We start from the raw sequence: 72,089 nt of genomic DNA on the forward strand, positions 1-72,089 counted from the left end.
ACAGAGACATGGAGACTGCTCCTTGATTGGTCAAGCTCTCTCAAGGGAGTGATAATCAATGGCCTACTAACTGGCAGTTCAGAGTCTGTGAGTTCAGTGGTTAAGTGTGTGTCAGTGTGGGAGTTGTGAGTCGTGTCAGAGAGAGCTAGCATAAGATCCATGTTCTGTTCCTGTAAATAGTCCACTGTATATAATAAACACCTAACTACAAGTTCCTGGTTCCTGCTTTGTCTATCCTGTCTGCAGCCAAGTCGTCAAGTTGCCAATTGCTTCCGTGGATTCTGCGTGTACTCTGCTAGGTCTGGCTAAGGTCCTGCAACTAGTCAGAAAGTTGCGAAACACCAAATAGGTTTTGCCAATAGCATAACAGGAAGATGCTATAATGATGACGTAAACATGCCAACAATGCACAATATTATTTAGAAAACAAGACTGTGCAAAACTAGGGTGAGCCAGGTGAACCTGAGCAGCATAAAGACCAAAGTGGTTGGAAGGTCTCTATTGGGAATTAGGCTGTGATAAAGAAATAATATAAAACATTAAGTCCAAACATTCCTTTCCATCATTCAAGATTTATGCAGAATGAAGAGAGAGAGTCATAGTTTATGAAGCCTTAATCCAGAAACAGTTATGTGTGTTTAATTTCTACAGGGCTGACCATTGTCAGCATTGATTAATTTAAGAATCAGATACCATTCTTAGTTTTTGTTGTCAGGTGCTCCTTTGTATTCAGAACAGGCCTCAGCACAATAATGTAGCACTTAGGCATGAAGATGCAGCCCAGAAGCCCAGAACTAGAGGCCAAGATAGAGAAGATCTGCACGGCTACCATGTATTTTCCCTTTGTGCTTTGGTAGGTGGGCACAAAGGAGACCCAAACACTGCAGAAGACCAGCATGCTGAAGGTGATCAGCTTGGCTTCATTGAAGGCTCCAGGCAGCTTCCTCGCCAGGAAAGCTACCATGAAGCAGATGGTAGATAAGAAGCCCATGTAGCTAAGGGAACCATAAAACATGAACACAGACCCTTCATTGCACTGCAGGATGATCTCTCCAACCTGGGAGTGCTTGTCAGAGTCTGGGAATGGGGGAGAGATCCCTAGCCAGACGATGCAAATGACCATTTGGACACTGGAACAAGAAATGACAATGGAGTTGGCCAGACTCTTCCCAACCCATCTCCTCATAGTGTTTCCTGGCTTTGTGGCCAGAAAGGCCAGCACCACCATAATGGTTTTAGCCAAGACAGAAGAGACGGCAACAGAGAAGATGGTGCTGAAGGCCGTTTGTTGAAGGAGGCAGGTGACTTTCGTGGGACAGCCAATAAAGAGGAAGGAGGACAAAAAGGACAGCAGGAGGGAGACAAGGAGGATATAGGAGAGGTCCCTATTGTTGGCTTTGACTATGGGAGTTTCCTTGTATTTAATGAAGATCCCTGCAACAAAGCCTGTGATTAAGGACAGAAAGAGGGCCAAGGAAGTCAGGAGGATCCCCAAATGTTCTTTATATGATAGGAAGGTGATAATCTTGGGAATGCAGTGTTCTCGGTCCTTGTTTGGATATTGGTCTTCTGGACATTTGGTGCAATGTTCTGCATCTGAGGAGGAGAAAAAGAGTGGCTTCAGCACTACGTAATTCCATCAGCCACCTTTGTTCTATTGTGTTTTGGAGAAAGATACCAATATGAGAGAGGGCAGGAAATAAGAATGTGGAGTAAGGAAGGAGAGGCAAACAATTTTTCATTTGCTTATTTGATGTTTACACTTGCATCCTGCCTTTCCTGCAAGGAGATGGAGGTGGCACACATGGGTTTCCCCCCACTTTTTATTGCCAAACAATCTTGTAGGTTAAAGCTGAGGGGCAACAACCTCCCCACAGAAGCATTTCTGGAATCTTCGTCCTGCGTTGTACAGTTTTGGCTGATGCTGAAGATGCCTCTCTTCAACTTCACCTTTGACAGTTTGTTTTTTATTTGATTATTTATTTCCTCCATTTCACTCCCGCCTTTCTGCCAAGGAGCTGGAGATGGCATGCATGGTTCTCCCCTTTTCATCCTCACAGCAAACCTGTGAGGTGTATACTGTATTTCTCCTTCATCTTTTATGTAAGCTGGACTGGTGGAAGAGTGTTAAAAAGATAATTGCCTTCTCATGTTTCACTTTTTATGTATGATTTCTTGTTATACCTTTAATACAGTAGCTAATCCAAATACTTTCAAATTTCTTCCATGAAATGCTCATATTATTCCCCTCAAAATTATTCATATTATAATCATTTTCCTATTATGCATTCTTTATTTCATATTGTGCTTTCATTGTGTTTAAAATTTGTTATTCTTCACTATTTTTTCAGGGTTTTCTAAACATTTTTTTAAATAAAAAAATTGTTTCTTTTGGGCGTTGTCAGGCTTCATGGAATTCAATCCCTGCCATGGTGGCAGCCAAGAAGCAGATAAACCAAAAAACAGTTCTTACCAAGTAATTTATTCACTATGCACAGAGAGAGAGAGACAAAGGAATGCAGTCTATCTAGGATAGAAGACATCTGAAGGCAGCCCTGTTTAGGGAAGCTTTTAATGTTTAATAGGTTATTGTATTTTAGTGTTTTGTTGGAAGCCGCCCAGAGTGGCTGGGGAAACCCAGCCAGATGGGTGGGGTATAAATAATATTTTTAAAAAATAAAATAAAATAATAACGGTGTTTTCCAAGTAAAGTCCCACCCCTTCCATCTCTCCTATTCTATGTCACCCTTGTGTTGGCTAATCTGAGCTTTCTGCCTCGGGGCTTTCTGTTCTACTACCCTTAATGCATGTCTGGTCCGGGGGGGGGGGAGTCATGAATGCTTTCCAAAGACACTGAGTCTGTTAGCTGTCTCTCCCCTGGTGCTGCTTCTTCCTGCTGTCCCCCTTCCAATATTTCCAAGCCTCTCCTCTCTGCAGCTTCTGAACTATGCCCTTCCGCAAGCCACTGTTCTAAATCTATACTCTCTCCTCTTCTCTGGAAGGTTCTGGGGAAGGGGGGTGGGCGGTCCCCACCATTCCTCCTAAGTCCAGCCCCTGACAGGCATTGTTCTTGTTCTTTGATAACTGAGAGCACATGGTAAAATAACTAAATGAACTCATTGTCCTTATTCTCCCAAGGAATCTCCTCTCCCTTTGAGTCACCTACCTCTCTGAGTGGAGATCGTCCCTTCTGCACAGGGAGTGCAAGCATAGCAGCAAACCACCTTTCCTTCTTGAACCACCTTGGCATACCCAGGGTGGCAGCTTTTGGTACACTTGGAGCGAGGCACAGTCTAACCATTAAGAAAAGAAGGTACATTAAGGAGAGAGTGTTAGTAGCATTTTTGACAATGGAATTCACTCAGAGAATCTGGTAAGGACACATAATATTCTATTGGCTGTCTGGGAGAAAGTGTGGAATGAAAATATGAAATTTACTGCATGTACGGCGTTAAAAGAGAATATTATGAAAATGGTATATAGATGGTACATCACACCGGTTAAGTTAGCAAAAATGTTTAAAACATGTAATAAGTGTTGGAAATGTAAAGAAAAAGAAGGATCGTTTTTCCATATGTGGTGGGAATGCAAGAAGGTAAAGGGTTTCTGGGAAATGATATATAATGAGTTGAAGAAGATGTTTAAATATACTTTTATAAAGAAACCAGAAGCCTTTTTGTTAGGAATAACAGGAAGAGAGATAAATAGAAGGGACTATAAACTTTTTCAATACGTCGTAACAGCAGCGAGAACATTAATGGCCCAAAAATGGAAACAAGAAGAACTACCGACTCTTGAAGAGTGGAGAATGAAACTTTTGGATTACGCAGAACTGGATAAAATGACTGGGAAAATCAGATACCAACGGGATCACAAGTTTATCGAGGACTGGGGGAAGTTTACGGATTATCTGAAAAGCATATGTGATGAACAGATAACGCTAGTGGGATTTAAAGAGGCTTTGTGATAGTTAAAGATGTATTGTCAAAAGAAATAGAAAGCAAAGGATAATACCAATTGGCAATATTTAATATAGAAAATGTGTATAAACAGTGCATATGGATGATTGTCGGAGGAGCTGGTGGAAGTACGAAAATTGAAAATATGTAAACATTGTTGTGACGAATTGGCAAAAGGAAAACTTAATAAAAATTTATTTTTTTTAAAAAAAGAGATTCTGGTAAGGACACAACAGCATCCCTAGTCCATCTGATTCCACCCACTATTTTATGGGAAGCACTTTGAAACAGCAAAGAAAGGATGTACACACACACACACACCCAAAACATAATAACAGCAATAAGAAAACTGTAGCAGTAGCTGGGGAAAAGTGTCTGGGAAACACATTGATTCTAGTTTCAGGATCTTGCTGTTTTGCAGCATTCTCGCTTCGCAGGTAAGATGCACCTTCCGTTGTGTGGGCAGGGCGGTCCCTCCCCCTACCTGGCCGATCCCCTGGCAACTCCTCCCCAGGCAGGATTGGGCAATTGGCTGAGGTAGGCGGAGACCTCCAGGTATGCAGCCTGGGGAGGGTGAAGCCAGCCCGTACTACTGGGAGCCGTACTGGGGTCCAGGGGGCTGCGCATGGCCACGCAAAAGGCGCCCCCCATTTGATGTGGGGAGCGGTCATTCTCACAAGGACAAGTGTTAAGCGCGCTCTCCTAGGCCCCCCCCCCTTGTTATATCCCCTACCTTCTTAAATGGCTTGGGCCACTCAATGGTTTCTGGGTTAATGCTAAACTTTATGCCAGTCGACACCTCTCTCTCTAGACTCCCAATCTTCACTCTAACACGAGACTGATTAGGAAACATCACCCAGTTCTCAATATGAATGTCAGTTGGCAGCTCCCCGTTCTTATCCAAACACAGTGTGCCCAGAGAAGTATTTAAGCACTGGACTTCTTTCAAGAAAAGGTGAAGCTGGAATGACAGGAGAAACCAGCAGCATTAAGGAAGCATGGAACCATGTTGGCTATCTCAGTCTTATTCCCATTGAGCTCTTATGAATTGTGGGCAGTGAACATCTTGTGTAGACTATAAGCCCTCTTGAAGAATTCTATGTTATCGATTAAAACATTTATAGACCACCTTTTATATCAAACAGCTAGGAGCTGAGCAGAGTAAGATCAATACAAAGACAATAAAATATTTTTTTTAACCCATGAGGACTACAGTGGTACCTCAGGTTACATACACTTCAGGTTACATACGCTTCAGGTTACAGACTCCGCTAACCCAGAAATATTACCTCGGGTTAAGAACTTTGCTTCAGGATGAGAACAGAAATCGTGCTCCGGTGGCACGGCAGCAGCAGGAGGCCCCATTAGCTAAAGTGGTGCTTCAGGTTAAGAACAGTTTCAGGTTAAGTACGGACCTCCGGAATGAATTAAGTACTTAACCTGAGGTACGACTGTACAGCTATCCAAAGTTTAACCAAGGTAGTCCTAAAAATCAGTGCTCAGGAATGCCCTTAGAATAATAGAATCTTGGAGTTGGAAGGAATCCACACTATCTCTAATGAAGATTATTCTACAATTCTGGGGGCCAATCCAGTTAAACCCTTGACATGGCTATCCATAGTGAACACTAGCGTGTGTTTGGGACATGCCACTTTGCCAAGCTTCTTGAGTGCAGTCTGTGGTGCCCAGCACACTTCCTTAGTGCCAGTAAAACAGCAGAGCAACACTCAACATCAAAGTGATTCAGGAGCTCTGACCCAGACAATGAAGGCAATAACTCACAGAGGCAATTAAGTACAGACAGTGTTACTGTCAGGTTGTAAAAGCTTAACTGTTTCCATTGGTACCTTGGTTCTTAAACTTAATCCATTCTGGGAGTCCATTCGACTCCCAAAACCGTTCAAAAACCAAGGCGCGGTTTCCAATTGGCTGCAGGAGCTTCCTGCACTCAAGTGGAAGCTGTGTTGGACGTTCGGCTTCCGAAAAACATTCGCAAACCGGAACACTCACTTCCGGGTTTGCGGAGTTTGGGAGCCGATTTGTTCAGGAGCCAAACCGTTCAAGTACCAAGGTACCACTGTACATTGTTCATCTGCCAAAGTTCCAGTAAACAGTTCTGGAAGGAATGAACACTTACATTCACCGCAACATGTCTTGCTGCTAAATTGGATTCTACAGCTGTGTCAATGGATTGCAAGGAAAGATAATACCTGCCATGATTGCAGCCTCAGAAATTCCTCTTCCTTTTTTCCACCTGCCATCATCATCCACCTTGATCTGGATGAATATGCAGCATTTAAGGCATGCGCCACAGCTTGGACATTGAAGTAAGTGCCATAGCTGTCTTGAGACAGGACTCTTTCCAGCTCTTCTCTGGGCAAAGGCTCCAGTTTCTCCTCTTCTCTGCATCTTGTCCGGCCTTTCATAGACAACACATGCTTTGAATAGGAACAATGGAAAGCTTCCTCCCAAAACTGGTTAAGGAAATGGGACCTTGGTTCATAGTAGATATGTTTGGTACTCTTTATTTTGGTCTTCATTACAAAGGACAAAGAGCCATGGATGTACTTGAAGAAAAAAGGATGTAAAGAAAAGATAAAGTTGATGTCTTGAAAAGCTGTTGTGATCCAGACTTTTGGCCCAATTTGTTTCTCAAGTGCTTCTTGTACTGAAAAGATTATACCAAGTCCCATTTGAGTTGTTATGTAGCAAACAAATACTCTGGCTTGTCTCCAGATGGCAAAAGGCTCATTTGGGCTGAACATTTTAAATACATCCTTTTCTGGAAATCTTTTTGACAAGGCAATGCAAATTCCACTGCTGATCAGCAGAGGTGTCAAGGCACTCACAAATCTTTCTGCGCCGTCATTGTCTGGAGCAAGGAGGCCAATCCACGTCCACCCAAAATGCAGGAGCAACTTGAGAATGCCCTGGTGCTGAGCTACTTCTTTAGGGACCATCCGGTAGACAAAAGGGAACTGGATTTTATCTTCAAGAACCTGGGCAATGAAGGCATAACTGACCTATTGAGAAAAGAAAGAGATAAGTGGTGTGCTTTGCTCTCACGAACATATTTTTATTAACCTGAAATGATAAATATCTAACAAGATTTGTGCTGGGTGTGGCTGATTGTAGTCTGAAATGTCCGAGGGGAGGGTGACAGGTTGGTTAAAGCTAAATTTTGAAAAAGGAGCCGTTATAGCTCAGGATTTTCTCATGTTTTATTGCCCCTTCCCAACTGCACTGGGATTGAAATTCTCCTCTGTCCCTCCATGAAGTCACCGTTCCTACCTGTGGGATTTTGTAGATTCTTGACATAGCTGAAATCTCCTTTGAGATGACAGAATTGGCTTGTTCAAGAACAGCCAGAAGGTTATTCCATTTCCTGCAGTTATAGTTTGGGACATTGCTTCCCCCACCTGCAAGAAGGTCTAGCATGGCGTCAGAAGTCAACCTTGCATCAAAGTGGTTCTCAAAAATATTGTAGCCCAGGGTGATGTTAGGTAAGAGCCTGAGATCTTGGTTTATCTCCTGGATGGTGAACAAGTAGGACAATATGTGCCAGTAGAACATAGGTGAGACACTGCAAAAAATATACCAATTAAAAAAAATTAAACTGCTATTCACAATTTATTAACAAATGAACAAAAACATTATCTGATCCACAAATTATTACAGGTATATAAATATTGGGAGGTTTATGCTCCATTTCAGGAGTATAGAAGCACTTCATCTTCAAATAAAAAGAAAGGGACCCCTGACCATTAGGTCCAGTCATGACCGACTCCGGGGTTGCGGCGCTCATCTCGCTTTATTGGCTGAGGGAGCTGGCGTACAGCTTCCAGGTCATGTGGCCAGGTCATCTTCAAATAAGTATTAGTAAAAACAATTTCCTCTGAAAAGTTTGTGAAATGTTGGGAAATTGCAGGAAAGGCTGCATTTCCTTCAGTGGTCATGGCAGCTTCCGAAGGGTTGCTTCAAAGGAAGGTCTGTGTAAATTGTTCAACTATTTTTCAAAAGGCAATACAGGGTTCAAGGTGGGAGAGTCTTTCTCCCAGACTGATCACTGGCGTCATGATCACTTATGAAAAAATCCTGGTGGGTTGAAGGTGTGTGAGAGAGAAAGAGAGAGAGCTGAATATTTTGGAGACCTTAATCCACTAATCAGGAAGTCCTCTGACCTGTTTTATTTTATCTAAATCACCCAGAGCAATTTAGCATTTCTTTTTAAAGACAGTCTCTAGCCTCAGGCTTATAATTCAAGAAGACATGGCCCAAAAGGGAAGTGGATTGTGTTGGAGGAGGAAAACTTTAATATACCTAAGAGAAATTTCAACATAAACTGCTGTTGGTTTACTGCTGCATTCCTTAGAGATGATTTTCATTAAGCTGTACATAAATTGTGCAAATAAAAATATAATAAAATCACAGCATCTTGGAAACCACCTGGATCTCACGACATCCTCACCTCCTTCCTACACGTGAAATAATTTAATGCAGCATTAGGATATCTGGTTAGGTTCATTTCCATTCTAGTGTGTTGCTACAGGCTCCAAACCCCTGTAACTTGCCCTGAGAAATAGGAGCTATTTGGGTGGAGGTGGACAAACATGACAACCACCTGCATTTAATTACTTACCTCTCAATCCTGGTGGAGGGGGTCTGGGAAAAAACATATGGAAGTTGCTCAAGAATATATTTCGAAGGTATGATCCCACTAATAAGGAAGTTTCCAGGCCGGTAGTAACTGCGTGCTTTATTCTGATCCCTGATCAGATTTAAGGGGCATTTGGCCTTCAGGTTCCCATAGACTCCATGGGGCATCATTAACAGCAGAAGCAGCAACAGAAGCAGCAGGGATCTCATTCTGCCTCTGCCTTCTACATCTCTTGTCAGTAGATCCTCTCACCTCCAGAGCCAGCACAGCAGAAGTCAAAAGCTCTTGCAAGACCCAAGCTGTCCCGGTCTGGGTGGGGTTCAGCTAAGGAAGAATTAAATGTCATGCAGGCACCTCCTGCTCCCGTCCCATCCTTTACCTGCTCTGAATCTCAGCTCCGTCTGACTCCAACACAGGAAATATTATCTGCACCAAACTGTTTTTCAGGCAGAGTACAATGAATAACATCTTGCTCTTGTTGATTCTGATGCTTAGGTCATCTCCAGAAATATCTCTTGAGCTTTCTGGAGAATAAATCACTATGATTTTGATAATTATACGTGGTAGAAGATTAGTCTCTGCAACTTCCTGGAATCTTTGCATGGCTCATACATGTTTGCTGTGTGCATTTTCAAAGTTTGACAGGAGTCAAGGGGTGGGGAGTTGGGCCTGAACTTTGCCCACAAGAACCTAAGGAGTCCTGCAAGTGGATTAGACCATCTATTTAAGCATCCAGTATCTCCCACTGGTGTATCAGACACTTCTGGGAAGGTCACAAGCAGGGCAGAACTGTATTTTCTTGTAAACAAGTTCTTTATTTCATGGAAACAACTTAGAGGGGTTTTTTTAATGGTCTATACAATTTATTTTCTTTAATGGAAGAACTTAAAACCACTGAGGAATTATTATTTTTAAAGAATTTAGTTCAAAAGGGGAATATGATCCTTTGACTGTGTCTGTGTCTACATACATACATACATGCATACATACATCCTAGCAAAAAAGGGTGTCATTTGTATTGGCACATAATTAAACTGAGATGTCTGACTATAGATAGTTTCTTCCACTGATCATAAACATTCTAAACTGGTTGTAGACTGGTGAGGGGTTTGCCAGCTATTAGGACCATACAGGAAGACATCAGAAATAGGTGATAAAAGGAGATTTTATTTTGGGAATCTGAATCCCTAATATAGACAAGAAATCTGAAGGTAAGAGCAACAGAGAGCAATATAAACTGACACATGCAAAACAGCAAATACATTTCCAGAGAGGCCGATTCTGTCCAGATGTAGCCATTTCTGAGGAGGAGACAACCTCTTGGCATAAAAACACCAGCTTCTATACTTTCCATTTGCTTTTGCCAAGCATAGTTTCTGATGTCAAATTGTTCACATTCCCTTTGGTTAGCATAAATACCAGGACATGTCTAAGAGCCAGTGTGGTGTAGTGGTTAAGAGCGATAGACTCATAATCGGGGGAACTGGGTTCACGTCTCCGCTCCTCCACATGCAGCTGCTGGGTGACCTTGGGCCAGTCACACTTCTCTGAAGTCTCTCAGCCCCACTCACCTCGCAGAGTGTCTGTTGTGGGGGAGGAAGGGAAAGGAGAATGTTGGCCGCTTTGAGACTCCTTCGGGTAGTGATAAAGCGGGATATCAAATCCAAACTCTTCTTCTTCTTCTTCTATGTTTAGTGCTATTTTTCTAGAAAGATTAGTGCTGGAACTCAGCCTTCTTTCTCTTATAATGGCAATGGTGCCCACCTGAGAGGTGCTGCAACTGAGCTCCTGTGAGTTCCAGCTGACAAAAAGCCCTGTCTATACGAGGTCATCACATGCATCCAACTGTTCCCATTTCTTCCAGTCTGATTCTGACAACTTTACTTCTCCAAAGACCACCCATCTCCTTCCTGACTACCAAAACTCAATGACCCAAACCAAAACTTCAAGTAATGTCCTTCCATGTACTAACTTTTCTTTTAGTGCTTTTGCCCCTCATTAAGACTCATTAGTGGAAAATATTTCTCTTCTACAAACTATTCATAAATGTATAGATTCCCATGAGACTTTTAAACTATTTTCTTGATTCTATTACATCGTTAACAACAACAATCCTTAATCCCAACAACAAGCTGTAGTTCCAGTCGAGATTCGGGTGCGAACTTCAAATGCTACAATTCTATGATACCCTTAGAGCTAAGAATCAAATATCATGCTCAGTTTTTTCTTGTCAGATGCTCTCTCATGTTCAGATCTGGCCTCAGTATAATAATGTAGCACTTGGGAATGAAGATGCAGCCCAGGAGTCCAGCACTGGATGCCAAAATAGAGAAGTTCTGCACAGCTACCATGAATTTCCCCTTTGTGCTCAGGTAGGTGGGCACAAAGGAGACCCAAACGCTGCAGAAGACCAGCATGCTGAAGGTGATCAGCTTGGCTTCATTGAAATTTCCAGGCAGCTTCCTGGCCAGGAAAGCCACCGTGAAGCAGATGGCAGCCAGGAAGCCCATGTAACCCAGGGCAGCATAAAACATGGCAACAGACCCTTCATTGCATTGCAGGATGATTTCTCCAAGCTGGGAATGCATGTCAGAATCAGGGAATGGAGGAGAGGCCCCCAGCCAGATGGTGCAGATGAGAACTTGGACACTGGAACAGGAAACGACAATGGAGTTGGCCAGACTCTTCCCCAGCCATCTCCTTACCCTGTTCCCTGGCTTTGTGGCCAGGAAGGCCAGAACCACAGTGATGGTTTTTGCCAACACAGAAGAGACAGCAACTGAGAAGATATTACTGAAAGCTGTTTGACGAAGAAGGCAAGTGGATTTTCTTGGCCTTCCAATGAAGAGGAAGGAGGACAAAAAGGAAAGCAGGAGAGAGATGAGGAGGATGTAGGAGAGGTTCCGGTTGTTGGCTTTGACTATGGGAGTTTCTTTGTATTTAATGAAGATTCCTAACACAAAGCCTGTGGTTAAGGATAAGAAGAGAGAAAGGGAAGCTAGGAGGCTCCCCAAATATTCCTCATAGGACAGGAAGACGATCGCTTTGGGGACACATTGATCTCGGTCCTCACTTGGATGCTGATCTTCTGGACAACTGGTGCATTCATCAGCATCTGCAAAGAGGAAAACACAGTTCAGTATCCTAACATCAGTCACACACCTACAATGGTCTTATGCTATTCAGTTCTGAGGAAAGGTGGGCATATGGGAGAAATCAGGAAAGACGATTGTTTTGTACAGAAGGAGAGAGGCAAACATTCACAACTAGAAAAGTCTCAATCCATCAACTCATTCCCACTGGCTTCTCTTAGAACAGGAGGCTTTGAATTTATTGAGCAGTACTTATATCCTTGAGGTTTCATATGAGTTAATCTTTAGTGATGAATGGGTGGATTTCAAAGATGTCTAAAATTATATGGGCTATGTAGTAGAAGCCAAAATGAGAAATGAGAAAATAACACTATAAAAACCACAAATCAAAATTTTGTAGAAAAGCTACCATCATTAAATACAGGTTAATTCTACATGCTTGACGACATGGGCAAATAAAATTTCCAGGTGCTGGGGGTGGGAACAGGGGAGCCCTCCCTGAAGAGGGTATTTCATTCATATCAGGAAAGATTGTTTTGTAGGGAAGGAGAGAGGCAAACATTCACAACTAGAAAAGTCTCAGGCCATCAACTCATTCCACTGGCTTCTCTTAGAACATGATGCTTTGATCTTATTAAGCAGTGCTCATCTTGAATCCTTATGAGTTAATTTCTTATGAGTTAATCTGTACTGATGAATGGGTGGATTTGAAAAATGTTTCACCAGTCCAACTGTAATACTGTATGGATTATGTAGTAGAAGCCAAAGTGAGAAATGAGAAAACAACTATATAAATACCACAAATTAAAATTCTGTAGAGGAGCGAACATCATTAAATACAGATTAATAATACATGCTTGAGCACATGTGCATGCTGGGGGGGTGTCATTGAAGGCTGGCAATAGGGGAGCCCTCCCTGAAGAGGGTATTTCTTTCATGAGGTGCCATTACTAACATCATGTTTGGAGTGACTCAGGAATTAGCCCCATCCTCCTATCAAAAGTCTTTCCCCCTGAGATCCTCCCCTACCTTCCTTAGTGGAGAAGGTCCCTTCTGAGCAGGGAGCACAATCATAGCAGCACGGCGGCTTCCCTTCCTGAACCTTTTTGGCAAATCCTGGGAGACAGCTTTCAGTGCATCTTGAACGAGGCACCATCTAGACATAAAGAGATTGAGCACCAGGGAGAAAGTGTCAGTAGGAATTGTACCTTTGGATGAAATTTTATACCTGTTTACTCAAGAGTTTAATTCCATTAATCTCAGTGGGACATAACTCCAGGGAAGTGACCACAAGATTGCAGTCCAAGCATCATATGTACTATTCAAAATGTTGTTAGAGAGTAGCAGATGCCATAGTTAATAAAATGACAAATATAATTTCTCCTACCTTCTGAAATAGATTGGGCCACACAATTGCTTCCGGATTAATAGTGAACTTCATATTAGAGGACCCCTGTCTCTCTATTCTCCCAATCTTCACTCTAGCAAGAGAACTGTTGGGAAACAGCACCAGATTCACGATATCGAAGTCAGCGGCCACTGCCCCATCCTCATCCAAGTACTGTCCATCAGCTGAGGTATTAGTACAGAAGTGGACTTCTTTCAAGAAAGGATGAAGCTGGAATGACAGAGGAAACTCCAGCATTGAGAGAACATAAAACCACAACTGGGACTCTGGATGGATTTCTGCCAGCAGGTGAAAACAATGTGATTGGATTAATTTTAATTTCATTCCTATTTTTTCTTCATTGCATTCTTATGGAAACCACCCAGGGATACATTGATGTGATGAAAGGTGGCTTATAAATTTGCTATATGAAGAGCATCTGCTTTGCTCTCAGAAGGTCCCAAATTCAATCTCCTATTTCATCTCCAGGCAGAGCTGGAAAAGTTTCCCTTCCAAAAACTGTGCAGAACAACTGCTGGTGTGTCAAGGTAGACAATACTCAGCTAGGTAGAACAATGGTATGGCTCAGTTAAAGGCCGCTTCCTGTGGTCCTAGCGTAGTGATTCCAGAGCTGGGACAATGAACTGCATTTTGTAATATTGAATGAACATACCTGCCATGACCATAGCCTTTGAAGTTCCAACCTGCCTCTTCCTCCCGTAATTGAAATCCACTTGGATCTGGATGAATATGCTGCATTTAAGGCCTGAGCCACAGTTTGGATACTCAAGTAACTGACATAGCTGTCTTGCGACTGGATTCTCTCAATGTCTTCCTGGGGCAGCAACTTCAGACTCTCCTGCTCCCTGCATTTTGTCAAACCCCTCACAGACAAGTCCTGCATTGAATATGAACAGTCAAAGATTTTTTCTGAGCAGCTTAGACTAAGTGAGGTCACTGGCCCATAGAAATCCTTGTTCGTCTTTTTTTTGGTCTTCATTACAAAGGACAAAGAGCCATGGGCATATCGGAAGCAGTCGGTACTGCATGATCCAAGTTTGTTCTGAAGACCTGTGGTTATCCAGACTTTCCCTCCTCCACATTGTGCCCTTTGAAGTAAGGATTCCACCTCTATGATTATATAAAGTCCATACTGAGAATCTGCAGTGTAAACAAATACATTGACTTCTCTCCATATGGCAGGTAGTTCATGGGGTATCCAGAGCCAAGTTTTATGCTCTACTCTTTCGGTGAAGGCAATACAAATTTCCTTTTTGATCATCAGAGGCGTCAAGGTACTCAGGGACCTTTCTCCGTTGTCATTGTCTGGAGCAAAGAGGCCGACCCACGTCCACCGGAAATGCAGGAGGAGTTGGACCACCCCATGGTACTGAGTGTCTTGCTTTGGGGTCATCCAGTAGACAAAAGGGAACTGAGCTTTATCATTAAGAACAAAGCCATAACTGAGCTGGTGAGGAAAGAAAAAGAGACTGGTGGTTTGATTTTCAGGACTAAGAGTGGATACTTCTATGTGAAAGAGGAGGGCAAATTTAATCTGAGCAAACCTCACATGGTGTGTGTGTTTTTAATATAGTAATTTTTAAAAAATAATAATCAATTTTTATAACTCTTAATTGCAATAATCTCTAAATATGGTTCCTCACTTCATGAAAGACAATGATTTAAAGCATCGTACAATGTAAAGTGGGACGCGGGTGGCAATGTGGGTTAAACCACAGAGCCTAGGACTTGCCGATCAGAAGGTCGGCAGTTTGTATCCCCATGACGGGGTGAGCTCCCATTGCTCAGTCCCTGCTCCTGCCCACCTAGCAGTTCGAAAGCACATCAAAGTGCAAGTAGATAAATAGGTACCGCTCCGGCAGGAAGGTAAACGGCGTTTCCCTGTGCTGCTCTGGTTTGCCAGAAGCGGCTTAGTCATGCTGGCCACATGACTCGGAAGCTGTACGCCGGCTCCCTCGGCCAATAAAGCGAGATGAGCGCCGCAAGCCCAGAGTCGGCCACGACTGGGCCTAATGGTCAGGGGTCCCTTTACCTTTACAATGTAAAATCCGTTACATCATCCTAAGTTTTCCCTACTGTCTAGGTGGCATATGTTGCCAGGTGTGTTGGACCTAAACCCAATCCAGTCTTTATTACAGTCATAGACCAGCATAAGTAGGGTGGGGAACAATCATTTAAAACCTGTAAAATATTTTGGAAAGCTAAAATTATTAAAACAGAAGGTATATATAAAAGACTATAAGAATCTAAAAAAGGCTAAAAGAATCTAAAAGAAGGGTTGGGAGTATTAAAAAAAATGGAAGAGCATAAAAGGTTAGTATATAAACAGAAATGGCCAGTGCTTTTTTAAAAAAAAATGTCTAGGGGTACTCTCATTTTCCTACTCATATTGAAATACTGCCCCTCAATGAGGCCAATATGGGTGTTCATTAAATCTAGTTTATGGCACAGGTCACCATCCATCGAATTTTAAACACTGTTATGCAGAACCTGGCAACAATGTATGTTATAGCAGGGTTGGCATCTGAGGAGGACCTGAACCCAATTCTTACCTGTGGGATCTTGTAGATGCCCAACATGCTTGCAATGTGTGTGGAGATGTCGGATTCACCCGCTTCAAGAACAGCCAACAGCTTTTTCTGTCTTCCACACCTGTAGTTTGGAATATTGATGTCCCCACCAGCAAACAGGTCTATCAGGGCATCGGAAGTCATTCCTCCCTGAAAACTGGTATCATAAATGCTATAGCCGAGGGTGATGTTTGGTAAGAGCCTGGGGTTATTATTTATTTCCTGAACAGCAAGGGAGAATGAAAGAACATGTGCGCTCCTCCCATCCACCCAGCTGCAAAAATAGTGTGTCACACAGTTACCATCAATTCCGTGAAAATGAAAGTCATATTCTTTTTTGTAATAATCAAAGGAAGGGGGAGAGAGGAGGGGAAACCGGAACACAAATCAGCCCCTTTTCTGTTGATCTCAGATGCCCGCTAGGTCCAGTGGTTTGCAGCCATCACTGTATCAAACGACCTCCCAGGCAATATCTAACAAAACGGCTTCCCAAATAATGGTTTACATATTTCTAATGGGGACATGAAGCTCAACATCAAAAAAACCAAGATCATGGCCACTGGTCCCATCACCTCCTGGCAAATAGAAGGGGAAGAAATGGAGGCAGTGAGAGATTTTACTTTCTTGGGCTCCATGATCACTGCAGATGGTGACAGCAGTCACGAAATTAAAAGACGCCTGCTCCTTGGGAGAAAGGTGATGACAAACCTAGACAGCATCTTAAAAAGCAGAGACATCACCTTGCCGACAAAGGCCCGTATAGTTAAAGCCATGGTTTTCCCAGTAGTGATGTATGGAAGTGAGAGCTGGACCATCAAGAAGGCTGATCGCCGAAGAATTGATGCTTTTGAATTATGGTGCTGGAGGAGACTCTTGTGAGTCCCATGGACTGCAAGAAGATCAAACCTATCCATTCAGAAGAAAATCAGCCCTGAGTGCTCACTGGAAGGACAGATCCTGAAGCTGAGGCTCCAATACTTTGGCCACCTCATGAGAAGAGAAGACCCCCTGGAAAAGACCCTGATGTTGGGAAAGATGGAGGGCACAAGGAGAAGGGAACGACAGAGGACAAGATGGTTGGACAGTGTTCTCAAAGCTACAAACATGAGTCTGACCAAACTGCGGGAGGCAGTGGAGGACAGAAGTGCCTGGCGTGCTCTGGTCCATGGGGTCACGAAGAGTCGGACACGACTAAACGACTAAAGAACAGCAAGAACAACAAATGGGGACATGGGAAGAGCAGCCCCACAGAGCAGCCAAGAAGTCTTAGCTATGTTGGGCTGTGCTGTGAGCCAGGGAAAATGGTCCTGGAGCCAAACTGAGCCCACAGGCTGCTTTGCACATGACGAAGCACAGTAGTCATTTACAATTTGCAGCTGCATAGATTTTGTTGTGCGTGGGTGAAATAATTGTGCAGTTCCAACGTCACTTACTACAGAAGATCTGCAGCTCAAACACATTGCACAGCATTTCCTACATTTCAGAGAACAAGTTATTCTTTGGAGAGCAGCACACATCAAAACTACTACCAATTACTTAAATTGCATTATAAAATACTTTGAAGCACTGCTTTTCACCAGGTGAACAGACATACAAAAATATTTAAATAAATACAGTAAAGTATATTAACAACCATGCTTGTTTCAGCCCCCAGGAAGGACGCATGACAGCTTCAGCTATTTACATATTATAGGTTTATAAGCAAAAGGTGCTTTTGTGTAACATTATCTTCCTACCCAGATCTCCCAGTTGTATTGCATCCCACTGAATGAGATTCTTCCTCAACAAAAAAAGAGGAGCCAATGATTTATCAGGGCTACCAGAAAACAGGGGTGACCCAGGTACTTCAAGAGAATTGGAGAGTTGGAAGGAAGCAGAAATAATTTACATCATCATTGTTGTTGTTTGGTTGTTTAGTCGTGTCCGACTCTTTGTGACCCCCTGTACCAGAGCACGCCAGGCACTCCTGTCTTCCACTGCCTCCCACAGTTTGGTCAAACTCATGCTGGTAGCTTCAAGAACACCCTTCATGGATCACTGCCTTGCCGTGGCGAAGGGGCTTGAATAACTCAGAGAAGCTATGAGCTATGCCATGCAGGGCCACCCAAGATGGACAGGTCATAGTGGAGAGCTTTGACCAAACGTGATCCACCTGGAGCAGGAACCAGCAAGCTACTCCAGTATCCCTGCCAAGAAAACTCCACGGACACAAACAACAGGCATATAATACATCATTACTTACCTATGAATTCTGATGAAGGGGTTTCTGGAAAAGGTGAAGTAATGTGGCTTTTCAAAGAATCTTGGAGATATGATTCCACTAATGAGGTGGTCTGCTGGCTGGTAAAAATTCACAGCAGAAAGTATATCGGTGATCTCAGTCGGTGGGCACTTTATCCTCTGCTGCAGCCCATAGTTTGCGAGAGACATCACCAGAAATAATGTTATCATTCTGGGTCTCTTGGCTACACTTTGCTTGTGCCTCTTCCTCCTCCCACTAACTGCTGTTCAGAAGAAGCTCCACATTCTTGCAAATCAGAAGCTGCAGCGACTTTACAAATACAGGGAAGTGTATTTGTATGTCAAAGGGGGATTGAGAGGAAGGGCCAAAAATTCAATGGACAAGCATCTGTTTTGCACCCAGAAGGTGAGAAGTGCAATCCTGACTCACCTCTCCAGGTAGTACTGAGGATGTCCCCTTCCAGGAAAGCTACTATCAGTCAGCAAATAGTACAGATCAAAAAGGCAGCTTCCTATGTTCTGATTAAGCTTCGCACAAACTTAGCTCCCCTCTTCACCTGCCCTATATATTGGCCCCAAGGACTCTGTGGCACATGGGATAAGTGGAACAGACACAGTGGAATAAATAAACCACCAGCTGCCCTTAATTGTGATGTTACTTCATTGTTTCCAAATGCAATATTTGAGAGCAGAGGGTGTGAGGATCCCTTAGAGGATCAGAAGAGATCATGGTGGTTCAGAGAAGTGTAAAGAGAAGAGAGGATTCCTCTGGAACTTCAGAAGAGCAGGTGCAGAGCAAGAGAAAAACATCTTTACTGAATAGACTGACGTGGTTTTAAGAGAGAGAGAAACAAGTTTGACTGATCTTTATTGCCCTCTTAAGGGGCTTGGAGCTGATCAGGCCAAAGGCTCATCAAGTCCAGCATCCTGTAATCACAATGGCCAATGAGTTGCCCCAAAGTGAAGCCCACAAGCTGAAGATGAGCGCAGCAGAACTTTCCCTACATGTGATTTCTAAAACCCATCGCACATGTGCCATCTCCTTCCACCCACGCTCAATTGCATTTACTGGAGTTTCCCTGCACTCACATTTGAGCTGTCTCTCAGTTTGGTTTCCTCGCCCTAAGCTCTGGAGTATACCAAGGAGCCCAGTGTGTTCCACAAAGTGAAAGAGGGGGTTCAGGGTCATGGGAGTGATTCATGCTCTTATGTAGCTGAATTGCTTCATACTTTCTGAATGTCCCATGGTCTTAGCTATGTTCTGTGTTACAGTGTTCAAAATTAGCCAGCCTCCAGGCACATTTTGCACTTAGCTATTGGCCAAGGTCAATGGGGCACCCAAATAGTTTGTTAGGGCAGAGAAGGTGTCGATTGACTGTTGGCAGTAACAAGTCCCCAGTGATCCAAGAAATAAATAATCATCTTAATAATGTAGTTATGGAGTGGCCTGCAATGAGTGACCCACTCAAGAAATGAACAAAAGGTTTCCCCAAAGGCTACTGAACAACAGCCCTTATGCTTGAATGGCTCCTCTCCACTGACTGGACATAGCAGGACCTCAGGTTCTGCTATGGACACCTCCACCTGCAACACCAAGTGTTGCCTTTCGGCCTCATTTCTGCACTGAGAGTGTTCAGCAAAGTCCTAGTTGCCCTGGTGGCACACCTACTAGTGTGGTGTAGTGGTTAAGAGCGGTAGTCTCGTAATCTGGTGAACCGGGTTCGCGTCTCCGCTCCTCCACATGCAGCTGCTGGGTGACCTTGGGCCAGTCACACTTCTTTGAAGTCTCTCAGCCCCACTCACCTCACAGAGTGTTTGTTGTGGGGGAGGAAGGGAAAGGAGATTGTTAGCCGCTTTGAGACTCCTTAAAGGAAGTGAAAGGCAGGATATCAAATCCAAACTCTTCTTCTTCTACTACTACTACTACTACTACTACTACTACTACTATCAGGGACTACAGAGAAGAGGAATCGTGGAGACAGCCAACCCATCCTGACGCTTCCAAGGAGAAGGAAAAGGAAGGCCGTATAGATTTAAAACAGGAGTTTGAGGGGGGTAGCAGCTCAGAGGTAGATGAGGAGAAAAGCTGGGAAATCATGGCACATCTGGAACAACACCCAGATGACACATTGTCATTAGAAAACATTCCAGATCCTTCATCTCCCAGAACCCAGAGAACCTTAAAAGTAGGAGAGCAAAGAGCTCAAAGACAGAGGGCACTTAGCAGCACCCCTAGAGGAGACAATGAGCATTACAAATGAGAACGTGGGAGAGATGGGGGTGGAGATTCACCCGGGACAACGCCATTATCCAAGAGGCTGGGTTCTATAGCTTCTCTCTGTAACGATTGAAATAAAAAAGGACTGTGAGAAGTTCAGAAGTTCAGTCCACTTGTCGAGTGATACTCTGAGTTCCATGCACCCATTGAAGCAGGTGGACCATGGTGGGTCAGCACTTAACTTTGCTGACCCCAGAGTGCCCTGCTTAAGGCAGGCAGTAGCTGACCAGCTAGATACAATGATCTCTCCCACCAATGGAGGCAACCCACAGTGTTTGTACCTTATGACAAACAGAATGATCTTATAACATGTAGCTGCTGCCTCCCACGTTGTTTTTGCTGCCTTTTTTCAGTGACATCCCTGGGGTACAAGCCTTGGCAGTGTGTATAAAAATATTTGAGGGACCCCCACCAAGTTGATGGGCATTACCATCTAAATAGAGTGCATGTGTCGCATCTTGTGATTGATTATGTGGTGCGAGACTTACTTCCCCCTACCAATATTTTATTCAAATTCACACCCCTGGCCAGGAACAATCTGGTTATCAGTAAGTTGAAATCATAATTTTGTCTCCAAACAGAACAATGATGCTTGCTTTCTGGTTAATTCACAACTTTGGAACTACAGAGATGATTTCATATAATTTATATACTGCTCAAAGCCGTTTACTAAAAGATCATATAACTAGGGGGATTCCAGAATTATTTCCACTGAAACAAAATCCTTTTTCCATATGCAATGGCTGCAGCTAAGATGGCTCTTCCTTGGTGATCTAAACACATATTTCAGCACACATTTTACCCCTCTGTGCTCAGTGTAAGTGCCTGACATAAAGGCAGCAAGTGTAATTCAGAATGTATTTGAATTACATCTATTCTATGGTTAGCAGAACCAGATCCATTGAGTAACTGAGCTTGTAGGGAAGGGAGAGTGAATGTTCGGACATGGATGTTGGTGTTATAACTGGGGTGTTAATTGCAAGTGCTCTTTTGCTGATATTTTGGAGGGTGAGTATTCTTTTTTGTTAAAACTACTTCAGCTGCTCTGAATCTTGACTCAGTATTTATCTGACACAGGATTTTCTGTGCACCAGATTCCTCTCCCCCGGGCACCTGCACAGTGCAATGAATGACACTGTGCTGCTATTTATTCCGACGTTTGGACAATTACGAAAAATAACGCTTGAGTTCTGGGGAGAATAAATCACTATGATTCTGATAATTAAGGAAAACAAGGTTCACCCTACTTTGCTGGCATTTATGGAACATTAAAAGAGTATGTTGTCATATAAAGGTCAAGCTGACCTTTGACCCCCCCATAAGCTGGCCCAGGTAAAGACCAGGGAGCCATTTCTGTGCATTCTTGTTCTCATGTTTTCCTCCAGGTCTGCACCTGTGCCTTGAGCCACACAGAGACTCAGGTGATGCATCTCCCCTTATAATTATTCTTATTCTTGCCAAATCACCAGGGATTTAGACAAATCAGCCAAATATTAGAATCAAAGCTAAAGTGAGGTAATTTATTACACTGTGCCTGAAATGTTTCTTGCAGAAAATATACCCTGTGCCATTGGCCACTTTTCTTGTCCAATCTTCAGGGCTCGGATTAATCATGAGATCGTAAGAGCACCCAAAGTCCATCCATTGAGCTTTTAAGATACCTTTTCAGCTGTTTCTGGGTGAGCCAGCTTTTGTTAGTTCATCAACAGATCTCTCTTCGCTGTTGATGCAATAACAAAGTCTATTGTTTCAAGGACTTTTCTTTATTCTCCTTCTGATTCCCCTTGACCCTTTATCTAAGTTTTCTCTCCTACAAGCCCAACTTCATTTTCACTGAAAGCCCTGCCCACACTCTGGATCATGTTTAGCTATAGGATCCCCCAAATTGAATATTTTAGGGTCTCACTACAAACATAGTGTGTGTGTGTGTGTGTGTGTGTGTGTGTGTGTGTGTGTGTGTGTTTGTGTGTGTGTGTGTGTGTGTGTGTGTGTGTGTCAGATTGTGGCCACTCTAAGCAACTGGAACGGTCTCCCTCAGGAGGTTGTGGACCCTCCTTCCTTGGGTGTTTATAAGCAGAGGTTGGGTGGCCACCTTTCATGGATGCTTTAGCTAAAATTCCTGCATCGCAGGGGGTTGGACTAGATGCCCCTTGGGGTCCCTTCCAGTTCTATAATTCTATGATTCTATGATAACCCTGCAATCCTAAGTAATGGATTAGAGTTCCTCCCAACATTAAATGTGACCCCATAACTCCTATTTTTCTTCAACAGTCCAATGAATGTGAAGGTTATATTTGGGGTAGGTTGTGCTATACCTCTATGTCACCCTCTCATTCTTCTTGATCATAAAGTTCAGAGTTTCCCTGGCCTTCTGTGTGGCCCCTTCTACTTCCCTTTCCATGTAGGGGCCCAATCACCCTGTTTTTAGTGCTGGTTGTGACCATTCTGTGTGACCATTGCATCAATCCTGAACACAAAGAATGGGTTTTGATTTTCACTGATCTTTCATGCAGTCCCTGCACCCTCATTTTGGTTCAAGAGCACATTTAACAAAAAGATTAGTTTTGGTGGGTTGTGCTGCATTTAAGTGACTCACCATAACTGATCTGAAGTAATGGGTTTGGGCTTCCTCTTAAACCTACATGTGGGCCCTGAATTCCCTTTTCAATTTTAAGGCCCAGTGAAACTAAATATTTTTGGAGTGTCATGTAACTTTTCTATGAGCCCAGCCTATTGACTTGGTCCTGAACAACAGATTTATTTCTCTCAAGTCATCTATGGGGCCCTGGAAACCTGAGGTGCCCTTATGATGAATATATTGCTTTAGGGTGTATTGTAACCTCTCCATGATCCAATTCCATCATCCATGATTCTGAGGGAAAGGATTTTTTCTCTATACCCTTTCAGGACCCATATGGAGGTTTGGGACTCAAAACCATTTTGGGGGAGTGTTGGGAGGTATCTGATGGTGGGGTAGACAGGTCACAATACACAATTCAGTGCAATCCACTCAACCATAATTCTCAGAAGGTGACTAGATATTTCTGCAGCCATTCAATGCAGGCCTCATCCTGCTTTAAAGGTCAGACGTGTGCCTAGAAATTGTGAGGCAAATATAAGTACAGTGGTACCTCTAGTTAAGTACTTAATTCATGCTGGAGGTCCGTTTCAAACCTGAAACTGTTCTTAACCTGAAGCACCACTTTAGCTAATGGGGCCTCCTGCTGCTGCCACGCCGCCGGAGCACGATTTCTGTTCTCATCCTGAAGCAAAGTTCTTAACCCGAGGTAATATTTCTGGGTTAGCGGAGACAGTAACCTGAAGCGTATGTAACTTGAAGCGTATGTAACCCGAGGTACCACTGTATAGATAAGCCATTTGAAATGCCCTTTTACTTCTTCTGTCAATAATTTCATTTTCAGACATGCTTTGTATTCAAAATTAATTCAGCACTCTCACACAGCCTTCCTTTAACCAGCCGCACCCCTCTCTCCTCCTCCTCCTTCCCTTTGATGAGCTGCTTCTCAGGTAGCATTTACACGGAGGAGAATTGCTCAGCTGAGTGAGAATAAGGAAGTGAAGTTATGGGAGCATTGTCTTGTCTGCTCAGAAGACATACTGAATTGCGATGAATTTTGGTTCCAGCTTCCCTGTGAGAGGGCAGCCCTCCTTCCAATAAAATGTCAAGTGTGAGGCAGTTAGGCCTGGCCTGCCCCAAAGTGACTGGCAGTTCTAGTGAGAAGGGTTTGGCATCTCAGAGTTGGGAGCTAGATCTGGGAGTTTTCACAAACATCCCCCACCCCACTACTATGCCTGCACATGAATATCCATAAATTCTTGAGGATGTTGTAGAGTTGCTGTTTGTTTCCTTTGTAATTATTAAAACCACAGTGGTTTCCATACATCTTCTTCTACTTTGATACTTGGGCCATACCCACTGAAGGTTCAACATGGGTTTCTGTGGTCGTTTAATATCAGATAACCTAAAAAGATATATGGGAATGTGACTTTATCAACTGTTTATGATGTATAATTTATGTTCTTGCCCAAAGTGTAAGGCTTAATGACTCCCAGCTAATAATGTCTGAAAAAATCTCTCTCTCTCTCTCTCTCTCTCTCTCTCTCTCTCTCTCTCTATATATATATATATATATATGTTACGTGTTACAAAGTGAGAGTTAAATCTATTCATATTACCATACTTAAATATTTAATAGATTTGGAACAAATATGGAACTGATAGTCCTTAAATGAATGGGTAAGTAAATTTTCACCTATAGGCAACAAACCCAATTTGTACCAGTTAATAGAGTATTGTGAAGACATCTATCATCTGCACAAACATGGAAATAGTAAAATGAGGTTTAGAAATCATCAGAAGAATATCATCTGCATATGAAATCAATTTATATTTAACTGAATTGTGGCCTACTCTATAGATCTCTCTATGTTGTCTAATAGCAGAAGCAAATATGAAAAAGCAAGGGTGAATTTGGACATGCTTGTCTAGTTCCTCTAAGTTGGGGTGCTCCAACTTCTTTGTTTCCTCCCAGAATCCAAGTGTAGGACAGACAGAGTTTATGCAAACATGTTTTTCTTCAGCCTGCACCTGCGCATGAAGCCACGTAAAGAGTTCAGGACATTTCAGAGGCCATGCTTGATCCCTTTATAATTATCAAAATCATCAAAATCATAGAGGGGTTTTTCTTTCATCTTCTTCTCAACAAAGCTCCAGAGATTTGGCAAAGATCACCTTTGAGTCCACTCAGGGAGATATCTGAATTGTCAACAACATAAGGTAATGAAGATATATTATTAGAGCAGAGAGGAATTGGTGCATAAAGGCCTTGTGTACCACTCAGAATTTGGGTTCAGATTTAGGACAGGCGAGTTGCAATACAAGGGTGCAAGGCTGATTTCTAACCCTTCTAGGTGTGAAGTCTTGGTTGCATTCCATCAACATTATCTAATTATCTTCTAGTTCAGAGGAGCAGTCACAGACAAGGAAGGTGTTCCAAGCAGGCAAAGAATGGTACTGCTTCTCCTGCTCTTCCTGCCTCATGCAGACTGTGGAGTGAAGGCAAAATGCCCCTTGACTTTGGAGAGAGACTGGATTGAGCCATTCAATTATTACAGGCCAGGAGACCACATCATTAGTGGAGTCATCTCTGCCACAGGTGCAATATTTAATCCACAGCACTTCAATGAGTCTCCCTCTACCACCTTTATCATGTAAGTCCATTTATGGCGATTTGGTTATTGCTGCTTCATTCAATATTTATCTTTATCCACCATCCTTCTGGAACTGTGGTGTATCTGTGTACTTTAGACCTTCCAGGCTGTGATGCTTTAGGCTATAAATTTTTAAATCTTTATTTTCTTTCTTTTTTACTGTTTGCACTTCTTTTTAAAAACAAAAAAAAATAATTTAAAAAATTAAAGGGTTGGGGGAGACCGGGGGGGGGGGGAGAGAGAGCAATAGATGTTCCGTGTCATTTTATGAGCCTTTAAAAAGCTTTTGTCTCTTATTGTTATTTGAAAGTCTGTGCCCGTCTAATTCCATCATGAAAAATTCACTCTATTTTAGTTTTGTTTTCCAAGGGATAATGGGTAGTGATTGAACAAGGCTTTTCCACCACTCAGGCATCATTAAGTGGGGATTGGCTGTCAAAATCTGAACTTCAATCAGTGTTAGGAGGATTAAATTCTAGAAATTGAATCCAGGACTTTAGATTATCCTTAGAAGCTTGTCCAAAAAAATAAAGAGTTGGAAGTGATATATTCACTGAATGCTGGAGGATATGATGTGATATTTTTTGCAGCAAAGAAGGAACGAGGTACTGGCTGCCCCTGTCCTTCTTCTTTGCCATTCAAGAGATCAACCAGAATCCCAGGCTCCTGCCCAACATCACTCTGGGCTACAATATTTATAATAACTTTTTTCATGGAAGGATGACGTATGAAGCTTTGGTAGACCTGGTCTCTTCTAGACAGGCGAATGTTCCAAACTACAACTGTGGAAAACAGAATAACTTGATTGCAGTTCTGGAAGGGGCTGACTCTGACTCTGAGAACTCCATCCAGATTTCAGGCATGTTGAGCATCTATAAAATGCCACAGGTAGGAATGGAGATGGAGGGGTTATCTGACTGAGCTTCTCAGGCATGAAAATTTTGGGTAGTGTCAACTCAGAATGAGGAAGACATTGGATGTCAAGGTATTGAAGAAAGGAGATAAGGAATGGTCAGAAGAATTGTTGTTCTCGTTTTGATACTACCTGTTCTTTCTCCCTCCCCTTTGTGTCAAATGCTGATTTGTGTGTGTGTGTGTGTGTGTGTGTGTGTGTGTGTGTGTGTGTATGCCTGTGCATATAAAATGAGGAGGAAGGGAACTTCCCTCAAACTAGTGGCCATGCCACTAAAAATGGAATAAAGTAGAAAAGATTTCCCTTAGTGAAACTGATATTTTGTTTTTCAATTGAAAACAGTTATAACGCATTCAATAAATAAAAAACATTTTAGCATTGCATAACATAAAATAGTAACAAAATTGTTGAAACAAATGTACAGCATAATACCAGTAAATTAGAAATATAAAAGCATATTTTAAAAGATGAAAACAGGAACTGAGGGAATTCATAAAGATAAAAATGGGGTCCAGTCTTATGTGCCAAAGAAAATCTGGGGGGGAGGACCACGTTTCTTTACAAAACAGATATATGTTATTTGGGAAAATAACTATTTCGGCTTTGATCCCAAACAGTGCAAACCAACAGTTCTTTTCTTGCCAGGTCAACCATGCTTTTGGCTCCCATGTTCTGAATGACAAGAGGCAGTTCCCCCTTTTCTATCGGACGGTCCCCAAAGAAGACACCATATACCCAGCGATTGTCAAGCTGCTCCATCATTTCAGATGGACGTTCATTGGTCTCATTGCTCCAGACACTGAAAACGGAGAGAGGTTCATGAAGACATTGACACCTGGGCTCATAGAGAGTGGCATTTGTGTTGCCGTCTCACTAATCATTCCACAACTTAATACATACAGTGTGAGGTTCAGTGTTCCTCCTTTTGAAAAGTGGGGACAAGTCCATGTATTTTTTTATTATGTTGAAACTACTTATTTCTCGCTGGGAATACGACTTGGAAAAATAATATTTGACCAGCTGGTCAAACCCACAGCAGGGAAAGTCTTCATCACAACATCTATGTGGGATTTGAGTATAGACTTCGTCAGCTTCATCAACCATGGTTTTGATTTCCAGCATTTCCACAGTATTCTTTCTTTCTCTATTGGGGCAAATAAATGGACAAAATATGACAATTTTGATGCCTTTTTCTTTGCAAGCAAGCAGTTTTGGGAGACAGCTTTTAATTGTTCCCATTTACAGAATACATTGTCAGTGAAAAGCTGGACAAGATGCAGAGAAAGAGAAGAACTGGAGATGCTGCCCCAAGACCATCTGGAAAGACTCTTATCTCTAAACAGCTACAGGATTTACAACACTGTCCAAGCTGTGGCCCGTTCCTTAAATGCTGCATATTCCTCCAGATCAAAGTGGAGGTTGAAGGACAGTCTGGAAGTTCAAAGGCTACAGCCATGGCAGGTATTTCCTTTCCCATCACTGACATCTCTGCCAAACGTGACAATCAATTGTACAATTCCAGAATGGTAGTCTTGGAGAACTTGAGGAATGTAGTGGGGAGGTGAGATTTTGCAAACCCCTTTGTGAAGTGCCCTGAATTGGATCCTTTTCATCTCCTCTCAGATGATAGTCTCTCTGGTAACAGTTCCTACTACTGGCTTAACCTCTTCTTTGCCTTCCAGTGGCCCATTTGACCCCCACCTCCTACGTAAGAATTCCCCTGGGCAGGAAAGATGGCATTGCACAGGCTCTCTCTCCCATAGCCTTCTTCCCTCCTGTTTATTGTGATATTTCGGCACCAGCTGAGCTCCACTGAGCTCTATCCTTTGTCCAAAGATTATTTGTGTTGCTGGAGCCTGTATTAAGTGCCTGAGCAACTCATGTTCTCATTACGATAGAGTTTAATACATGTGTACAATTGTCATATTTCTGGCTTATTTATATTCTGATTCCATTAATATGCAGAGGCAGGAAGTTTATTCAAGAAAACGGCATACAACTCAGCAGCACCTCCCAATCAGTGTGGCCCCTATAGGGCAGTTGCCAGAACTGAAGGGACCTGCCTTCTGCCCTTTCTAAGGCACCTCTGCTCTCTGTTCCACCCTCTTCAGTCTCCTGCATCTTCTTGGAGACCAGGGAGGAGGGGAGCCTGTCTCAGCAGGAGAGAGAGTCCTTGGATTCTCCAGCAGCCTCTTGACCCCTCTCCTGTGCTCCCAGTCACTGACTGTCCCTGCTCACTAAACCCTGTTGCCCCTTCGGCATCCAGGCCCTCATTGCAATCTTCTTCCTCTGACCTCTCCTCAGTCTCCCACCACCAATCCCCTGCCTCTGAGCCTTCCTCCCCTGGGGGTTCCCTGGCTGGTGTTCCCACCAAACTGCCCAACCAGTCCCTGACACTCTGTAGCCAATCCCAAATGAGAGCAGATCCAAGCATGAAATGTGCAGAGTTGAATAGTCAGTGTTGTTTCCCCTGTTCTATATGTGGCCCTTTTCTCTGCCATTCTAGCTCCACTCTTTCCTGGGAGACGCCCAGTTTTACAATTCTTCAATGGACGGAGTGTATTTGGATGAGAACGGGGAACTGGCAGCTGACTTGGACATTGTGAACTGGATGGTGTTTCCAAATCGGTCCCTTCTTAGAGAGATCATTGGGAGCATCAGAAGGCAGAAATCCCTAGACCTAAAGTGCACCATGGACCAGAATGCAACTGTGTGCCCCAAATGGCTCAACAAGGTGGGGGAAATAATTTGTTTCATTTTATTAGATTTCCCATCCAATAAGTTCAAATCATGCCACCATGTTTTCTGTCGCACTGCCTTCAAATGCCTCCGGCATTCCTTGAAAATCTAACAGTGGGTCCCTGTGAAACTCTGTATATGCATGAATCAGCTGCTATGGGAGTGTAATTTCAAGGAGCGTGTTTTAGTAACTAGATGATGTGGCCACTGGTAAGAGAGTGTGGCTTTTAGCAGCCTCAGTGCTGGCAATATTTCCTGAAATACTCCTGTAAATCCATGTTCTATGGAACAACTTCCAGAAAAGTGTGCAATAGATTTGTTTGATAGAAGAGATGGCCTCCTAACTTGAACCCTTCTAGGAAACTTAACTATGAATCTCAAATGAATAAAGTTTAGCTACCTCTGATTAATACAGTGATCATGACACTTCATCATGTACAAGAGGGGAAACTGAAACAGAGCTGAGCAACAAGGGAAAGGAAGCAGAAGGAACTAGGGTTTGGATCAAACAGGGAAACATTCTCATGCGAGGTTTTCCTGCAATCAAGCAGTCTATAACTGTGGTCACAGATAATCAATTAAGTAATACATTGCTATCATCCTTAACACAGCAGCCTTAACACGTTTTCCTTGATGCCCCTTTATGCTTAGCCCCTGCCTACTTCCAGGTGTGTGGAAAGTTGCCAGCCTGGATTCTTCAAGGTAGTTCAGGAAGGAATGCTGCTCTGCTGCTATGACTGCGTTCCCTGTGCGGAAGGAACAATGGCCACTCAGGAAGGTGGGTGACACCAGCAGAAAGATCTGCCCTTGGGGAAGAGGACAAAGGATCTTTCTGGTGTCCAGGGTTTATTAAAGGGAGTTCTAGAACTGATGCACTGCTACAACACAACTGGGCATTTTCCCCATTGGGTGTTCATACATGCTGTATTGACACACCGAATGACAATTAGAAATCCTGAGATACGGGAATTTGACATTACTTTGACTGTTAGTCAAACTTGGCACAAGAGGCACCATGAACTCCCAGATGATTGTCAGGCACAAATGTTTCATATAGTTGAGTCCAACAAGGTCCCTTTTGAGTGTCATTTTCCTATCCCGTAATATTATTAATACCAGTAATTGCTCTCCCTGGTTGTACAGAATGGTATTTTCTTTTAGTGGGGAACACTTTGGTATTACTTTTTGTTAAGGAAAAGCAGTAAAGTTGTTATTCCTTGTGTTCATTCCAGATGCAGAGCATTGCACCAGGTGTCCAGAAGATCAGCATCCAAACAAGGACAGAGTTCAATGTTTCTACAAGATCGTTACTTTTCTGGCTTATGAAGAATCTTTGGGGATCCTCCTAGCTTCCTTTGCCCTGTTCTTATCCTTAACCACGTGTGCTGTGCTAGGAATATTCATTATATTCCGGGAAACTCCCATAGTCAAAGCCAACAACAGGAACCTCTCCTATATCCTCCTCATCTCCCTCTTGCTTTCCTTTCTGTCCTCATTCCTCTTCATTGGAAGGCCAAGGAAAGTGACCTGTCTTCTCCGACAAATGGCCTTCAGCACCATCTTTTCAGTTGCTGTCTCCTCTGTGTTGGCCAAAACCATCACTGTGGTGCTGGCCTTCCTGGCCACAAAACCAGGGAACAGGGTGAAGAGATGGCTGGGGAAGAGTCTGACCAACTCCATTGTCATTTCCTGTTCCAGTGTCCAAGTTGCCATCTGCATCATCTGGCTGGGAATCTCTCCACCCTTCCCAGAGTCTGACATGCATTCCCAGTCCAGAGAGATCATCCTGCAATGCAATGAAGGGTCTGTTGCCATGTTTTATGGTGTCCTTGGCTACATGGGCTTCCTGGCCTCCATCTGCTTCACAGTGGCTTTCTTAGCTAGGAAGCTGCCTGGGGCCTTCAATGAAGCCAAGCTGATTACCTTCAGCATGCTGGTCTTCTGCAGTGTTTGGGTCTCCTTTGTGCCCTCCTATCTGAGCACAAAGGGGAAATACATGGTGGCCGTGCAGATCTTCTCTATCTTGGCCTCCAGTGCTGGGCTTCTGGTCTGCATCTTCTTTCCCAAGTGCTACATAATTGTACTCAGGCCTGATCTGAACACAAAGGAGCATCTGACAACAAAAGCTGGTTCTTAAATCACTCATTTTCGACAACTGTTGTCCAGCACAGCAATGATGAAAAAGACACACTTGCCTTGCAAATGTAGCTTTAGATTTAAAGGCATGTTTATGGCTCCATTTCTGATGGTTACGTTTCAAACCTTTAAGAAGTGTCTAAATGTATAAATTTTATTTTTAATTGTGCTATTTTTACTTGGAAAGCTGAATGTCTTTCTCTTAAAATTCAGGTTCTTTGGCACTTCCTGCATATATTGATTTAATAGGAAAATTGATTGGGACTGCTAAAACAAATAGAGGAGAAAAGTGTAATTGAGTAGTGAAATATTTTGTTTCAGGAACAGTTGAGGGCACAGAAACATTATTTACAGATATATATATATATATATATATATATATATATATATATATATAGACAGACCACAATGGGCGGGTTTTTAGGAGGGGGGAATAAACGTGGTAAGAAAAATGTCATTTAAAGCATGTTGAACTTTGAGATATGAATTGTTCTTCATTGTACATACAATTAATATCTGTATTTTCCTTCAAAAACATTAGGTTAAAAATACTGAGATAATTGTGCCCTGATAAATCTGTTGCTCTTCACGGTGTCTCAGGACTTAGTTGCTTTTGAGCTGGCGAGAAAGAGAGCTGATTTTTTTCCTTCTTCTTCATTTCTGTTGGGAAATATCACGGCAATGATAGTTAGATGAAGGAAGTAATGGAGAAAGGAAGATCATTTCTTCCAGAGAGCCCAATGCCCTTTGACTTGAGATAACTGCTCATGGTACACCCACTCATCCCATTTGCTTTGCATCTATTTTGCAGGCTTTGCTATATATTCTAAAACTTCTTTGAGCAGAGGTAACAAGATGGGAAGTGCAGCCTCTCTAGTCTCAAAGCCACTGTCAGCTCCTTTGGAGGTGGGAATGCAAACCATATCCAGCATGCATTCCTATTAGACTCTGGCTGGAGTTTCTGCTGCTGGTGCTCTTTTTCCACTACCATGATGAGTGGAAGGATTCTCCCCCCTTCATCTGTGATGTCTCAGATTCTCTGTCGCTGAAGCTCTGTCTCCTTCTTTAGACATGGCAGAACTTGTCATAGTGGAAGGAAATCCACCCTAGATCAGCTCCAGTTGTCCCTCTGGCACATAAGAGGCAGGGGAGAACTGCTAAAATAAACACACAGAGACACATTTAATCTATAGATAACAAGTGGTGGGGAGACCTAGATTGTGGAGGGTGGGGACAAGGTCTCACTATCCTGGACACCCTCCTGCAAGGGGATCAGAAGAGATGCTCATTTCGACTCCCAGTGGAGCATGGCAAAGTGGAAAGAGTCCATTGCTTGCTCATCTGCCAGCATGGATAATTATTTGGTGATAAAAGGTGGTCAGAATATCTCCTAGGGTCAATGAGAGATTTATAGGCAAGCCTAAGTAGTTCTGAAGAGATACTTTCCCATCATTATCAAGAGGAGTTTAAACCTCCAGAGACATTGGGGGGGGGCTTTGTTTAGAACATGGAGTTACAGCAGCTCATCCACCGAATAAACACAAACATACTTTTAATCTATGGGGGGGCTTGAATTGTGACGGGTGGGAAAAGGTTGCACTGTCCAAGGGCTCCTCCTGCAAGTGGGTCAAGAAAGATGCTCATTTGATGAGCCCCATTGTGACCCAAGGAAGTGTCTTTGTAAAGCATGCTAAGAAAATGTTCCAAATACATGGAGAAAATGTCACCCTTTACTATGAACATCCTAGAAAGGTGTGATGGCCTCGGACTCCGATTCAGAGTTTGAACCCGAGGAATCCCAGCCTGCTCGGGACTCCCCGCCTCCAGGGCCGGCTGAACTGGGGCAGGGCCTTGATTCTGAAGCGCCTGCACCTGTGCCGGATCCTCAGGAGCAGGCACCAGGTGAATCCACTCTGGCTCCGGAGGTGGTTGAGGACTCAGTGCCTACAGGTGAGTCTCCCCCTGGGTCCAGTAACCCTTCAGCCTCTCCTGAACTGCAGAGGCTCAGGGCAGAGAGGCGAAGGGAACTGGTTTCTCCCAGGAGGAGTGCTTGCCTTAAGGCCAGGAGAGGCGGGTCTCCTGGGGGCCGGGACCGCCCCGGCCTCAGAGAAGATAAAGGCCAGTCAGCCCGGTCCCAGGTTGCGGGAACAAAGTCGTTGAAGAGCTGTTTCGGCCAGCATCCAGTCCTGTTCCCCCAGAGTTCCTGTCCTTGCCCGGCTTCTCGCTGTGGACCCTGCTTTGCCCGAGGAGGACTGACTGCCGACCCTCAACTCAGGTCCTGGACCTTGCCCCACGGTAATCTCCCCCCTGGACCAGCACAAAAGGTAGCTGACATGTCCCTCATTCCAGGACTAATCAAGGACCCTGATATTGTGTTGGCAGGCCTACTTACTATACTTACTTACTAGTGGCCTTTTTGCTACACCTCCTTCTGAAATGAATGACACCTCCTACCGGTTTTTCCAGTTCTCCAGAACCACCCAAGGCTTATGTTTCTGCTGCTATTCCTCTGGGGCATGGAACTCCAAATGAATAGATTGGCACCATGTACAACACCACCAACGTAAAGGTTGGCTGGGGAATAATACACATTGCACCCATAGATTTTGGTTGTGGGGTTCCTTCAATACCACCTGTCAAGGAAACACCACATCTTCAGATCTGTATCTATACTTTCCCCAATATACAGTCAATTTCACCGGACAGGATAACAATGAGGTGTGTCAGGAAAAAACCTGAAGCTACAAATGCAGAGAAAATGGTTCTCTTTTCAAATAACAACCCTTTTGATAATGATAAGAGCAAAGAGGCTTGCTGTAGATCAAATAATTTATGCAGCACAAAAGAAAGGCAAAGAAGAGGAAAATGTCTGTCTACAACAGTTTGAATAGACAAATAAGTGTGACTGGTTATTTGTGACCCCCAGGTAAATATGAGCAGCATAAAGACTAGTATGGTTGGTCAATAATATAGCGGGATAAGCCTGTGATGAAGCAATGTACAAGCTTATGCCAAAAGGATCTATGACCATTGCAAAGCTATTATGACTTCAATTTCAACATTCATGATTTATTTGACAAGATGAAAAATTGAAATCTTAAGAAGCTACATTTGCAAGTATGTCGGTGCTGGATGACAGTTGTCAAAAATGAGTAATTTAAGAATCAGCTTTTGTTAGACACTAGATATTAATCATCAAATCAGTTGCACAGCACAAGATGATACACCATCCTTTGATTTGGTCATTAGATCCTCCTTTGTGTTCAGATCAGGCCTGAGTACAATTATGTAGCACTTGGGAATGAAGATGCAGCCCATAAGCCCAGCACTGGAAGCCAAGATAGAGAAGATCTGCCCGGCTACCATGTATTTCCGCTTTGTGCTCAGATAGGAGGGCACAAAGGAGACCCAAACACTGCAGAAGACCAGCATGCTGAAGGTGAGCAGCTTGGCCTCACTGAAGGCCCCAGGCAGCTTCCTAGCTAGGAAAGCCACTGTGAAGCAGAAGGAGGCCAGGAAGCCCATGTAGCGGAGGGCAGCATAAAACATGGCAACAGACCCTTCATTGCATTGCAGGATGATCTCTCTGGACTGGGAATGCATGTCAGACTCTGGGAAGGGAGGAGAGATTCCCAGCCAGATGATGCAGATGGCAACTTGGACAAGAGAACAGGAAATGACAATGAAGTTGGCCAGACTCTTCCCCAGACATCTCTTGATTGTGTTTCCTGGCTTTGTGGCCACGAAGGCCAGCACCACAGTCATGGGTTTTGCCAATACAGAAGAGACAGCAACTGAAAAGATCTCTCATCTATTCTATGGTTAGCAGAACCAGATCCATTGAGTAACTGAGTTTGTAGGGAAGGGAGGGTGAATGTTCACGACGTGGGTGTTGGTGTTACAACTGGAGTGTTAGTTGCAAGTGCTTTTTTGCTGATATTTTGGAGGGCGTGTATTTTTCGGGGGTTGAAGTTTTTTAATTTGAAGTAAACTACTAACTACTTCAGCTGCTCTAAATCTTGACTCAATATTTCTCTGACACAGGATCTTCTGTGCACCAGATTTCTCTCCCCCGGGCACCTGCACAGTGCAATGAATGACACTGTGCTGCTATTTATTCGGACGTCTGACAATTACGAAAAATATCGCTTGAGTTCTGGGAAGAATAAATCACTACGATTCTGATAATTAAGGAAAACAAGGTTCACCCTACTTTGGTGGCATTCATGGAACATTAAAAGAGTATGTCATTTAAAGGTCTAGCTGACCTTTGACCCCCCAAGCCAACCCAGGTAAAGACCAGGGAGCCATTTCTGTGCATTCTTGTTCTCATATTTTCCTCCAGGTCTGCACCTGTGCCTTGAGCCACACAGAGACTCAGGTGATGCATCTTCTCCTTATAATTATTCTTATTCTTGCCAAATCACCAGGGATTTAGACAAATCAACCAAACATCAGAATCAAGGCTATTACACTGTGTCTGAAAAGTTTCTTGCAGAAAATATACCCTGTGCCATGGACCACTTTTCTTGTCCAATTCTCAGGGCTCGGATTAATCATGAGATTGTAAGAGCACCTGAGGGCCAGCCAATGAGTTTTTAATATACCTTTTCAGCTGTTTCTGGGTGGGCCAACTTTTGTTAGTGTGTCAACAGATCTCTCTTCTCTGTTGATGCAATAACAAAGTCTATTGTTTCAAGGACTTTTCTTTATTCGCCTTCTGATTCCCCTTGAGCCTTTATCCAAGTTTTTTCTCCTACAAGCCCAACTTTCAGGCCCTGTGGCACCGTAGTCATGGTTTTTCCCATATGAGCTTCCTTCCAAATTGCCCTAAACAGTTTCAGCTGGTAAGAAGTACAGAATACACACCCTACACCACAAATGAGAGTGACTGGTTCCTGTCTTCATTTTCACTGGAAGCCCTGCCCAAACTCTGGATCATGTTTAGCTATAGGATCCCCCAAACTGAATATTTTAGGGTCTCACTACAAACATGGTGTGTGTGTGTGTGTGTGTGTGAGAGAGAGAGAGAGAGAGAGAGAGAGAGAGAGAGAGAGAGATAGATTGTGGCCATTCTAAGCAACTGGAACAGTCTCCCTCAGGAGGTTGTGGACCCTCCTTCCTTGGGTGTTTATAAGCAGAGGTTGGGTGGCCACCTTTCATGGATGCTTTAGCTAAGATTCCTTCATTGCAGGGGGTTGGACTAGATGCCCCTTGGGGTCCCTTCCAGTTCTATAATTCTGTGATTCTCCTGCAGTCCTAAGTAATGGATTCTTGTTCCCCCCAAAATTAAATGAGACCCCATGATTCCTATTTTTGTTCAACAGCCCAATGAATGTGAAGATTGTATTTGGGGTATGTTATGTGATGCCTCTGTCACCCTCTCATTGTTCTTGAGTATAAAGTTCAGAGTTTCTCTGACCTTCTGTGTGGCCCCTTCTTCTCCCCTTTCCATGTAAGGGCCTAACCACCCTGTTTTTAGGACTTGTTGTAGCCATTCTGTGTGACCATTGCATCAATTCTGAACATAAAGAATGGGTTTTGATTTTCACTGATCTTTCATGCAGTCCCTGCACCCTCATTTTGGTTCAAGAGCACATTTAGCAAAAAGATTAGTTTTGGTGGGTTGTGATGCATTTAAGTGACTCATCTTAACTGATCTGAAGTAATCGGTTTGGGCTTCCTCCTAACCTTACATGTGGGCCCTGAAATGCATTTTCGATATAAAGGCCCAGTGAAACTAAATATTTTTGGAGTGGCGACTATGATGAATATATTGCTTTAGGGTGTATTGTAACCTCTCCATGATCCAATTCCATCATCCATGATTCTGAGGGAAAGGATTTTTTCTCTGTACCCTTTCAGGACCCATATGGAAGTTTGAGACTCAAAACCTTTTTGTGGGGGTGTTAGAGTTGTGTTGGTTTCCACATTCCCTTTCCAGAGCGCCGACTCGGAGTGGGACATTTCCCCATGCCATGCTTCATTTTCAGCACTCTCACACACCCTTCCTTTAACCAGCTGCACCCCTCTCTCCTCCTCTTCCTCCTCCTCCTCCTCCTCCTCCTCCAAGCCTGTGAGGAGCTGCTTCTCAAGAGGCATTTACACGGAGGAGAGCTGCTCAGCTGAGTGAGAATGTTGTTGTTGTTTAGTCGTTTAGTCGTGTCCGACTCTTCGTGACCCCATGGACCAGAGCACGCCAGGCACTCCTGTCTTCCACTGCCTCCCGCAGTTTGGTCAAACTCATGTTTGTTGCTTCGAGGACACTGTCCATCCATCTCATTCTCTGTCGTACCCTTCTTCTTTTGCCCTCAATCTTTCCCAACATCAGGGTCTTCTCCAGGGAGTCTTCTCTTCTCATGAGGTGGCCAAAGTATTGGAGCCTCAGCTTCACGATCTGTCCTTCCAGTGAGCACTCAGGGCTGATTTCCTTAAGAATGGATGCGTTTGATCTTCTTGCAGTCCATGGGACTCTCAAGAGTCTCCTCCAGCACCATAATTCAAAAGCATCAATTCTTCGGAGATCAGCCTTCTTTATGGTCCAGCTGTCACTTCCATACATGACTACTGGGAAAACCATGGCTTTAACTATACGGACCTTTGTTGGCAAGGTGATGTCTCTGCTTTTTAAGATTCTGTCTAGGTTTGCCATCACCTTTCTCCCAGGGAGCAGGGGTCTTTTAATTTCATGACTGCTGTCACCATCTGCTGTCACCATCATGGAGCCCAAGAAAGTAAAATCTCTCACTGCCTCCATTTCTTCCCCTTCTATTTGCCAGGAGGTGATGGGCCCAGTGGTGAATAAGGAAGTGAAGTTATGGGAGCCTTGACTTGTCTTCTCAGAAGACATACTGAATTGAAATTACAGGTAGGTAGCCATGTTGGTCTGCCATAGGCGAAACAAAATACACTGGTACCTTGGGTTACAGACGCTTCAGGTTAAAAACGCTTCAGGTTACAGACTCCGGTAACCTGGAAGTAGTACTTCAGGTTAAGAACTTTGCTTCAAGATGAGAACAGAAATCGTGTGGTGGTGGCATGGCAGCAGCAGGAGGCCCTATTAGCTAAAGTGGAACCTCAGGTTAAGAACAGTTTCAGGTTAAGAACAGACCTCCAAAACAAATTAAGTTCTTCACCTGAGGTACCACTGTAAAAAAAATCCTTCCAGTAGCACCTTAGAGACCAACTAAGTTTGCTATTGGTATGAGCTTTTGTGTGCATATCTGAAGAAGTGTGCATGCACACGAAAGCTCATACCAATAACAAACTTAGTTGGTCTCTAAGGTGCTACTGGAAGGGGGTTTTTTATTTTGAATTGAAATTAATTTTTTCCAGCTTCCCTGTGAGAGGGCAGCATAGAGGACACAGCCCCTCTGGTAAAGCACCCCGCACTGGCTTAACTCCCTCCTATTCAGCTGAGTAAACACCCTCCCTACGTAAGAATTCCCTTGGGCAAGCGAAATGGTCTTGCACAAAATCTCTCTCCCTAAAGCTTCTTCCCTCCTGACTGGGGTGCTATGTCAGAACCAATTGAGCTCCACAAAACTCCAGCCTTTTTTCAAGGGACAGGAACCTGTATTGTCTGAGTGTCTCATTTACTTATTAGGAGAGAGGTGGATATATTCTGGCTGGGTTTCGCCAGCCACTCTGGGAGATGTTTAACAGAATGTTAAAAACATGATAAAACATCCAACATTAAAAACTTCATTAAACAGGGTTGCCTTCAGATGTCTTCTAAAATAGTTGTTTATTTCTTTGACATCTGATGAGAGGGTGTTCCACAGGGTGGGTGCCACTACTGAGAAGGCCTTCTGCCTGGTTCCCTGTAACCTCACTTCTCACAGGGAGGGAACCACCAGAAGACCCCCGGAGCTGGACCTCAGTTTCTGGGCTGAACGATGGAGGTGGAGACACTCCTGCAGATAGACTGAGCCAAGGCCATTTAGGGCTTTAAAAGTCAGCCCCAAACTTTTTTTATTAAATTGAATGAGGCATGCCCCCAAATAAGTGTATGGGTTGACAGACTGGGCCAATGTCAGAGACGTTGCTCCCCTGAGCGATCCCATTGGAGGAGGAGTCCCAGCCCAGGCGCTGCAATGTCTTGAAAGGAACCGGTGACTGTTAAGGACTTGGAACGGGACTTGTTGTACATAATAACTTGCTTTAACACTGGAGGAGTCAACTGGCTGCCTAATTACGCCAAGTAGTGAATCAGATCCTGACAGCGAACTTACATGTAGCCCACATTTTGGAGGCCTCTCAGCAACTTGAGTCTGCACCCAGCTTCAAATCAAAGGAAATTCAAGCTGGAAAAGGTCAGAGTTGGGTAGTCATGATTGTTTCCCATATTCCAAACACTGCCCTTTTCTCTGCCATTCCAGCTCCACCCTTTCCTGGGAAATGTCTGGTTTCATAATTCTTCCATGGATGGAGTGTATTTGGATGAGAATGGAGAAGTGGGAGCTGTCTTGGATGTTGTGATCTGGGTGAAGTTCCCCAACAAGACTGTCCTTAGAGTGGATTTTGGCACCATAAAACAACAGGGGTCCCCAGACCTAAAGTTCACATTAACCCGCGTTTCCACTGCATGGCCCAAATGGCTTAACCAGGTGGGCAAAATCATCCCTTTCATTTTATTGCATTTCCCATCCTGTTGCAGCTTAATTATGGTTTCTTGCTTAGGGTGAGGCTACTTTCACTTGCCTGTCAATATCAACATTCAACATTTTTTTACAATCTAGCATGGTGTCTCTGTCAAACTGTGTATATGTAGGATTCAACTGTTTTGGAGTGCAATTTCCAGAGGGTTGTTTATTTTAGTAATTAGATGAGATGGTCAAGGTTTACCGCAACCCCTGCCATATTTAAACTGTAAAAGAAGCCAACCCAAAACCCAGAGGCGTGCTACTATGTCATGAGTCTACATGTGAGTTAGCACTCATCTGTATTCATACACACACTAAAGGGACGTTTAGGATCTTTTGCTGGAGTTCTGACATGTGCCTGTTATGCATATACGTTTACCTTATCCTAATGTCCAACAGAAGTTCACACCTGCATTCAAACAACTTGTAGAAAAGTGAGCTTGGCCATTTCCCCACAGAAACCCACACTTAATAAAAAGGCAGAAATGCAAAGGGAAGAGTATAACTGTCCTTAAGCATCTGTATGTTGGTCCTTGAGAATTGTGGATGAGTTCTATTGGACATCGCAGAGCCAACTAGCAAAGCCAAATGCCTACTGGAAAATCAGGGTTTTTAAATTGTGATCTTCCTCTTAGGGAAAGGAAAGGGCTTTGAAATGAACAAGTCCTGCCCATTTCTCTCCTTGCCCTTCCTAGCGAGGAAATGGCTAAAGCTGGCCATCCTATTTCCTTCCCACCCTAGTGTGTGTGAAAGACTGTGATGTTGAGCCATTAACTGAGCCCAATCATTGTCCCACCATTAACTTGATGCCCCCCCCCCCCCCATTCAGGAGTTTGAATAGACTATCTATGCCAAATTAAATTATTTGTAAAATATGTTTTTACTGACTGCTCCCATATGTCTCTGCTGTGATACTGTGATACCCCCCCAAAATGACTGCCCACCTATCAAATACATTTCTTCTTTTAATAACTCTATTTTAAAATGAATTATAAAAATGATCGAAAGCACTGGAGAATAGCTGGTGGAAAAGCCTACTGGATGGCAGCCTTGAGAACTGCAGTTGTCTCCATGTCTGCTTTGATGCTTGGGCCACACCCATCGAAGGTTTCTGTGGTCCTTCTTTAAAAAATATGGTTAGCCACCTCCAATTAAACAGTGGTCTTTATTGGTGCAACATTTTACAGGGCAGAAGAATAGAAGTATGTGCTTTCAAGAGTTTACAACCATGGAAGCAGTATCATAAGATGATTTATTACAATCAGGTAGTACAGAAATTTCGTCATAGCTTTCAGTTTGTTAAAACAATCAAGTAAATTCGCCATTCACCTTCTCTATTTTCCATGGTGTGCTACATGGAAGATTGATAAATGAATTTCCATATCTGTGGTGCTGCAACATGCTGTGCTAATTGACTGAACTATCCTGCAGATCTCACCATTCACCATGGCAGATATTTGGGAGGGGGGAGGGTCGGGTCTTCCTGTAAGAACTTAGGCTCTGATCCAAGTAGCGACATGCTGAATTGGGCTCAGTAGCAAACACACAGCCAGTGTGGTTCTAGTAATCTCTTGTTCTGTTTTCCACATTTCTACCTCTGTCCCACTTGGCTGCTCCCACACTGAGCAGCCTGGCTGTTTCACTTCACACTATTTGCAGCTTCCAGGTTTCTTCATGTGTAGCCCCACAATAGGAGAACCAGAAGGTTAGCAGAGCATGTAGAACTGAGGCCAGCCTAACCCCAACCAGGAACATGCATGGCTAGTGAACCTGCCCGAGATACGAATGCACACTCAATGCCACTAAGCCTTAGTTGCAGGGTTCACATGAGAATCCTGGGCCTTCCCAAACCGATGTCTCATTTACATAGGGAAAAATAAATAGGCCTAACACAATTTCTTTGCTGCTTAGACCTTGCCTCCTTCCAAGTGTGTGGAAAGTTGCAGCCCTGGATTGGTCAAACGTGTTCAGGAAGGAATGCCACTCTGCTGCTATGATTGCGTTCCCTGTGCAGAAGGGACCATCTCCACTCAGGAAGGTGGGTAATGCCAGCAGAAAGGGCTGCCCTTGAGGAAGAGGAAATCACTTCATTCCAATATACAGGGGGAAATTTAGAACTGATGATAACTCCAGTACAGATTGGAGAAGTGGGCCCACATAAATCAAATAAATTTCAATAAGGGGGGGGGAATATAAGGTTATGCACTTTGGCATGAATAACCAGCTGTACAAATATAAGATGGGGAACGCCTGGCTTGCCATTAGTACCCCTGAAAAGGATCTAGGGAATTAGTAGACCACAAGTTTAACAGGAGTCAATAGTGTGATGCATAAGCAAAAACAGTTCATGCTATTCTAAGCTGCATCAACAGAAGTCTAGTTTCCAGATCAAGGAAAACCATAGCGCTGCTTCATTCTGCCTTGGTCAGACCCACCTGGAATATTGTGTCCAGTTCTGTGTGTCAAAATATAAGAAGATATGGACAAGCTGGAACGTGTGCAGAGGAGGCCGACCAAGATGATAAAGGATCTGGAAACTAAGACTTAGGAGCGATAGCTGAAGGAGCTGGGTATGTTTGGCCTGGATAAGAGGGAACTGAAAGGACATACTTTAGTCATCTTCAAATATCTAAAGGGCCGTCACATTGTTTTCTCCTGCCCCAATGAGTAGGACCTGGAAAACTGTCTTCACGTTACAAGAAAGAAGATTCCAACTAAACATCAGGAGGAAAGTTTTGATGGTAAGGCTTGATGGCAAGTCTCCCTCAGAAAGTGATGGACTCTCCTTCCTTGTAAGTTGTTAAGCAGTGGTTGGACAGCCACCTGTCATGGAAGCTTTCATTGAGATTCAAGGGGGTGGACTAGATGACCCTTAGGTCATGCTACCCATTGTTTTCACCACCAGTGGATGGCATACCTGTTGCCTCAAGCAGTCCATCATCCTTGATTTTATTGATACTGATTCCTGATTTCCTGGGTCATATGCAATTATTTTTTTACTGGATATAGTTACCGGTATGTGTCTTCTAGTGGGAACTACTTTGATATCACAGTCTGCACATTAAAAGCAATACAGAAGGATATAAAGTTGGTCTTGTTCTTTCCAGATGCTGAGCATTGCACGAGGTGTCCAGAAGATCAACATCCAAACGAGGCCAGAGATCAATGTCTCCGCAAGAGCTTCAACTTCCTGGCTTATGAAGAATATTTGGGGGTTCTCCTGGCTTCCTCAACCATCGTTTTAACCCTAAGTGCAGCCTTTGTGCTAGGAATATTCTTTAAGTATAATGAAACTCCCATAGTCAAAGCCAATAACAGAGACCTCTCTTATATCCTTCTTGTTTCCCTCTTGCTTTCTTTTTTGTCCTCCTTCCTCTTCATTGGAAGGCCAAGGAAAGTGACCTGTCTTCTCCGACAAATGGCCTTCAGCATCATCTTCTCAGTTGCCATCTCTTCTGTGTTGGCCAAAACCATCACTGTGGTGCTGGCCTTCCTGGCCACAAAACCAGGGAACAGAGTGAAGAGATGGCTGGGAAAGAGTCTGGCCAACTCCATTGTCATTTCCTGTTCCAGTGTCCAAGTTGTCATCTGCATCATCTGGCTGGGAATCTCTCCACCCTTCCCAGAGTCTGACATGCATTCCCAGCCCAGAGAGATCATCCTGCAGTGCAATGAAGGGTCTGTTGCCATGTTTTATGGTGTCCTTGGCTACATGGGCTTCCTGGCCTCCATCTGCTTCACAGTGGCTTTCCTAGCTAGGAAGCTGCCTGGGGCCTTCAATGAAGCCAAGCTGATTACCTTCAGCATGTTGGTCTTCTGCAGTGTTTGGGTCTCCTTTGTGCCCTCCTATCTGAGCACAAAGGGGAAATACATGGTAGCTGTGCAGATCTTCTCTATCTTGGCTTCCAGTGCTGGGCTTCTGGGCTGCATCTTCTTTCCCAAGTGCTACATAATTGTACTCAGGCCTGATTTGAATACAAAGGAGGATCTAATGATGAAATCAAAGGATGGTATTTGATCTTGTTCTGTGATGGTTTGATGATTTAGAGCTAGTGTTCTATCAGATTCTGAATGGCAAATGGTGAATCCATCATGTTTCAGCGAAAGAATACTACTTTCTATGCAGCTAGTGCACACCTAGGTTCAACTTTCAGAAAACAATGTTTATGCCTCCTTGTCTGATGGATTTAAAATATGTCTAAATGATTAAGCTTTACTTTTAATTGTGCTGTAAACATGATATCATTTGAGTGTTGTCTTCTTAAAAATCATCCTCTTTAGCTCTTCCTGTACTTTAAAATACTAATTTAAAAGAAAACGGATTAGGACTGCTTCCAGTACATCTTTGAGCAGAAGTAGCAACAAGGGAAGTGCAGCCTCTCTAGTCTCAAAGCCATGGTCAGCTCCTTGAAATAAAAATTGCTTGAGTATTGCTAGCATGAGCTCCTATTTGACTCTGACTGGAGTTGCGGTTACTGCTGCTGCTTTTCCACTACCATGATAAGTGGAGACATTCTCCCTCTTTCATCTGGGCTATCTCTGATTCGCTGTAGCTGAAGCTCTGTCTCCTGACTTCTTTAGATATGGGAGAACTTGTCATTATGGAAGTCAATCCACCCAAGATTAGCTCCAGCTGGCCCTCTGGCATATAAGAGGCAGGGCAGAACTGCTAAAATAAACACACACAGACACATTTAATCCATAGATGACAGGTAGTGGGAAGACCTAGATTGTGGAGGGTGGGGACAAGGTCACACTAGCCAGGGCACCCTCCTGCAAGGGGATCAAAAAAGATGCTCATTTGGACTCCCAGTGGAGCATGGCAAACTGGAAAGAGTCCATTGCTTGCTCATCTGCCAGCATGGATAATTAATTGGTGATAAAAGGTGGTCAGAATATCTGACTGCCAAGAATTTCTCTCCTAGGGTCAATGAGAGACTAATAGGCAGGCCTCAGAAGTTCTGGAAAGACACTCGTCCATCATTATCAAGATGAAGATTAAACCTCTGAAGACATAGGGGGAGGGGTCTTGTTCAGAACATGGGGTTATAGCAGCTCATACACTGAATAATTGTCCTTCAATTAGGGATTCAAGTTTACATCATTATTCTTTGGCTTTTAAAAAAGATTGGAAAGAAAAGTTCACTGGGCTCCCTATTTGCCCATTAAACAGCACCCAGGGACAATAGTTGCTAAGGGCTACAAAATAATATAAAAAATCATAACCGGGTGAAAATGTCCCCAAGAAGCTTTAAATATCGGCTAACTTAAAAAGATATACCGGACTGTGACTTTATCAACTGTTTACGATATATTATTAATGTTCTTGCCCAAAGAGGAAGGCTTAATGACTCCCAACTAATAATGTCTGAAGGAAGCGCTATCGCTATCGCTCTCTCTCATATATATATATAATATTACATGTTACAAAGTGAATTATATCTTTTGGTCTCACCATACTTAAATATTTAATAGCTTTCGAACAAATGTGGAAATGATACTCCTTAAATGAATGGGTAAGTAAATTTTCAATTGTAGGCACCAATTCCAGTTTGCACCAGTTAAGAGTATTGTGATATTTAACCAAAGACATCTATCACCATAAACATGGGGACTGTAAAATGAGGTTTAGAAACAATCAGAAGAATATAATCTGCATATGAATTCAATTTATATTCAACTGAATTGTGGATCTCCCTATGTTGTCTAATAGCAGAAGCAAATATGAAAAAGCAATGGTGAAATCAGACATGCTTGTCTAGTTCCTCTAAGTTGGGGTGCTCCAATGCACAGCCCAAGGGCTGCATGCAGCCCTCAAGACATTTGTCTCCTTCCAGAAGCCAAGTGTGGGGCCTGCGGACCATAGAGCTTCCTGCCGTGGCTGGGGGTGGGTCACCTCAGTTGACCTGTGTCTCAACATGGTCCATATTCAAGTATCACAGACTGGCTGGATGAAGAGGAGTGGGGGAGCCTCCCATCCAAGAGCCCTTCAAGGAAGACAGGGAAGATGAGACTGAACCCCTGGGTCCTGGTGGTGGGACAAGGGGGAAGGGTTGAGCTGGGAGGTGCTGGAATCAAGGGGGGTGTCAGAAGGTAGAGGCCCTTCCAGGACAAGGCCGGAGGCTGAGTGTCTCAATGTGAGCAGACAGTGAGGAATCAGAGGGTACACCTGCCATCCCACAGCAGAACAGTCTCAGTCCTGCTGGCTCTCCTCCTCTCACACCCTGATCTAGAAGAGTCCTACATGTTGACAGAAAGACCCAGGGGAGGAGCTCACCCCCATATCTCTGTCTGTTGGGGAGGGCTCCAGAGTGAGAAACTAGAGGGGAATGGCGGGGCTGGAGCTAAGTTTCCTGCAACTTCTTGAGCTGAAGGAGTCAAGCCAGGATGACCTCGCTGTCTCCCCAGCCTCTTCTTGACCTGCAATGGCCCGGCACTTCCCTGTCAGCCCTTGTGATACAGAAGCACGACCCTTCTAAACCTCCAGCCTTCCATATCCCAGGCATGACCCTGCTCAAGCTTGCAGTGGTGCCGTACTATCGCGCAAGTCAGCAGGCTCCTGCGAGAGCACGGCACCAAAATATGTGCCTCCTTATTTACATCAGAGGAATGTTGGAGGGTGTGGAATGAGCTTCTTTCACCAAAGTTTGACATATTCAGCTTCCCATTCTGTTATGCCTCTCAGAGTTTGAATGAGCATGTGGGAGCTTTTGCAAACATGTTTTTCTCCAGCCTGCACCTGCGCATGAAGCCACGTAAAGAATTCAGGACATTTCAGAGGCCATGCTTCTTCCCTTTGTAATTATCAAAATCACAGAGGGGTTTTTCTTTCATCACCTTTTCAACAAAGCTCCAGAGATTTGTCCAAAGATCACCTTTGAGTCCAATCAAGGAGATATCAGAATTGACAACAACATACAGTCATTAAGATATATCATCAGAGCAGGGAAGGATTGGTACATAAACGCCTTGTGTACCACTCAGAATTGGGGTTCAGATTTAGGACAGGCAGATTGCTATACAAGGGTGCAAGGCTCACCTCTATTCCTTCTAGTTGTGAAGTCTTGGTTGCATCCCATCAACATTATCTAATTACTTTCTAGTTCAGGGGAGCAGTCACAGACAAGGAAGGTGTTCCAAGCAGGCACAGAATGGTACTGCTTCTCCTGCTCTTCCTGCCTCATGCAGACTGTGGAGTGAAGGCAAAATGCCCCTTGACTTTGGAGAGAGACTGGATTGAGCCATTCAATTATTACAGGCCAGGAGACCACCTCATTAATGGAATCTTCTCTGCCACAGCTGCTGTATTAAATCCGTGGCACTTCAATGAGCGTCCCTCTACCAGCTTTCGTAAGTAAGTCAATTTATGGGGATGGGGTTACTGCTGCTCCGTGTAATATCGATTTTTACTTATCATCCTTGTGGAGCTGTAGTATTTCTGTGTACTTTGGTCCTGCCAGGTTGTGGTGCTTTGGGGTCTATATTTTTAATTCTTTATTTTCCTTCTTTTTTAATGTTTGCATTCTTTTTTAAATCAAATCAATAAAATTACTTATAAAAATAACAGGCTTGGAAGGGACCCGAGGGGAACGGAGGAGAGTGTGAGAGATTGGCAGAAATGACTGGCAGAATCCGTGACCAGGGAGAAGAGTCGGCAGAAGAAGATTGGAAAAAATTTAAGGACTACTTACAGAAATATTGTAAAATTAAGGAATGTTGAATGATGCTGGATTGAAATTGAGTGGTTACTAGCTATAATGGTATAAAGGAATATGAAAAAATGGTTCTTTATAAGAAAAAATTTAAGGTTATAATAACTTAAGATGTTGGTTAGAAAATAAGGTGTTTTTATAAGCTGTAATGCTTTGAGTTAAGGATTTGCTGAACAAATAATTTGAATTGGAATACAAGAAGGGGAGGTATGAGGAGGTCAGAGAAATATGTTATTGAAAATTAAGTTTTATGAACTATATGTTTTTTTAATTTTTTTTTTTTTGCTTTTTGTTTGCATAAAAAATTGAAAATTTTAATAAATATCTTTAAAAAAAGAGAGAGAGAGTGAGAGAAGGGGAAAATAGATGTTCCATGTTATTTAATGAGCTTCTAAAAACCTTTTCTCTCCTATTATTCTTTGAAAGTCTGTGCCCGTCTAATTCCATCATGAAAAATTCACTCTATTTTAGTTTTGTTTTCCATAGAATAATGAGTATTGACTGAACAAGGCTTTCCCAACAATCAGGCATCAATAAGTGAGGATTGGCTGTCAGACATCTGAACTTGGATCAGTGTCAGTATGATTAAATTCTAGAAATAGAATCCAGGACTTTAGATTATCCTTAGAAGCTTGTCAAAAAAAGCAAGAGTTGGAAGTGATTTATTCACTAAATACTGGATTATAGGCTGTGATATGTACATTTTTTCAGGAAAGCAGGAACAAAGTACTGGCTGCCCCTGTCCTTCTTCTTTGCCATCCAAGAGATCAACCAGAATCCCAGGCTCTTGCCCAACACCACTCTGGGCTACAATATCTATGAAAACTTTTTTCAAGGAAGGGTGACGTATGAAGCTTTGGTAGACCTGGTCTCTTCTAGACAGGCGAATGTTCCAAACTACAACTGCGGAGGACAGAATAACTTGATTGCTGTTCTTGAAGGGGCTGACTCTGACTCTGAGAACTCCATCCAGGTTTCAAGCATGTTGAGCATCTATAAAATGCCACAGGTAGGAATGGAGATGGTGGGATCATCTGACTGAGGTTCTCAGCCATGAAAGTGTTGGGTGGTGTCAACTCAGAATGAGGAAGACATAGGATGTCAAGGAATTGAAGAAAGGAGATAAGGAATGGTCAGATGAATTGCTGTGCTCTTTTGGATATTACCTGTCCTTCCTCCCTTCCATTTGTGTCAAATGTGGATTTGTGTGTGTGTGTGTGTGTGTGTGTGTGTGTGTGTGTGTGTTTGTATGCCTGTGCATATAAAATGAGAAGGAAGGGAACTTCCCTCATACTAGTTACCATACCACTAAAAATTGAATAAAGCAGAAAAGTTTCCCCTGAGTGAAACTATGAAATTTTGTTTATTAATTGAAAACTTTCATAACCCACTCAATAATTTAAAAACCTTTTAGTAGTGCACCACATAAAGCAGTAAGAAAATTGTTTAAATGTAAAGTAGAATACTAATGCACAGTAGAATACCAGTAAAATAGAAGGATAAAAGCTTATTTTGAAAGATGAAAACAGGAACTGAAGGACTTCATAAACATAAAGATGGGGTGCAATCTTATGTGCCAAGGAAAGTCTGGGCAAAAAAAGCAACGTGTCTTTATAAAGAAAATATATGTTATTTGGGGTAAGAATTATTTCAGCTTTGATCCCAAACAATGCAAGCCAACAGTCGATCTTTTCTTGCCAGGTCAACTATGCTTTTGGCTCCCATGTTCTGAATGACAAGAGGCAGTTCCCCTTTTTCTATCGGATGGTCCCCAAAGAAGAGGCCGTTTACCCAGCAATTGTCAAGCTGCTCCATCACTTCCGATGGACATTCATTGGTCTCATTGCTCCAGACACTGAAAACGGAGAGATGTTCATGAAGACATTGCCACCTATGCTTGAAGAGAGTGGCAGTTGTGTTGCTGTCTCACAAAGCATTCCACCACTTAATCCATACCGTATGAATTTCAAACTTGCTCCATCAGAAAAGTGGCGACAAGTCCATGTATTCTTATATTACGTAGAATCTACTTATTTCTTTCTAGGAATTAAACTTGCAGAAATGATATTTGACCAGCTCATCAAACCTACTGTGGGGAAAGTCTTGATCTTCACACCTATGTGGGATTTGAGTGTAGACTTAATTGGGTTAATCAACAGTGGTTTACATTTCCAGCACTTTCACAGTATTCTTTCTTTCCCTATTGGGGCAAATAAATGGGCAAAATATGGTGATTTTTCTGCCTTTTACTTTGCAATTAAGCAGTTTTGGCTGGAAGTTTTTACTTGTTCCTATTTAAAGAACACATTGTCAGTGAAACGATGGACAAGATGCAGAGAAAGAGAGGAACTGGAGATGCTGCCCCAAGAATATCTGGAAAGACTCTTATCTCTAAACAGCTACAGGATTTACAACACTGTCCAAGCTGTGGCGCGTTCCTTAAATGCTGCGTACTTGTCCAGATCAAAGTGGAGGTTGAAGAACAGTCTGGAAATTCAAAGGCTACAACCATGGCAGGTATTTCCTTTCCCATCAATGACATCTCAGCCAAACATGACAATCAATTGTACAATTCCTGAATGGTTGTCTTGGAGATTGCCTGAGAACTTGGGGAATGTGGTGGGAAGGTGAGATCTTGAAAACCCCTTTGTGAAGTGTCCTGAATTGAATCCTTTTTATCTCTTCTCAGACGATAGTCTCTCTGGGAACAGTTCCTACCCCTGGCCTAATCTCTTCTCTGCCTTGCAGTGGCCCATTTGACCCCCAGCCCCTTCGTAAGAATTCCCTTGGGCAGGGAAGATGGCATTGCACAGGCTCTCTCTCCCAAAGCCTTCTTCCCTCCTGTTTAGGGTGATACTTTGGCACCTACTGAGCTCCACTAAGCTCTATCCTTTGTCCAAAGATTGTGCGTGTTGATGGAGCCTGTATCAAGTGTCTGAGTGACTCATCTTCTCATTACAATAGAGTCTGATACACAGTCATACTTCGGGTTACAGATGCTTCAGGTTGCGTTTTTTCAGGTTACAAACCCGCTGAAACCCAGAAGCTCCGGAACGGGTTACTTCTGGCATTCGGGTGTTGCGCATGTGCAGAAGCGCTGAATCGCAACCCCCGTGTGCGCTGACACACCGCTGCAGGTTGCAAACATGCATCCCGCACAGATCACTTTCGCAACCCGAGCGTCCACTGTATACGGACATTTGTCATATTTCTGGCGTATTTATATTCCGATCCCATTAATATGCTTTGAACTAAATTTTCCATTTCATATAGAGTATCTTGAATATTTTTTATCTTGAATATTTTTATTGAGAGCAGATAATAGCTGAAGTCATCATCTGAGGCCTTTCTTCGTGTGCCGCCATCATGAGAAGTCTGGAGGGTGGCAACACGAGAATGCGCCTTTTCTGCAGTGGCTCCCCGTTTGGGAGAATGCTGTCTCCAGGGAAGTCTGTCTGGCACCTTCATTGTACATCTTTTGGTGGCAGACTGGAGTCACATGCAGCTCAGAACACAGAGGCAGGCACTTCTTAACTATTTATTCAAGAAAATGGCATATGACTCAGCAACAATTCCCATATGGTCTTTTATCTTTTTAAAACTTTTTGTTTATACTTTTAAAATGTATACATTTTATTAGTTATTACAGAAAACAACAAAGAACTCAGCAACATTTCCCAAATGGTCTTTGCTTCTTATTTATAGTTTTATTTATACCGTATTTTTCGCTCTATAAGAAGCACCAGACCACAAGACGCACCTAGTTTTCGGAGGAGGAAAAGAAGAAAAAAAAATTCTGAATCTCAGAAGCCAGAACAGCAAGGGGGAACGCTGCGCCAGTGAAAGCAGCAATCCCTCTTGCTGTTCTGGCTTCTGGGATAGCTGCGCAGCCTGCATTCGCTCCATAAGACGCACACACATTCCCCCTTACTTTTTAGGAAGGAAAAAGTGAGTCTTATAGAGCAAAAAATACGGTACTTTTCTAATTTATACATTTTTTAAAAAAAATATTTTTATTAAACAGTTTTTATAATCACACAAACAATACATAATACATAACAACAACAAATACATAAACAAACAATAACAAAAATAAAACAAAAAAATAAAACAAAAAGAAAGAAAACAAGTACCATTTCATATCCTAATTTCTTAAACCTTTCTTCCTCGACTTCCTCATGCCTCCCTTTTCTGTATTCCAAATTCTAATCAATTACTCAGCAAATCTTCCCTTATTTTACTTTAAATTTAAGCTAATCTTCCTTATTCTCCTTGTCTTAACCATTGCTAATAGTAACCATTTACTTTCCAGTCCAACATCATTCTAACTTTCATTAATTTTGTAATATTTCTTTAAATAGTCCTTAAACTTTTTCCATTCTTCTTCCGCTGCTTCTCTTCCCTGGTTTCGGATTCTGCTCGTCATTTCTGCCAAGCCCATGTAGTCCATCACCTTCATCTGCCATTCTTCCAGTGTGGGTAGATCCTGTGTCTTCCAGTACTTTGCAATGAGTATTCTAGCTGCTGTTGTAGCATACATAAAGAAAGTTATATCCGTCTTTAACACCCCTTGGCCGACAATGCCCAAGAGAAAGGCCTCTGGTTTCTTAGTGAAGGTATATTTAAATACCTTTTTTAATTCATTATAGATCATTTCCCAGAATGCCTTAATCTTCGGGCACGTCCACCAAAGGTGAAAAAATGTACCTTCCTTTTCTTTACATTTCCAACATTTATTATCAGGCAAATGGTAAATCTTTGCAAGCTTGACTGGGGTTATGTACCACCTATAAATCATTTTCATAATGTTTTCTCTTAAGGCATTACATGCCGTGAATTTCATCCCGGTGGTCCACAACTTTTCCCAGTCAGCAAACAAAATATTATGACCAATGTCCTGAGCCCATTTAATCATAGTTGATTTAACCGTTTCATCTTGTGTATTCCATTTCAGCAGCAAATTGTACATTTTTGACAGATTCTTAGTACTGGATTCTAACAATTCAGTCTCCAATTTTGATTTTTCCACCTGGAAGCCAATTTTACTGTCCAATTTAAACACTTCATTTATTTGGTGATAGTGCAACCAATCTCTCACCTTCCCTTTTAATTTCTCAAAACTCTGCAATCTCAGTTTGTCCCCTTCCTTTTCCAGAATTTCCCAATATCTTGGCCACTTCGACTCCATATTTAACTTTTTAACTGCCTTAGCTTCCATTGGCGACAACCACCTTGGGGTTTTGTTTTCCAGCAAATCTTTATATCTGACCCAGACATTTAATAGTGCTTTTCTGACAATATGGTTTTTAAAACTTTTATGTGCTTTAACCTTGTCATACCACAAATATGCATGCCACCCAAAAATATTATTAAAACCTTCCAAATCCAAAATGTCTGTGTTTTCAAGAAGCAGCCAATCTTTTAGCCAGCAGAAAGCTGCCGCTTCATAGTACAGTTTAAAGTCTGGCAGGGCAAACCCCCCTCTTTCCTTTGAATCCGTTAATATCTTAAATTTAATTCTGGGCTTCTTGCCCTGCCAGACAAATTTAGATATATCTTTCTGCCACTTCTTGAAACAGTCCATTTTATCCATTATTTGTAATGCTTGGAACAAAAACAACATTCTTGGCAATACATTCATTTTTATAACTGCAATTCGGCCTAACAAGGAAAGCTTCAAGTTTGACCAAATCTCCAAATCTTTTTTCACTTCTGTCCAAGTTTTTTCATAATTATCTTTAAATAAGTTCACATTCTTAGCTGTCATATTTATACCCAAGTATTTCACTTTTTTAACCACAGTCAACCCCGTCTCATTCTGAAACCTTTCTTTTTCAACCTGTGTTAAATTTTTCTCCAATACCTTAGTCTTTAACTTATTCAATTTAAATCCTGCCATTTGACCAAACTCTTGAATTATTTCCAAAACTCTTTTCGTACTAGCTTCTGGCTCCTGTAATGTAAGTACTAGGTCATCTGCAAATGCTCTCAATTTGTATTGTTTAGCTCCGACCTGGATCCCTTTAACCAACTGGTCCCTCCTGATCATATTAAGCAAAACCTCCAGGACCGATATAAAAAGTAGTGGGGAGATAGGACACCCCTGACGTGTCCCTTTTTCAATCTTGAACTCTTCTGTAACCACATTGTTTACAAATGTCTTTTCGGGAGAAAGCCCGCTTGATCCCCATGAATCTCCTCCATCAAAACTCTTTTCAATCTCTTTGCTAAAATGTCAGCAAAGATTTTGTAATCCACATTTAATAACGAGATGGGTCGGTAGTTCTTAAGTTGGGTCTTTTCAGTCTCTGTCTTTGGTATAAGTGTAATGTAGGCCTCCCTCCACGTATCGGGTGCCTTCCTCCCCTCCATGATCTCGTTGCAGACTTCCTTCAAAGGTTGTATCAACCCTTCCTTCAAAACTTTGTAATATTTGGAAGTCAGTCCATCCGGTCCAGGTGATTTGCCCAACGTCATACTTTGAATGGCATCTTCTATTTCCTGTGCTGATATCTCCTGGTTCAAAATAGTCTTACTTTCCTGCGAAATCTTTTTCAGCCCATTTTTCTCGAGGAATTGTTGTATGTCCATTTCTTTCTGCGGCCCTTGTGTGTACAGTTGTCTAAAGTAGCTCTGAAAACAGTTCCTAATTTCCACTGGGTTACATATGTTCTTTCCTTCCACTTCTAAGTTTGTTACCGTGTTGAGTTTTTGTCTCTTCTTTATTTGCCAAGCCAATAACTTGCCACATTTATCTGCAGATTCAAAAGTCTTTTGTCTCATTTGTTTAATTTTCCATTCTATTTCTTGATTCATCAGTTCCATATATTGTGTTTGATACAATTTAATTTCTCTTAAAATCTCTTGCGATTTTGGCTTCAGTCTTAGTTTCCTTTCCCCTTCTTTTATCTTTTCCAAGATTTTCTCTTTCCTCTCATTTTGCTTTCTTTTCTTTAATGAATTTTGTTGTATCAAGAACCCTCTCATCACGGCTTTACTTGCGTCCCATACTATTCTTTTTTCTACTTTAGTCCTTAAGTTGATTTCAAAATAATCTTTCAAAGTTTTTTGGGCCTTCTTGCAAATCTCCTCGTCTCTAAATAAAGTGTCATTCATTCTCCATCTGAAGGAACCAATTGTTGTTTGCTTCATCACCATCTTAACTGCGTTATGGTCGGAGAAGGTTTTTGGGCAGATTTCCACTTTCTTTATGTTCGACGCCATACTGCTTCTAATTTATACATTTAATTAGTTTTACAATCATCTTAATATTTCAAAGACTGACTTCCTTCCCCCTCCTTCTATGGTTCCTTAAATATACTTTTTAATATCTTCTGCATATCCAAATTCATATAATTTGCTCTTTAAATGATCTACTTTAAATATATATTCTTATGAAATTGCAGGATGTTACAATAATCCTGCCAATGTTTTTAGATGTTTGAAATTTATCTGTAAATATTCAATAAACCATTTCAAAATACTTTTATAAAAAGTTTGTTATGATGGTTTCTTATTCTTCCGGTAAGTTTTACCATTTCTGCATATTGCATTAGATTTTGTATCCATTTCTCATTTGCAGGGACTTCTGCTTCTTTCCTTTCTTAGGAGATTAGCTGCTGTAGTTGCATACATAAATAATTTTTTGTACAATTTAGATATTTCTGTCCTTATCATTCCCAAAAGGTCATTGGCTTCTCCAGCAGCCTCTTCACCCTTCTCCTCTGCTTCAGCCTCAGAGTCTGAACTGCTCCCCATCACCGACTCTCCTTGCTCACTAAACCCTGTTGCCTCTTCAGCATCCAGCCCCTCATTGCAATCTTCTTCCTCTGAGCTCTCCTCAGTGTCCCACCACCAATCCCCTGGCTCTGAGCCTTCCTCCCCTGGGGGTTCCCTGGCTGGTGCTTCCCACCAAACTGCCCAACCAGTCCCTGACACTCTGTAGCCAATCCCAAGAGTAACATGCAGCTCAGAACACAGAGGCAGTCAATTGTTAACTATTTACTCAAGAAAACCAGCATACAACTCAGCAACCCTTCCCATTCGGTCTGGCCCCTATAGAGCAGTTGCCAGAACTGAAGGGACCTGCCTTCTGCCCTTTCTAAGGCATCTCTGGTCTCTGGTCTGCCCTTTTCATTATCCTACATGTTCTTGGAGACCAGGGAGGAGGGCAGCTTGTTTCAGCAGGAGAGAAAGAGTCCTTGGATTCTCCAGCAGCCTCTTACCCCTCTCCTCTGCTTCAGCCTCACAGTCTGTACTGCTCCCCATCACCGACTCTCCCTGCTCACCAAACCCTGTTGCCCCTTCAGCATCTAGCCCCTTATCGCAATCTTCTTCCTCTGACCTCTCCTCAGTCTCCCACCACCAATCCCCTGCCTCTGAGCCTTCCTCCCCTGAGGGTTCCCTTGAGGGTTCGCTTCCTGGTGCTTCCCACAATTCCTCAGACTGCCCAACCAGTCCCTGACACTCTGTAGCCAATCCCAAATGAGAGCAGATCCAAGCATGAAATGTGCAGAGTTGAATAGTCAGTGTTGTTTCCCCTGTTCCATATGCGGCCCTTTTCTCTGCCATTCTAGCTCCACTCTTTCCTGGGAGATGCCCAGTTTTACAATTCTTCAATGGACGGAGTGTATTTGGATGAGAACGGGGAACTGGCAGCTGACCTAGACATCGTGAACTGGGTGGTGTTTCCAAATCGGTCCCTTCTTAGAGAGATCATTGGGAGCATCAGAAGGCAGAAATCCCTAGACCTAAAGTGCACCATGGACCAGAATGCCACTGTGTGCCCCAAATGGCTCAGCAAGGTGGGGGAAATAATTTGTTTCATTTTATTAGATTTCCCATCCGATAAGTTCAAATCATGCCACCATGTTTTGTGTTGCACTGCCTTCAAATGCCTTCTGCATTTCTTGAAGATCTAAGAGTGGGTCCCTGTGAAACTCTGTATATGCATGAATCAGCTGCTATGGGAGTGAAATTTCAAGGCGGGTGTTTTAGTAACTAGATGATGTGGCCACTGGTTTTCCCCTTCCCCGTCATATTTAAACCATTTAAAACTTAAAATATGTAGGAGAGTGTGGCTTTTAGCAGCCTCAGTGCTGGCAATATTTCCTGAAATGCTCCTGTAAATCCATTTTCTATGGAACAACTTCCAGAAAAGGGTGCAATAGATTTGTTTGCATAAAGAGATGAACTCCTAACTTGAACCCTTCTAGGAAATTTAACTATGGATCTCAAATGAATAAAGTTCAGCTACCTCTGATTAATACAGTGATCATGACACTTCATCATGTACAAGAGGGGAAACTGAAACAGAGCTGAGCAACAGGGGAAAGGAAGCAGAAGGAACTAGGGCTTGGATCAAACAGGGAAACATTCTCATGAGAGGTTTTGCTGCAATCAAGCAGTCTATAACTGTGGTCACAGATAATCAATTAAGTAATACATTGCTATCATCCTTAACACAGCAGCCTTAACACATTTTCCTTGATGCCCCTTTATGCTCAGCCCCTGCCTACTTCCAGGTGTGTGGAAAGTTGCCAGCCTGGATTCTTCAAGGTAGTTCAGGAAGGAATGCTGCTCTGCTGCTATGACTGCGTTCCCTGTGCGGAAGGAACAATGGCCACTCAGGAAGGTGGGTGACACCAGCAGAAAGACCTGCCCTTGGGGAAGAGGACAAAGGATCTTTCTGGTGTCCAGGGTTTATTAAAGGGAGTTCTAGAACTGATGCACTGCTACAACACAACTGGGCATTTTCCCCATTGGGTGTTCATACATGCTGTATTGACACATCGAATGACAATTAGAAATCCTGAGATACGGGAATTTGACATTACTTTGACTGTTAGTCAAACTTGGCACAAGAGGCACCATGAACTCCCAGATGATTGTCAGGCACAAATGTTTCATATAGTTGAGTCCAACAAGGTCCCTTTTGAGTGTCATTTTCCTATCCCGTAATATTATTAATACAAATAATTACTCTCCCTAGTTGTACACAATGGTTTTTATATTTTCTTTTAGTGGGGAACACTTTGGTATTAGTTTTTGTTAAGGAAAAGCAGTAAAGTTGTTATTCCTTGTGTTCTTTCCAGATGCAGAGCGTTGCACCAGGTGTCCAGAAGATCAGCATCCAAACAAGGCCAGAGTTCAATGTTTCTACAAGATCATCACCTTCCTGGCTTATGAAGAACCTTTGGGAATCTTCCAAGCTTCCTTTGCCCTATTCTTATCCCTAACCACGTGTGTTGTGCTAGGAATATTCATTATATTCCAGGAAACTCCCATAGTCAAAGCCAATAACAGGGACCTCTCTTATATCCTCCTTGTTTCCCTCTTGCTTTCCTTTTTGTCCTCCTTCCTCTTCATTGGAAGGCCAAGGAAAGTGACTTGTCTTCTCCGACAAATGGCTTTCAGCATCATCTTCTCAGTTTCCATCTCTTCTGTTTTGGCCAAAACCATCACTGTGGTGCTGGCCTTCCTGGCCACAAAGCCAGGGAACAGAGTGAAGAAATGGCTGGGGAAGAGTCTGGCCAGCTCCATTGTCATTTCCTGTTCCATTGTCCAAGTTGCCATCTGCATCATCTGGCTGGGAATCTCTCCTCCCTTCCCAGAGTCTGACATGCATTCCCAGCCCAGAGAGATCATTCTGCAATGCAATGAAGGGTCTGTTGCCATGTTTTATGCTGCCCTTGGCTACATGGGCTTCCTGGCCTCCATCTGCTTCACAGTGGCTTTCTTAGCTAGGAAGCTACCTGGGGCCTTCAATGAAGCCAAGCTGATCACCTTCAGCATGCTGGTCTTCTGCAGTGTTTGGGTCTCCTTTGTGCCCTCCTATCTGAGCACAAAGGGGAAATACATGGTGGCCGTGCAGATCTTCTCTATCTTGGCCTCCAGTGCTGGGCTTCTGGTCTGCATCTTCTTTCCCAAGTGCTACATAATTTTACTCAGGCCTGAGCTGAACACAAAGGAGCATCTGACAACAAAAGTTGGTTCTTAAATGACGCATTTTCCTCAACTGTGTCCAGCGCAGTAGTGTTGAAATAGACATACTTGCCTTGCAAATGTAGCTTCTTAGATTTAAAAGCATGTTTATGGCTCCTTTTCTGATGGTTACTTTTCAAACCTTTAAGAAGTGTCTAAATGTTTAAATTTTATTTTTAATTGTGCTATTTTAACCTGGAGAGCTGAATGTCTTTCTCTTAAAATTCAGGTTCTTTGGCACTTCCTGCATATATACACACACACACACACACCACAATGGGAGGGTTCTTAGGAGGGGGGAATAAACATGGTAAGAAAAATGCCATTTAAAGCATGTTGAACTTCGAGATATGAATTGTTCTTCATTGTACATACAATTAGTATCTGTATTTTCCTTCACAAACATTATGTTAAAAAGACTGAGATAATTGTGCTCTGATAAATCTGTTGCTCTTCACGGTGTCTCAGGACTTACTTGCTTTTGAGCTGGCAAGAAAGAGTGATGATTTTTTTCTTCTTCATTTCTGTTGGGAAATATCACGGCAATGATAGTTAGATGAAGGAAGTAATGGAGAAAGGAAGATCATTTCTTCCAGAGAGCCCAATGCCCTTTGATAGGGACATGAGATAACTGCTCATGGTACACCCACTCATCCCATTTGCTTTGCATCTATTTTGCAGTTTTTTGCTATTTATTCTAAAACTTCTTTGAGCAGAGGTAACAAGATGGGAAGTGCAGCCTCTCTAGTCTCAAAGCCACTGTCAGCTCCTTTCGGGGTGGGAATGCAAACCATATCCAGCATGCGTTCCTATTTGACTCTGGCTGGAGTTTCTGCTGCTGCTCTTTTTCCACTACCATGATGAGTGGAAGGATTCTCCCCCCTTCATCTGTGATGTCTCAGATTCTCTGTCGCTGAAGCTCTGTCTCCTGACTTCTTTAGACATGGCAGAACTTGTCATAGTGGAAGGAAATCCACCCTAGATCAGCTCCGTTGTCCCTCTGGCACATAAGAGGCAGGGGAGAACTACTAAAATAAACACACAGAGACACATTTAATCTATAGATAACAAGTGGTGGGGAAACCTAGATTGTAGAGGGTGGGGACAAAGTCTCACTATCCTGGACACCCTCCTGCAAGGGGATCAGAAGAGATGCTCATTTGGACTCCCAGTGGAGCATGGCAAAGTGGAAAGAGTCCATTGCTAGCTCATCTGCCAGTATGGATAATTATTTGGTGATAAAAGGTGGTCAGAATATCTCCTAGGGTCAATGAGAGATTGATAGGCAAGCCTAAGAAGTTCTGAAGAGACAATCTCCCATCAATATCAGGAGGAGTTTAAACCTCCAGAGACATGGGGGGGGGGTGTTCAGAACACGGAGTTACAGCAGCTCATACACCAAATAATTGGTCAGAACTGTTAAAATAAACACAAACAAACACACTTTTAATCTATAGTGGGGGGGGGGACTTGAATTGTGACGGGACTAATCAAGGACCTTGATATTGTGTTGGCAGGCCTACTTACTATATAACCAAAGTGGCCTTTTTGCTACACCTCCTTCTGAAATGAATGACACCTCCTACCAGTTTTTCCAGTTCTCCAGTACCACCCAAGGCTTATGTTTCTGCTGCTATGCCTCTGGGGCATGGAACTCCAAATGGATAGATTGGCACCATGTACAACGCCACCAACGTAAAGGTTGGCTGGGAAATTATACACATTGCACCGATAGATTTTGGTTGTAGGGTTCCTTCAATACCACCTATCAAGGAAACACCACATCTTCAGATCTGTATCCATACTTTCCCCAATATACAGTCAATTTCACCAGACAGGATAACAATGCGGTGTGTCAGGAAAAAACCTGAAGCTACAAATGCAGAGAAAATGGTTCTCTTTTCAAATAACAACCCTTTTGAGAGTGAGAAGAGCAAACCACATCTGTTTTAACAGGCTTGATGTAGATCAAATAATTTATGCAGCACAAAAGAAAGACATTTCAGAAGAAGAGGAAATGTCTGACTACCAAAAGTTTGAATAGACAAATAAGTGTGACTGGTTATTTGTGACCGCCAGGTAAATATGAGCAGCATAAAGACTAGTATGGTTGGTCAATAATATAGCGGGATAAGCCTGTGATGAAGCGATGTACAAGCTTATGCCCAAAGGATCTATGGCCATTGCAAAGCTATTATGACTTCGAATTCAACATTCATGATTTATTTGACAGGAAGAAAGCTTTAAATCTTAAGAAACTACATCTGCAAGTATGTCTGTGCTGGATGACAGTTGTCGAAAATGAGTAATTTAAGAATCAGCTTTTGTTGTCAGACACTAGATGTTGTTGTTGTTGTTGTTTAGTCGTTTAGTCGTGTCCGACTCTTCGTGACCCCATGGACCAGAGAACGCCAGGCACCTCTGTCCTCCACTGCCTCCCGCAGTTTGGTCAAACTCATGCTGGTAACCTCGAAAACACTATCCAACCATCTCGTCCTCTGTCGCCCCCTTCTCTTTGTGCCCTCCATCTTTCCCAACATCAGGGTCTTCTCCAGGGAGTCTTCTCTTCTCATGAGGTGGCCAAAGTACTGGAGCCTCAGCTTCAGGATCTGTCCTTCCAGTGTGCACTCAGGGCTGATTTCCTTCAGAATGGAGAGGTTTGATCTTCTTGCAGTCCATGGGACTCTCAAGAGTCTCCTCCAGCACCATAATTCAAAAGCATCAATTCTTCGGCGATCAGCCTTCTTTATGGTCCAGCTCTCACTTCCATACATCACTACTGGGAAAACCATGGCTTTAACTATACGAACCTTTGTTGGCAAAGATATTAATCATCAAATCATTTGCATACAACAATATCATACACCATCCTTTGATTTGGTCATTAGATCCTCCTTTGTATTCAGATCAGGCCAGCTTACATCTATTCTATGGTTAGCAGAACCAGATCCATTGAGTAACTGAGCTTGTAGGGAAGGGAGGGTGAATGTTCAGGACATGGGTGTTATTGTTACAACTGGGGTGTTAGTTGCAAGTGTTTTTTGCTGATATTTTGGAGGGCATGTATTTTGGGGGGTTAAAGTTCTTTAGTTTGAAGTAAACTACTAACTACTTCAGCTGCTCTAAATCTTGACTCAATATCTTCTATGCACCAGATTTCTCTCCCCAGGGCCCCAGCACAGTGCAATGAATGACACTGTGTTGCTATTCATTCAGACGTTTGGACAATTATGAAAAATATCGCTTGAGTTCTGGGGAGAATAAATGACTGTGAATCTTATAATTATGCGGAAAACAAAGTTCACCCTACTTTGCTGGCATTTATGGAACATTCAAAGTGTATGTTGCCATTTAAAGGTCAAACTGACCTTTGACCCCCCCCCACAAGCTGACCCATGTAAAGACCAGGGAGCCATTTCTGTGCATTCTTGTTCTCATGTTTTCCTCCAGGTCTGCACCTGTGCCTTGAGCCACACAGAGACTCAGGTGATGCATCTCCCCCTTATAATTATTCTTATTCTTGCCAAATCACCAGGGATTTAGACAAATCAGCCAAACATCAGAATCAAGGCTAAAGTGAGGTAATTTATTACACTGTGCCTGAAAAGTTTCTTGCAGAAAATATACCCTGTGCCATGGATCACTTTTCTTGTCCAATCTTCAGGGCTCGGATTAATCATGAGATTGTAAGAGCACCCAAAGTCCATCCATTGAGTTTTTATAATACCCTTTCAGCTGTTTCTGGGGGAACCAACTTTTGTTAGTGCGTCAACAGATCTTTCTTCGCTGTTGATGCAGCCCTAAACTTTTCTTTATTCTCCTTCTGAATCCCCTTGAGCCTTTATCTAAGTTTTCTCTCCTACAAGCCCAAGTTCCGGAGCCTGTGGCACAATACTCATGGCTTTTCCCATAAGAGCTTTCTTCCAAATTGCCCTGAACAGTTTCAGCTGGTATGGAATACACGCCCTACATCACAAATGAGAAGTGACTGGTTCCTGTCTTCATTTTCACTGGAAGCCCTGTCCACACTCTGGATCATGTTTAGCTATAGAATCCCCCAAATTGAATATTTTAGGGTCTCACTACAAACATGGTGTGTGTGTGTGTGTGTGTGTGTTTGTCAGATTGTGGCCATTCTAAGCAACAGGAACAGTCTCCCTCAGGAGGTTGTGGACCCTCCTTCCTTGGGTGTTTCTAAGCAGAGGTTGGGTGGCCACCTTTCATGGATGATTTACCTAAGATTCCTTCATTGCAGGGGGTTGGACTAGATGCCCCTTGGGGTCCCTTCCAGTTGTATAATTCTATGATTCTATGATTCTCCTGCTGTCCTAAGCAAAGGATTAGAGTCCCCCCCCCAACATTAAATATGACCCCATAACTCCTATTTTTGTTCAACAGCCCAATGAATGTGAAGATTGTATTTGGGGTAGGTTGTGCGATACATCTATGTCATCCTCTCATTGTTCTTGATCATAAAGTTCAGAGTTTCCTTGCCCTTCTGTGTGGCCCCTTCTACTTCCCTTTCCATGTAGGGGCCCAATCACCCTGTTTTTAGGGCTGGTTGTGACCATTCTTTGTGACCATTGCAACAATTCTGAACATAAAGAATGGGTTTTGATTTTCACTTATCTTTCATGCAGACCCTGCACCCTCATTTTGGTTCAAGAGCCCATTTAACAAAAAGGTTAGTTTTGGTGGGTTGTGCTACCACCAAGTATTCCCAACATAATATTCTGTTGGGAGCTGCCCAGAGTGGCTAGGGAAACCCAGCCAGAGCGGGGTATAAATTGTTGTTGTTGTTATGCTTTGGGATGTATTGTAATCTTTCCATGATCCGATTCCATCATCCATGAATCTGAGGGTAATGATTTTTCCCCTGTACCCTTTCGGGACCCATATGGACGTTTGAGACTCAAAACAATTTTTTGGGGTGATGGGAGGTATCTGATGGTGGGGTAGACAGGTCACAATACACAATACAAGGTGAATCCAGTCAACCATAAATCTCAGAAGGTGACTAGATATTTCTGCAGCCATTCAATGCAGGCCTCCTCTTGCTTCAAAGGACAGGCGTGTGCCTAGAAAATGTGGGGCAAATATAAGTATGGATGAGCCTCTTCTGTCAAGAATTTCTTTTAGTGTTTTAATGATGGTTGCCTTGACAGAGAACTAGTATAGAAATGCAATAAACATGCAAATCTTGCGCTGGAGAAGAGATATCCCTTCCCTTGTTAATAATAAAAGTTTTTTTGCGTTGGAGTAGGATTTTAATCAGACTTGTAACAAACACTATGGATAATGTGGAAGGATAGAAAATGTAGATTATGGAATAATATGCAGTTGTAAATGTTGACCATAGGACCCATGGAGGGGATGGGGGAAAGTCTCAAGATTCAGAGAAATCTCTTTATATGGTTACGTATTTGGTAATGTGATAATTTTTTACTTGTAAAAAAAAGTTCTTTGTGTTGGTTTCCACATTCCCTTTCCAGAGCGCAGACTTGGAGTATGACATTCCCCATGTCATGCTTCACTTTCAGACATTTGAATTCAAAATTAATTCCTCACTCCTGGAGGGGGTTCCTTTAACCAGCCACACCCCTCTCTCCTCCTCCTCCTCCTTGCTTTTGATGAGCTGCTTCTCAGGTAGCATTTACACGGAGGAGAACTGCTCAGCTGAGTGAGAATAAGGAAGTGAAGCATAAGGAAGTGGGAGCATTGTCTTGTCTGTTTCCCAGCTTCCCTGTGGGAGGGCAGCCCTCCTTCCAATAAAATGTCGAGTGTGAGGTAGTTAGGCCTGCCCTGCCCCAAAGTGACTAGCAGTTCAAGTGAGGAGGGTCTGGCATCTCAGAGTTGGGAGCTAGATCTGGGAGTTTTCACAAACATCCCCCCCCCCCCCAGTACTACACCTGCAGATGAATTCAAAATTAATTCCTCACTCCTGGAGGGGGTTCCTTTAACCAGCCACACCCCTCTCTCCTCCTCCTCCTCCTTGCCTTTGATTAGCTGCTTCTCAGGTAGTATTTACACGGAGGAGAACTGCTCAGCTGAGTGAGCATAAGGAAGTGAAGTTATGGGAGCATTGTCTTGTCTGCTCAGAAGACATACTGAATTGAATTTTTTTTCCAGCTTCCCTGTGAGAGGGCAGCCCTCCTTCCAAGAAAATGTCAAGTGTGAGGCAGTTAGGCCTGGCCTGCCCCAAAGTGACTAGCAGTTCAAGTGAGGAGGGTTTGGGAGCTAGAAAACTGTGAGTTTTCACAAACATCCCCCCACTGCGACCCCTGCACATGAATATCAATAAATTCTTGAGGATGTTGTAGAGTTACTGTTTGTTTCCTTTGTAATTATTAAAATCACAGTGGTTTTCCTACATCTTCTACTTTGATACTTGGGCCATACCCACTGAAGGTTCAACATGCGTTTCTGTGGTCCTTCATTTTAAAAAATGGTTAGCCAACTGTGATTAAAGAGTTTATTGGCACAACATTTTACAGTGCAAAAGAGCAGAAGTATGAGCTTTCGAGAGTTTACAACCATGGAAGTAGTATCATAAGAGGATTTATTACAATCAAGTAGTATAGGAATTTCATCATAGCATTCAGTTTGTTAAAGCAATCAAGTAAATTCACCATTCACCTTCTCCGTTTTCCATGCTGTGTTACCTGGAAGGTTGATATTTGTGGTGCTGCAACACCAAACGTCCTGTTTCACGTTACCAGACAACATGCTATGCTAGACTACAGAAATATGCTGCAGATCTCAACATTCACAATGGCAGAGATTGGGGGGAGGGTGTCCTCCTCTAAGAACTTAGGCTCTGATCCAAGTACCGACATGCCGAATTGGGCTCAGTAGCTACAAAATTATATAAAATACAATAACAACTGGAAAGGTCCTTAAGAACCTTTAAATAGGGAAAAAACCTAGAATTAAATATAAATTACTTACAGATGTAAAAGAAAGAGGAGGCTTTTCCCTGCCAGATTTGAAGATATACTTTGAAGCTGCTGCATTCTGCTGGATCAAGGATTGGATTCAATTAGAGAATGATGATGTGTTAGACTTGGAGGGACTGGATAATCGATTTGGATGGCATGCATATCTATGGTATGACAAGGTAAAGGCCCACAGGGGTTTTAAGAGCCATGTAATTAGAAAGGCATTATACAATGTATGGACTAGATACAAAGATCTCTTAGTAAGAAAAACACCAAAATGGATTTCACCAATGGAAGCACAGGCTCAAAAAAAGTTAAATATGGAAAACAAATGGTTGAGGTATTCAGATTTGTTGTTAGAGAATCAGGAAGGCTTTAAATTAAAACCATTTGAACAAATTAAAGATAAAGTGAATTGGTTGCAATATTATCAAATTAATGAATTATATAAGATGGATAAGAGAAATGGTTTTGCAACAGAAAAAACCAAATTGGAAACGGAGTTGTTAGATACTAATGATAAGAATATGTCTAAAATGTACATAATGATGGAGGACTGGGAGAGGCTATGGAGGAAAGGGGTTAAGTTCACTGCATGTACGATGTTAAAGGAAAACATTATGAAGATGATGTATAGATGGTACTTGACCCCTGTAAAATTAGCAAAGATTTATCACAAAAGTGATAATCTTTGTTGGAAATGTAAAGAAAAAGAATGTACTTTTTTCCATATGTGGTGGACTTGTCCCAAGGTGAAAGACTTCTGGGAGAAGATTTATAATGAACTGAAAAAAAAGTTGAAATATACACTTATTAAGAAACCAGAGGCCTTTCTCCTTGGAATAACAGGTGTAGAATTGCTCAAGAAAGATGTTGAATTATTTTTGTATGCCACAACGGCCGCTCAAATATTACTTGCTAAAAATTGGAAAACACAAGAACTACCAACAGTGGAAGATTGGCAGATGAAGATGATGGACTTTTCGGAGCTAGCTGAACTGACTGGAAGAATCCGCGACCAGAAAGAAGAGGAGCTTCAAGAGGACTGGAGGAAATTCAAGGACTATTTGAACAAATATTGTAATATAAAAAATTAGAAATTACTTGAAAGAAACAAATAGGCCTAGGACAAATTAAGTTATAATTAAATAAATGGGATTCAGAATGTCAAGAAAAGTGAATAAGATGACTATAACTGGAAAATGTTTTAGTTTAATAATGATATTGGAAAGCTGTTACTTTTAAATTACAAGGAAACTCAGAAGGGAGGGATTTGAGGAAGTCAATCAAGATGTTTAAAAAGTTGGATTTGTGAAGAATTAAGTTTGTTATTATTGCCTATTTGTTTATTGTTCCCCCCTTTTTCCCCTTCCTTTTTTTCTTTTTTTTCTTTTTTCTTTCTCTCTCTCTTTTTCTCTCTCTCTCTCTTCTTCTCTTTTTCCTTTTCTGTTTTTGTGTATTAATCTGCTTTGTGGTTTGTGTTATTATGGTGGAAAAATCTAATAAAATTTTATTTTTTAAAAAAAAAGAACCTTTAAATATCAGATAACCTAAAAAGATATATGGGAATGTGACTTTATCAACTGTTTATGATGTATAATTTATGTTCTTGCCCAAAGTGTTAGGCTTAATGACTCCCAGCTAATAACGTCTGAAAATATCTCTCTCTCTCTCCCTCTCTCTCTCTCTCTCTCTCTCTCTCTGTTACGTTTTACAAAGTGAGTGTTAAATCTCTTGGTATTACCATACTTAAATATTTAATAGATTTGAAACAAATGTGGAACTGATAGTCCTTAAATGAACGGGTAAGTAAATTTTCACCTGTAGGCACCAAACCCAATTTGTACCAGTTAATAGAGTATTGTGAAGACATCTGCACAAACATGGAAATAGTAAAATGAGGTTTAGAAATCCTCAGAAGAATATCATCTGCATATGAAATGAATTTATATTTAACTGAATTATGGCCTACTCCATAGATCTCCTGATGTTGTCTAATAACACAGGCAATTATGAAAAAGCAAGGGTGAATTTGGACATGCTTGTCTAGTTCCTCTAAGTTGGGGTGCTCCAACTTCTTTGTTTCCTCCCAGAATACAAGTGTAGGACAGACAGAGTTTTTGCAGAACATGTTTTTCTCCAGCCAGCACCTGTGCATGAAGCCATGTAAAGAGTTCAGGACATTTCAGAGACCATGCTTGTTCCCTTTATAATTATCAAAATCATCAAAATCATAGAGGGGTTTTCCTTTCATCTTCTTCTCAACAAAGCTCCAGAGATTTGTCCAAAGATCACCTTTGAGTCCACTCAGGGAAATATCTGAATTGTCAACAACGTAAGGTAATGAAGATATATCATCAGAGCAGAGAGGAATTGGTGCATACAGGCCTTCTGTATCATTGACAATTTGGGTTCAGATTTAGGACAGGCGAGTTGCAATTCAAGGTGCAAGGCTGACTTCTATCCCTTCTAGGTGTGAAGTCTTGGTTGCATCCCATCAACATTATCTAATTATCTTCTAGTTCAGGGGAGCAGTCACAGACAAGGAAGGTGTTCCAAGCACGCACAGAATGGTACTGCTTCTCCTGCTCTTCCTGCCTCATGCAGACTGTGGAGTGAAGGCAAAATGTCCCTTGACTTTGGAGAGAGATTGGCTGGAGCCATTCAATTATTACAGGCCAGGAGACCACATCATTAGTGGAATCTTCTCTGCCACAGATGCTGTATTTAATTCACGGCACTTCAATGAGTCTCCCTCTACCAGCTTTATCATGTAAGTCCACTTATGGTGAATTGGTTATTGCTGCTTCATTCAATATTTATATTTATTCATCATCCTTTTGGAGCTGTGTGTATCTGTGTACATTAGACCTTCCAGGCTGTGATGCTTTAGGCTATAAATTTTTAATTCTTCATTTTATTTCTTTTTTACTGTCTGCACTTCTTTTTAAAAACAAATCAATAAAAATAATTATAAAAATAAAAGACTGGGGAGGGAGAGAGAGAGCAATAGATGTTCCGTGTCATTTTATGAGCCTGTAAAAACCTTTTGTCTCTTATTGTTATTTTAAAGTCTGTGCACGTCCAATTCCATCATGAAAAATTCAATCTATTTTAGTTTTGTTTTCCAAGGGATAATGGGTATTGATTGAACAAGGCTTTCCCACCAGTCAGGCATCATTAAATGGGGATTGGCTGTCAAACTTCTGAATTTGGATCAGTGTTAGGAGGATTGAATTCTAGAAATTGAATCCAGGACTTTAGATCATCCTTAGAAGCTTGTCAAAAAAAAAAAGCATGTACATTTTTTCAGGAAAACATCAACAAGGTATTGGCTGCCCCTATCCTTCATCTTTGCCATTCAAGAGATTAACCAGAATCCCAGGCTCTTGCCCAACATCATCTGGGCTACAATATCTATGAGACCTTTTTTCATGGAAGGATGACGTATGAAGCTTTGGTAGACCTGGTCTCTTCTAGACAGGCGAATGTTCCAAACTACAACTGCGGAAGACAGAATAACTTGATTGCTGTTCTTGAAGGAGCTGACTCTGACTCTGAGAACTCCATCCAGATTTCAAGCATGTTGAGTATCTATAAAATGCCACAGGTAGGAATGGAGATGGAGGGATCATCTGACTGAGGTTCTCAGCCATGAAAGTGTTGGGTAGTGTCAACTCAGAATGAGGAAGACATAGGAGGTCAAGGAATTGAAGAAAGGATATAAGGAATGGTCAGATGAATTGCTGTGCTCTTTTTGATACTACCTGTACTTCCTCCCTTCCCTTTGTGTCAAATGCTGATTTTTCTCTGTGTGTTTGTATGCCTGTTCATATAAAATGGGAAGGAAGGGAACTTCCCTCTTACTAGTGGCAATGCCACTAAAAATGGGATAAAGTCGAAAAGATTTCCCTGAGTGAAACTGTGATATTTTGTTTTTCAATTGAAAACATTTATAACGCATTCGATAAATAAAAAACATTTTAGCATTGCACAACATAAAACAGTAACAAAATTGTTGAAACAGATGTACAGTATAATACCAGTAAATTAGAAGGATAAAAGCATATTTAAAAAGATGAAAACAGGAACTGAGGGAATACATAAACATAAAAATGGGATCGAGTTTTATGTGCCAAGGAATGTTTGGGCAAAAGAAGTGTGTTTTTACAAAAAAGATATATGTTATTGGGGGTAAGAATTATTTCGTCTTTGATCCCAAACATTGCAAGTCAACAGTCCTTCTTTTCTTGCCAGGTCAGCCATGCTTTTGGCTCCCGTGTTCTGAATGACAAGAGGCAGTTCCCCTTTTTCTATCGGACGGTCCCCAAAGAAGAGGCCGTTTACCCAGCAATTGTCAAGCTACTCCATCACTTCAGATGGACGTTCATTGGTCTCATTGCTCCAGACACTGAAAACGGAGAGAAGTTCATGAAGACATTGACACCTGTGCTATTAGAGAGTGGCATTTGTGTTGCCATCTCACTAATCATTCCACAATTGAATGGATTAAGTTTGAGAGTCAAAGTTCCTCAATTAGAAAAGTGGGGACAAGTCCATGTATTTCTTTATTATGTAGAATCTATTTATTTCTGGATGGGACTAAAAGTCACTGAAATGATATTTGACAAGCTGGTCAAACCCACTGTGGGGAAAGTCTTGATCACAACATCTATGTGGGATTTGAGTGTGGACTTAATTGAGTTAATCAACAGTGGTTTAGATTTCAAACATTTCCACAGTATTCTTTCTTTCTATTGGGACAAAGAAATGGGCAAAATATGATGATTTGGATGCCTTTTACTTTGCAATTAAGCAGTTTTGGGAGACAGCCTTTAATTGTTCCTATTTACAGAATACATTGTCAGTGAAAAGCTGGACAAGATGCAGAGAAAGAGAGGAACTGGAGATGCTGCCCCAAGGCCATCTGGAAAGAATCCTCTCTTCAGACAGTCGCAGGATTTACAACACTGTCCAAGCTGTGGCCTGTTTCTTAAATGTTGCGTATTTGTCTAGATCAAAGTGGAGGTTGATGGACAGTGTGGAAGTTCAAAGGCTACAACCATGGCAGGTATTTCCTTTCCCATCAATGACATCTCTGCCAAACATGACAATCAATAGTACAGTTCCTGAATGGTTGCCTTGGAGATTGTCTGAGAACTTGGGGAATGAGGGGAAGTTTTGAAAACCCCTTTGTGAAGTGCCCTGAATTGGATCGTTTTTATCTCCTCTCAGACGATAGTCTCTCTGGGAACAGTTCCTACCACTGGCCTAATCTCTTCTTTGCCTTGCAGTGGCCCATTGACCCCCAGCCCCTCCATAAGTATTCCCTTGGGCAGGGAAGATGGCATTGCACAGGCTCTCTCTTCCAAAGCCTTCTTCTCTCCTGTTAGGGAGATACTTTGGCACCTACTGAGCTCCACTGAGCTCTATCCTTTGTCCAAAGATTGTGTGTGTTGATGGAGCCTGTATCAAGTGTCTGAGTGACTTATCTTCTCATTACGATAAGAGTTTGAGATATATGGACATTCATCATATTTCTGGCGTATTTTTATTCTGATTCCATTAATATGCCCTGCCCTTTTCATTATCCTACATGTTCTTGGACACCAGGAAGGAGGGGAGCCTGTTACAGCAGGAGAGAATGAGTCCTTGACTTCTCCAGCAGCCTCTTACCCCTCTCCTCTGCTTCAGCCTCAGAGTCTGAACTGCTCCCGTCACCAACTCCCCCTGCTCACTAAACCCTGTTGCCTCTTCAGCATCCAGCCCCTCATTGCAGTCTTCTTCCTCTGACCTCTCCTCAGTGTCCCACCACCAATCCCCTGGCTCTGAGCCTTCCTCCCCTGGGGGTTCCCTGGCTGGTGCTTCCCACCAAACTGCCTAACCAGCCCCTGACACTCTGTAGCCAATCCCAAATGAGAGCAGATCCAAGCATGAAATGTGCAGAGTTGAATAGTCAGTGTTGTTTCCCCTGTTCCATATGCGGCCCTTTTCTCTGCCATTCTAGCTCCACTCTTTCCTGGGAGACGCCCTGTTTTACAATTCTTCAATGGACGGAGTGTATTTGGATGAGAACGGGGAACTGGCAGCTGACTTGGACATTGTGAACTGGGTGGTGTTTCCAAATCAGTCCCTTCTTAGAGAGATCATTGGGAGCATCAATAGGCAGAAATCCCTAGACCTAAAGTGCACCATGGACCAGAATGCCACTGTGTGCCCCAAATGGCTCAACAAGGTGGGGGAAATAATTTGTTTTATTAGATTTCCCATCCGATAAGTTCAAATCATGTTTTGTGTCACACTGCCTTCAAATGCCTCCTGCGTTCCTTGAAAATCTAACAGTGGGTCCCTGTGAAACTCTGTATATGCATGAATCAGCTGCTTCGGGAGTGTAATTTCAAGGTGGGTGTTTTAGTAACTAGATGATGTGGCCACTGGTTTTCCCCTTCCCCATCATATTTAAACCATTTAAAACTTAAAATCTGTAAGAGAGTGTAGCTTTTAGCAGCCTCAGTGCTGGCAATATTTCCTGAAATGCTCCTGTAAATCCATGTTCTATGCAGCAATAGATTTGTTTGCCAGAAGA

At 42.6% G+C, this 72,089-nt stretch overlaps 2 protein-coding genes and 1 pseudogene across 2 annotated transcripts; all 3 read left to right on the plus strand.

The window, feature by feature from the left end:
* Positions 1–25,234: 25,234 nt before the first annotated feature.
* LOC128408813 (vomeronasal type-2 receptor 26-like) lies at positions 25,235–31,252 on the plus strand. The gene is made up of 6 exons (XM_053378836.1): positions 25,235–25,437; positions 26,028–26,325; positions 26,996–27,811; positions 28,857–29,084; positions 29,741–29,867; positions 30,322–31,252. The coding sequence occupies exons 1-6, from the start codon at positions 25,235–25,237 to the stop codon at positions 31,224–31,226; spliced, it is 2,577 nt and encodes an 858-aa protein (XP_053234811.1). The 3' UTR covers positions 31,227–31,252.
* A 15,769-nt stretch (positions 31,253–47,021) lies between these two features.
* LOC128408814 (vomeronasal type-2 receptor 26-like) lies at positions 47,022–58,581 on the plus strand. The gene is made up of 6 exons (XM_053378837.1): positions 47,022–47,224; positions 48,294–48,591; positions 49,284–50,099; positions 56,159–56,386; positions 57,090–57,216; positions 57,677–58,581. Exons 1-6 carry the CDS (start codon positions 47,022–47,024, stop codon positions 58,579–58,581), a joined length of 2,577 nt encoding a protein of 858 aa, XP_053234812.1.
* Positions 58,582–68,073: 9,492 nt separating this feature from the next.
* Positions 68,074–72,089, plus strand: part of LOC128408815 (vomeronasal type-2 receptor 26-like) — a 7,441-nt pseudogene continuing 3,425 nt past the window's right edge.

This window comes from Podarcis raffonei, chromosome 2 (assembly GCF_027172205.1).
Source record: "Podarcis raffonei isolate rPodRaf1 chromosome 2, rPodRaf1.pri, whole genome shotgun sequence".
Classification (NCBI taxonomy): Eukaryota; Metazoa; Chordata; class Lepidosauria; order Squamata; family Lacertidae; genus Podarcis; species Podarcis raffonei.

Bases quoted from the DNA above. Each gene is read 5' to 3' on its own strand.
- LOC128408814 (XM_053378837.1), top strand. From the start codon at position 47,022: ATGGTACTGCTTCTCCTGCTCTTCCTGCCTCATGCAGACTGTGGAGTG. The intron at 56,387-57,089 runs GTGGGGGAAATA...CTTTATGCTCAG, and splicing joins GCCCCAAATGGCTCAGCAAG to CCCCTGCCTACTTCCAGGTG. The intron at 57,217-57,676 runs GTGGGTGACACC...TGTTCTTTCCAG, and splicing joins AACAATGGCCACTCAGGAAG to ATGCAGAGCGTTGCACCAGG.
- LOC128408813 (XM_053378836.1), top strand. From the start codon at position 25,235: ATGGTACTGCTTCTCCTGCTCTTCCTGCCTCATGCAGACTGTGGAGTG. The intron at 26,326-26,995 runs GTAGGAATGGAG...TTTTCTTGCCAG, and splicing joins GCATCTATAAAATGCCACAG to GTCAACCATGCTTTTGGCTC. The intron at 27,812-28,856 runs GTATTTCCTTTC...CTGCCATTCTAG, and splicing joins AAAGGCTACAGCCATGGCAG to CTCCACTCTTTCCTGGGAGA.